This window comes from Gymnogyps californianus, chromosome 1 (assembly GCF_018139145.2).
Source record: "Gymnogyps californianus isolate 813 chromosome 1, ASM1813914v2, whole genome shotgun sequence".
In the NCBI taxonomy this organism is placed as follows: Eukaryota; Metazoa; Chordata; class Aves; order Accipitriformes; family Cathartidae; genus Gymnogyps; species Gymnogyps californianus.
The window spans coordinates 210,666,939-210,731,673 of NC_059471.1; the positions used below are offsets into that span (position 1 = coordinate 210,666,939).

At 43.7% G+C, this 64,735-nt stretch overlaps 2 protein-coding genes across 3 annotated transcripts; one reads left to right on the forward strand and one right to left on the reverse strand.

Annotated features, from left to right (window-relative positions):
• Positions 1-19,851: 19,851 nt before the first annotated feature.
• On the forward strand, positions 19,852-50,385 carry DMTF1 (cyclin D binding myb like transcription factor 1). 2 transcript variants are annotated; one of them, XM_050909699.1, is made up of 17 exons: positions 19,852-19,908; positions 26,781-26,897; positions 27,400-27,519; positions 28,488-28,582; positions 29,343-29,457; positions 32,552-32,628; positions 34,054-34,211; positions 35,038-35,070; positions 36,234-36,343; positions 37,097-37,325; positions 39,009-39,160; positions 40,679-40,894; positions 43,339-43,424; positions 44,092-44,253; positions 45,004-45,390; positions 48,235-48,382; positions 49,200-50,385. In XM_050909699.1, exons 2-17 carry the CDS (start codon positions 26,789-26,791, stop codon positions 49,307-49,309), a joined length of 2,307 nt encoding a protein of 768 aa, XP_050765656.1. In that variant the 5' UTR covers positions 19,852-19,908; positions 26,781-26,788; the 3' UTR covers positions 49,310-50,385. The 2 variants fall into 2 exon arrangements, with proteins under 2 accessions (XP_050765656.1, XP_050765664.1); XM_050909707.1 differs by lacking the exons at positions 48,235-48,382; positions 49,200-50,385 and adding an exon at positions 47,482-47,878.
• Positions 50,386-50,596: 211 nt separating this feature from the next.
• TMEM243 (transmembrane protein 243) lies at positions 50,597-60,036 on the reverse strand. The gene is made up of 4 exons (XM_050909718.1): positions 59,959-60,036; positions 53,296-53,346; positions 52,319-52,423; positions 50,597-51,072 (listed from the first exon to the last, which is right to left on the reverse strand). The coding sequence occupies exons 1-4, from the start codon at positions 60,034-60,036 to the stop codon at positions 50,950-50,952; spliced, it is 357 nt and encodes a 118-aa protein (XP_050765675.1). The 3' UTR covers positions 50,597-50,949.
• Between the last annotated feature and the right edge of the window lie 4,699 nt (positions 60,037-64,735).

The window sequence follows — 64,735 nt, forward strand, 5'->3', positions numbered from 1 at the left end:
TGCGGAGCTGGTTTGTGTAAGTACCAGTCCCAGAGGCTGAAGATGGAGTAAATATGTAATTACGTCTCTAAAAGAGAAATTAGCTGTTTCTATAGTAGTGCCAGTAGAGCGCTGCTGTCTGTACCGGGATGATCTGCAGTGTCAGGCAGAATAGTAGCTACCAAAACACATATCGATGAGGAGAGGAGAGGAGAGGAGAGGAGAGGAGAGGAGAGGAGAGGAGAGGAGAGGAGAGGAGAGGAGAGGAGAGGAGAGGAGAGGAGAGGAGAGGAGAGGAGAGGAGAGGAGAGGAGCAGGGCATCATGTCATTAACTCTCATCTGCATGCAGAGGTATTGTTGGCTAGCAAAGCGTTTTTTAGTGCCTAAAAGTTTGAAAGTTGAAGGAAGATGATGCGTTACCACAAAGGCGGCTTGCAGGAGCTCGTGACCATCTTTGCTCCAGATTCACGAGAAAAGACTTAGTATTTTGGATAGAAATCCCTTGCTGGATATGTGCCCTGGAAATGGAAACCCAATTGTTGTCCTTCAGCCAGCAGGTAGGACTGGGTTGGGTCAGGATTGCCTGTGACTGGTAAAGGAAACAGAGGCAACTGTGCATGAAAGATTGTCAGGGCAGAAATTAGCAGGGTATAGACAAAGCAATAAAGAGGCTTTGCGACTGCTTGTTTCCCATTTCGTTTTCTTGACTATTTAATACTTTTCTGAAAGCCTACATTGACAGCACATTGAACTATTCAGCTGTTAACTATTTGTTCGCTTGACAAATGTATTGACTTAACACGTCCTAAGTCAAACCATGGGCTGCTTGGAGCAAAAAGAGATCCTGCAGGTCTCTTCAGATCTGTCGAAGAAAATGGAAATGTGCAATTACATTCTAGCAAGGATATTCCTGATGAGATTGGCATCTCCATATACAATTAACAGAACTCTAATAAAAAAGGAGTGGCTTTCTGCAGCTCCTGAAATCACAGCTCTTCAAGTTAATTCTGATTCAGCATGGAGATTACTTCCTTAATCAAGATGATAACCATTTTGTTCAATGCATGGGAGCTGCATCGGGTGTCCCCGATTCTTCACGGCTATAAAAGATGTATGTGTAATGGTTTGTACCTTTCCACAGAAAATTTATAGGGTGAGACTGTCAGCTCAGCCGTAGACAGATATTTTCTGAGGTTGTGAAATGGTGGAACCAAAATGCAGGCACCTAAGATCCCCAATCCTATCTGCAATTGAAAAAAATTAGACACGTAATTAATCTAAATAAGTCTGGAAAGCATGGCCCACAGCAAGAGGGAAAAGATACCACTTTTTCTCCATTTATTCAGAGAAGATTAACAGGTGCTTTGTTCACAGGTGCCTTGTTCACAGCCTGTATGAGAAACGGATTTTGGATTCTAGGTGGTTCCTTCCCCCCAAAAAGACATAATGAGAATCAGCTTCAGCTGGAAGCTGATGCTAAATAATTTCACATTAAAAATAAGATAAGGCATAGAAAGGTGACAGGAAAGGTGACTCATGGAACAACATGTGTAGGGTTGTGTGGGTTGTATGTTACCAGAAATCTTTAAATCGTGGCTAGATATTATTCTGAAAGGTCTGCTACAGCTGAAACAGAATTTCCCACTCGATGCAGAAATTACTAAGTGGGATTTGGAGGTTTGTGCTATGCAAGAGGTGAGTGAGTTAGAGACAACAACGGACCCTTGTAGCTAAAACCTGATTTTGTGACACTGCTGAAAGTAGGTGTGAACGCAAAATGATACCGGTAACAACAGGCACATGAGGCCTCAAAATCTAATTCATAAACTCTCATTGAGCAGAAGATGATATTCAGCACAGTATTCACCCCTCCAGAGCAAAAGGCTTGATGAGGAGAACAAGAAACCTGCCAGCAAAGGTTGTTTTCAGCACACTGGATACTGTATGTTATGGTGACTGTTTGCCTACATCCACTTTATAAGTGGAGAAATTCTTTCTCTCTGCCCCTCTCTCCAAGCACCGTGGAAAGGGGAAGTTGATAAAACCTCCGTTGCAACTATAACAGAAAAAGATCAAACAAGAGCCAGAGCAAACAGCAGCTGGCTAAACAAATATGAATTTCAGGTAATGGTCATAAACAACAGGCTGGAACTGTGGATGCTAATAAAGTGAGAGCAAAGGTCAAATTTTGCTTTTTAACAACATGGTTTCGTTCAAAACGACAAATAAAATGAAAGCTTGGTCCATAAAAAACCCTCATTTGATTCTGTGAGTAATGCAGACAGCTCTTCCCCACCCCAGCAGTCCCTCCCTTCCTAGCATGCAGGGGAGTGGTGCCTCCAAACAAACCGTCAACAAAAAGGCACCTGGGAGACTGAAATTGCTGCCGATCCTGCTGACCAAACTCCCTGTTTCATAGCATTCCTCAATCTGTTGATTCGCATCTGCCTGCCATCTCTTCTCTGATAAACAGACTGTAAACTGTTTGGAGCAAAACCATGTTTTTATTCTTTCTTTGTGTGGTGGGTCACACAAGGGGGCTTTGACACTTTGGATCTATGGAAGCAGTTGTAACAGTAAGAGATAATATTTCATTCGTAATCACTAACGTGTGCAGAGCCCCTGGAAATAAACAGAACTCACACTGGTATCCAAGCATTGATGTTTAGGGAAGAGATTCAGCAGTTACACAGATACCGAGGATATTCATTCATAGCAGGTCAAAACCCAGAGAGGGTCAGTCGTGGTGAGGTCATTGCTGGAGTCCGTTTCTTCCCTATCTGCTTGTGTGAGATTTCGGATGCAGCTGTGCAGACATGCCGGGGGCAGGATGCTGAGCCATACGGATGTCGATGCTGAGCCATACGGATGTGATACTGATCCAGACTCTCAGCTCCTGAGAAGCATTAGCCCTCAGATAGCTGTAAGTAATAATAATCAGATTTCATGCTTATCACAAGGAAAATCTCGTAATTGTCCTAATAACTCTATAAACAATTTTTCCCATTACTTATTTCTTTGTTTGCCAGTGCAGTAACCTGAACACAGATGGCCAGGAAATATTTTTTCAATCATGTGGCATTTGGGGTCTATTGTCAGCTTGCTTTCTGCACTGTGGAGCAAGCTCATTTGTGTAAAGGTAGAGGAAAAAAAAAATTGGAATAGCCAAGAACTTTGTATTAAATGTATTCACTTGGGCTGGAGGAACGTACCTCTGAGTCCAAACCATCTTGAAACCAGCTACTTGTAAGGCAGAGAAATCTCTGACTGACCCAAGGATTATGTAATTGATTAGACAAAGTGTAAAAGATCTCACAGGAGAAACGAAGAATCACGCCAGGGAGCCAACAGCCGTGGTGCCTGGGGTATTCAGGAGGTAGGCTGAGGTCCGGGTCACCGTCCTGGGTCAGGATTCAAGCCTGGTGCTGTCACACACCTACTCCTTCATCTGTCGTTTTTGTCCTGTCTCTGCCACAGGGAAATTTTACTTTCAAAACTCAGAGGCAAAGCCGGAGGTAAAGAAGCTCTTCTCCAGCTTCCCGTGCTCTAATGAGGATTGTGGTTCCCACATAGTGGTGGGCAAATGGTTGAACAGACACACAACCTCCGCACAGTAACCCACGTGTCATTCAGCGCTGAAAATCATCTCAAACGGGCAATGGCTATCTAAGTGGCCATGTTAGAAGGTAAAATTAAAGAGGCAATTTCAAATTCAAGAAAGAAATTAATACAAATGTTTGCTAATTATGTAGTTTGGGGATATTATATCAATGTTAATCAAACTTCATGGCATTGTGAGACAGTAAATAATGTTCTCCTTATCTCAAAAATGGAAAACCTGCCAGACTCACGGGGGTGAGAGAGAGGGAAAGAGGTGCTAAAACACACTAGAGTATGACAGTGCTCGGACTGGCATTTAAAATTGGTCTTGCACCTTTGAGTGGAACTAAACTGTGCCGTAACCATGTTACAAAACTCTGAAAACCTGTATAGGAGCCCAAACTGGGATATGTCACACCATGAGAACAGCTGTGTTACAGATGATGCCCCAGAGGCTAATGTATTTCAAAAGGACAGCTCAGACTTTTCCTTCTTAGAGAAAGGAAAATAATAATACATTTTTTTAAAAAGGATATTTTTGTTTAGGGTTTTCTTACTGAAAATAAAGCTTAAAACTTTTTTTTTTTGGTGATCAAATACAAATATTGTTACCAATAATGGTTTTATCAACAACATTTTTAGAGAAAAGCCTCATTTTTGGAAAAAGGGTCAACTGAAAATTGAGTAGTTCTAATTTTCGACCAGGAAAAGGCATAAGTACTTCATGCAAAGTTAAGCAGCAACGCAGAAACTAAGTGAGGAGACAGAACTCCTGGCTCCCTGCTGTGTGTGTGACCCTACCACCATACCACGCTTCTTTCCATATATTTACAGTAGTCAGGGATTTCCTGTATACAGATGCAGGATGAAATGAATTTGCACAGAGCTGTTCAAATCAAAAGGTAATGATTACCTGCAATGAGCAAATAGAAAACAGAGACATTTTTGAAGAAATCTGTCTGTCTCTCCTATATGCTGCTAGGCTGTTGGTGAAATGCTTTTTCAGGGTTTTTTTCTCCTTGTGATAAACTTGAATCAACTTTTTCCTATTGCCAAAGCACAAAACAGATATTTTTGTTAAGGTACTAAGAAGTTAATTCTCTCTGCAATTTTTTGAGACTAACCAATGTAATGAAGTTGCATAGAAATAATTTCTGGGAAAATACACCATGCTTTTGTCACTTCTTCAGTGCAATATTCACATCTCTCAGCTCTTCGTGCACATAATGGAGCTATTACACACTGTGAGGTTAAAAAATAGCTGCATAGAAAAAACTGAACTTGACTGGCAGACTCCATGGTCAGAGAGCGAGAGGGACTTCACACAATTTTGCACAGTACACAGGGCAAACACCTTATCCTACTGAATTTTGACAGAGGTCCACATCCAAATCCCTTCATCTGCATGCTACCAAAACTGGGAGAAGGCTGGATGTAGATATAATCTCTACAAGTGGCCTTTGCTGCCTCTCAGACTTGACTTCAGATACGAGCAGCTTCAAATGTAGGAAATACTCAGAGCCAAGTTTGAAGCACATTGGAAATCTGTACCTGAAACCTACTTTCTAATGCTGGAGTCTGACTTTCTTGCTACCAATGAACAGTGCCTTAGAGCTAAGGCAATTCCATCAGCCTGAAAGAGCACAATATAAAAGGTTAGATCCTCTTTAATGTCAATTAGAAGGGCTTCTATGGTCAAGTCATCATTAGAAAGGGAAAGACAGAGGAAAAAGCCAGGACTCAGTGTGCAGCATCCTGCATCAGACCTGAAAGACTAACTGGCCTGACTCACAGCTGCTGCCGCAGCGGGCAGCAAACAGCTCTGACATTAAAGGCACAGTACAGAAAAGCAAAAAAGAAAAAAAACCCCACAAAATAGAAAACCCCAAACAACAATTAAATCACTGATTTCAGCCACATCACTGCATATATATCAACAGTATTTATTTGTTCTTTTATTGAATGAAAAACTTCAATATTTACTGTCAACTGAAATGTACTTCTCTTGGCTTTGTTTCCATATTTTCCCATTTACTCCTCACAACTGTGTATGACGTCTAATACACACTACAGGGATACGTGAATTATTAAAAGCTATCTTTTTGAGAGGGCTGAGGTGCTCTGAAATACCTGAAAGGGCTGATGTTACAATTGACATTCTTTCAACCATGAATTCGGTTTGGGTATTTATCGAGATTTTTTTTCATATATGTAACCAGAATTGATTTTTTTCCAAAAGAATTAGGAGTTGCTAGGCTTTCTAATCATAGGGCTGTTTGCCATAGCTGTCAATATTTCCGATATTATATATGGCAAATATTTCTATTTGCCATAGCTGACTATTTCTCAGCAGGGGATTTGCAAAGAAAAGTCTAAAAGGGATTTGCAATACTTACGCAAGGACCTCAAATTCAGGCTCTTTAAATTCTGTGACTCCCTGGATTTCAGCCATTCTGAAAAAGGCCCTAAATACCCAAATATCAATTACAAAAATTGTATAGCATTGGCTCCCAACACGTGTGTTCCTGATGTACATTCATAGAACCAGTCATGATTGAAGTTAAGAATATATTTAAGTATTTACACGCTGGGAATCCTGAGGGCTGATATTTTTAATTTCTCAGCAGGACTGTGCTGAAAAAGGTGAAGATCCTGCAGACACTGAATGCACGTTTCCTCCTGCTCATATGGATACTCACATGGTCTTAAAAGGAAGAACATGCAAGAAGTGGATCTCAAGACTACGATCTTAACACTGATGACTTTAGACTTTCTTTCCAAACTAGCTGACTGATGACAGAATATTTTAATTGGCATATTGTTTGAGGGAAAAAAAAGTGATTTTGTAATTCTTTTTTCTTCTTGTCAGTCCTGTAAGCAGAGATGCCTTTTTGCCCCTGAACATAGATTTTTCTGATCACCAGTGACATGCCTCATCAGCTGCAGAGATAAAAAAGAATTTCCTACACAGATAACTCAGAATCACCTATTAGAGGCAGGCCAGGTGTCCTTTCACTGTTCGCTAGATTGACGGCTAAAACTGTTTTTTTAATGACATAATGCCTCATTGTCTGCCGGTAGCTTTGCCTCGTTATCAATGTTTGAAAAGGCTGTGTTTCTGAGTTTCAGAAACATTTTGGATTTAGTGAAAGAAGGAGATGGAAATACAGATTCTGCTTCTAGCTGAAATGTCCCTTCCAAATTTCATATTGTCACCGAGTGACCTCTGCCATCATCAGCATCTCCTTCTCCTGTGTCCTGCTCCTTCTAGATAACGAGTTGCACTGAAAGGTGCCCTGCCAGCAACCACACACCGTAGTTAAAGATTTGTGCTAATTTAATTTGAGAACAAATTCATCTCAAAAACAAGTGAGCAGATGAAAAGAGAAATTCTAACGGGAACCAGGATGCAGGTTGCAGCATAGCAGTCACTGCTACAATACAGTAAACCAGCCATATGTTCGCGAGTGTAATATTTTGTGCTTTATTTTAATTCTGGTTGGCTCAAGATGGTTAGAAAGCTTTTAAAAATGAGTTGAAGGAATGAGTCTGATATCTGAAACGTAAATCCTGCTCATTTCACTAGTAAGAGTGGTCCTACTGGCTAACTCCATCAGTTTAAACTAAAAATCTGTTAGGAAACACTGGCCAGATTCTGATGAAGGTCAGCCAGGTGGGAGAAATCCAGATTTACTGCAGTATAAATCAGGAAGATATGACCCACCTGGCATGAAAAGAAAAAAGCACATAATGAAAAGATCTTCCAGATGCATTCAAATCCCTAAGAGGATCACTCCTTTCCGCTCATGAAAGTGAGAATAATGTGTTTCAGTCCTACAGAGAGAAACTGCCGCTATCAAAATTATCATAATGAAGAAACTCGTAATAACACAAATCATTTTCATACTTGAAGCAAAGTTTTCTGCTTGGATGTGATTCGATTTCCACTGCAGACAGCATGCTGACATTTACTAATGGATTAGCACATCATTCTGCATCACATCAAATATACCGCAGCAGTATAACCTCTGGCCCCACACATACGGTTCCTATTTGATACCAATGTGACTTGCATGAACACTGCAGCTGTGTCAGCCCTAGGTGAGCTGATATGTTTGTTAATGCCTACCAGAGGAGAAAGCTGCCCTGTAACTCAGACTTGGGGGGGCGGAGGGAATCTCAGCCAATGGAAAAATCCTGATAATAAAGTCTAGGATTTATTAGTTCGATCCCTCTTTCAGCTGGTTGTGAGCTGAGTCCTGCAGCTCTTAGCCGGGGATCTCTTTGCCATGCCTCCCTGTACCCCAGCCTCCGGGAAGGCATTTTAGCTTCTGCCCAGCACTTGCTTCTGAGCTGACCCCACTGAGAGGTGGGTGGTGACTGCACGCCTTTCACTGTAACCACATGAGTTCCCAAATCTCTAAAAACATACATCATTGAGCTCAAAAAACAGCAATCCAAACCCTATGGGGTCAGAGTGCTCCACAGGGAAGTACAGCTATGTACCTGTCTACAGGTACAGACCAGGCTGCGAACCAGAGGATAAGCTGTGATTAGGACAGTCCTTGGGCAGTATGTCAACCAGCTGATTGAGATAGAAAGAGGGAGCGAGGTTGGAGTATCTACCATGTCCTTGGTGAACAGATCCCTAAAGTTGTTTTCATCTCACAGGGCTAGAGTAGCCCAGAGGTTGCTATCAGCAACCAAGCTGGATAAATCAGTGCTCCGGAAACAAGGAATTTCTCTTGCAGCCTGAAGTCATTTGCACAACCCTTTACCTGAGCTGGGGGATCATTGCTGGAGCACAACCAAAGGGCAGGACCAAGATGTATGAAAGAGCTGAAAGGCTTTTTATTGCTGAAAGCTGAATTCACAGTTCAGTTTCTCATTTGATGAATCCATAGTTGTCAGCTACAGACACTTCGGGGCAGATTCGTTGCATAAGAGCACAATGTGCTGTACCCCCAACTCTGATCTTGGAAGATATAATCACAAAGAATCAGTTTCTCGCTCCTTTGTTTGAAATGTCTGTAAATGCTGATTTTAAACTCATTTTCTGTGAGATCCATGTCCTCATCCTTTCCCTCCACTACGTGGAAGAAAAGTATCCAAAATGCAACAAAGAGCAAAACTGGTCATACAGTAGAGGTGGCATGGTACAATGCATGATGATGGTATATGGGCAGTTCTTGTTACATCGGAGCACAATCTAAAATCTGAGGTTTGCAGTAAAGCAGAAAAGACAGACAGCCTGCATCTGGACAGGACAATCTTCCTACTCATTCACTCTGTGCAGAGTCACATCCTTAGTTGGTCTAAACCTGCACAGCTCAACTGACTCCACTGCAGTGGAGCGGGTTACAGCAGGTAATTATTCATCACTAGAAAGGTAAGGGTTGTTGGGACCATGGAGCAGCAAGTCCTTCTGTAGCCTGAAGAGTTGGATTTATCCTTCTGACTTCTGCAGAAACTGCAAAAGCAAAGGGCTTGTCCTGGTTTCAGCTGGGACAGAGTTAATTCTCTTCTTAGTAGCTGGTACAGTGCTGTGTTTTGGATTTAGTGTGAGAATGATGTTGATAACACACTGATGTTTTAGTTGTTGCTAAGTAGCGCTTATCTTAAGGCTTTTTCAGTTTCTCATGCTCTGCCAGCAAGCAGGTGTGCAAGAAGCTGGGAGGGAGCACAGCCGGGGCAGCTGACCCGAACTAGCCAAAGGGGGATTCCATACCATGGAACGTCATGCCCAGTATATAAACGGGGGGGAGTTGGCCGGGAGGGGCAGGTCACTGCTCAGGCATCGGTCAGCGGGTGGTGAGCAATTGCATTGTGCATCACTGGTTTTTTTCCTTTTGTTTTTCCTTCTTCTTTTTTTCATTACTATTATTATATATATATTTCATTCCTTTTCATTACTATTATTATTATTATATTTCATTATTATTATTGTTAGTATTATATTTTATTTTAGTAATTAAACTATTCTTATCTCAACCCACAAGTTTTACCTTCTCTCCCAACCCTCCTCCCCATCCCACTGGGAGCTAGCGGGGGGGAGTGAGGGAGCAGCTGCGTGGTGCTTAGCTGCTGCCTGGGGTTAAACCACGACAGGGCTTAATGGGAAAGGGAAAATTTAGGCACAAAGCATTGAATTAAGTGTGGGGAAAAGACCTGTTGCATCAGGTAGTCCTCCTACCAAGGCAGGGATAGGTACCAAAAGCAATTAGTTTTCCAGAAAATTCATTTCACCTTTCATTCAGAGGCAGAGAGCGGACAGCAGAGTGCAGACTAAGGAGCTGAAAAGCTCACAACCGCCAACAAAGGATTTAGATCTGGTGGGTCTTGAACCATCCTTTAAATGCCCTGGGACGCATACCTTCAGCAGTGGGACAGTGCTACAGACACAAGAGAGGTGCTCCTGAAAATGCAGATGTGGAAGCCCAGTCTGCATTTTCATGTTGGGCTCAGGACTCCCATTGGTGACTGAAGCTACTGATGGCAGTTTCACCGGTAGAACAAATTCAGGAATCGTCCCCCCAGCGCGCAGCTTTAAATTAACCTGATCATTTCATCCCAGCTCTTTGACAAATGAGTCTGATTTATTTAGCTCATTTGAAACAAGTTCATTTTAATGAAGTTATTTATATAGCTCCTTGATGCCATTAGCCAGATTACATGCTGTCCAAAGAGCATAATGCATGATCTCATTTCCAACTTAAACCCCTTCTATTTCTTTCATCCTCTAACTTAAGTAGCAGGAGTTCAGAACATATGTTCTTCCGTTTTCTCTCTAGACGGCAAAAAGTCGTTTGACAGCTGCCAGGTAGTATTATCAGCTCATTTAGTCACTTTTTCTCTAGCCTAGGAAATCAGATTAGAATGTGAAACATATTTCTGCTAAATCGCATGGAAATACAGGCCTGTTTGAGGTCCAGAAACATATCACTCTGTCACTTTTGGAAATGGATAGTGTTATCCGGGCCGCTGCCCTGTAAATTGCCAAATTTGATTTACTGCTTTGATTGCTTCTGAAGATTATTCTCACCAGTTTTTCCACATCTGTGACAGGAAAAAATAGATCATTTATGGCTCGGGTTTGAAGTCCTACCCTGCAATGAATTTTCCAAGAGACGAACTTCTTGCACTCGTACCCAATCTCTCCGACATCAGTGCATCGGCACATGGGCACAGAAGTCCGCTCTATAGAGCACTTGGCACGTCTGAGCCTTGCTCTGAACACATGAGAGAGCCCAAGAGGAGGGACACAGGCACTTCAAATCACCACTGAAACTGGGCACTGGCACTGGGTACAATCTGGCACTGAGACTCCTCCATTCTTTGTGACTTCAGGTGGAGCTGCAATCAGCAAGATAAATGTACCTGAAGAACTTGGTCATGCAGGACTGAATTGACGTTATTCATGCTATTTATGGAGTGCTGAGTTTGAAAACTAGTACCTGAGGCGCAGATATGCTTAAACATCAGAGGCCCCTCCTTGGTCCTTCTGATGTAAATGCAAATGTTTCTCGAGATGTTGGAGGAGAGAGAAAAGTGCCTCTGGCGATTTCTGGAGGATGATCTTCTCTGCCTAAGTTAGCCTCTGTCTCTTCTTGAGTCTGAGGCATCCACAGGAAATATTAGGCACCTACATTCTAAGAGGACCCATCCACCTGGCCATCATCTCAGAACAGGTCTCTAATGGACTCTTTTCTTATTAAAAGGAAAGAACGTGAGAGGAGCACTGGTGCTCACTTCTTTTTGCATGAGAACTTCTGGCACAATCCCTTCCCCGGGAGTTGGCAGGCCTCTGTCCAGGCTCCTCCTCAGCGTGGCACATGGGTCCATGGGCATGTTCTCCTCAGTGGTGAAGCCATCTAAAGAGGTTTCTAAGGTACTCCCCCTGCAACCACTTCCGCTCGCATGTCCTGCAGCCCTCTTCTGTGGCTTTGTAACAGCTTTGTGGGTTTGTGCTGAAAACTGGGTCACTGAAAAGATCCAGGGCAAAGCAGAAAAACAACAAAAAATACCTATTTTGAACATTTTTCTTAAACCAGCTCATTTCAGTCACATTGCACTCTGGCAGGGATGGTGAAGGCAGGGGGGTCTGCTCCCTCTCTTCTTACACAGAGCCTGATGACGAGCCTAGGGTAGGAAGCCGGATGCTCAACTGGGCAGGACAAAACAAGGGTCTCACACCCAGCTCCCTGGAGCACGTAGGACTTTTACATTACAGCCTCACTGGAAAAATTTGAGGCTAGTGACAGAAATCCTTGTTTGGCTCCAAGTGTGCTGGCTGCCGGAATAGGGTCTTTCTTTTTCTTGGTGCTTCTGGTCTTCAGCTCTAGCATTTTCAGCTGCTCTCCAAGAATATGGGTGCAGGGCTCCAGGGACCTCTCAAGCAAAGCAGGGAGACATCTGAAGAGTGTAAGCACCTCTTGGACAGCAGTTCTAGAAAGCAGACAAGGTCTATCACTGATTTTTCAGCAGCTTTTTAGACCTTAGAGATTAAATAGGCTGATCGCACCCTTCACTAATTCCTGCAAATATTCTTTTTTTCAAAAGAAAAGGGTTTGGCTTGGGTTTTTTTGTCTGTTTCCCAGAAAGAAACCACTGAGAGAAACCTTTAATCACACTGTACATTGCAAGAAAAACAATCAGCAATGGACCACAGTATCAAGCAAGCGAGATAAAAAGAAACATAAAAAACTGGGGCAGAAGTGACCCTCAGAGGTTGTTTAGGTTGTGTCTCTGGTGTATCTACTGACAGAAACTCCAGACTACTACTAAAGGGAGGCTGCAAGACCAGCATGGGCCCAAAAGGCAGGTTTTGTAAACACAAGAAAATCCTACATTGAGGGGAATAATGCCATGAGTAGCTTTTCTTCCAATGGAAAGATTTGGGTTTGGAGTTGAGTTCTGCCTGCCAGCTCTGTGCTAATCCAAAGACACAAAAATAAAACTGGCCGACTTGCTTAGACAGTCGAAGTTGGAAGCAGAGCAACAAAGAGGAGAAGAATTTCATTTTGTAGTAAAACAAATTTAGGAACAAACCAGAACGAAGATACAAAGTAGATGCTGCTTGCTCACATCCCCTCTGAGTTGAAGAAGCCGGTTCCCAGCTCCTGGATATATCGCAGCACCATCTGCCAGCAGAGAGTAGAATTACATGATAAATGATACATTTTGGCTGAAGAAAACACTTTGTCCCCTTCAAATGCACGGGAGCTTTGTCATTGCTTTCATGATAACCAGCATTTGGCAAACACTGCCAAAAAGCTGAACCTACATGAAAGCTAAATCAACCTGCAGCTCCAAAACAGGACACGTTTTTCCAGCGTGGAATACATCGCTCTCCTCCCGCAGCTCCTCGGAGAGTTCAAGACCATGACCGTACAGCTCCAATTACTGGAATTTTATGGGTGACGTAGGCCAAGGAACCAGCTCTTGTCCCTCATGTTGTCCCTCCCTCCCCTACACAGCTGCTGCTCCCCTGCCCACCCATAGCCCCTGCACACAATCCGTGTACGATGCCACGCAGAAAGCACCCGTCCACTTTTGTGTGCCCCTCCTACAGCAAGAACTAAATTTTGTCACCCTCTCCTCATGCCTCCCCCTGCCATCAGCACCTTTGATTTCGGTGGCACACAGTAAGTTGCTTCCCAACCGGGATCCATCTGCTCCTCCCATCTGCTCTGTCCTTTTCTCTCCCTTCTCTTCCGCCAGTGATTCTGTGAAGCCTCGTTCCTTCTCCTCTTCTACTGTCCATCTTACAGAAACCAATTCCTTCTTCCTGTTCTCCTGTATATCCCCTCCAGCCACCAAATCCTTTATGGATACTGTGAATTGCACAGCTCCCTTCCTGCTATACTCAATAGTAGGAAGAATGCATTATCCCGATGCTGTTGGCAGCTCAGATCCATGTAGACCTTGATGGCAGCTTGCCCTCTTCTCAGTGTCTCTGGGACTCTGTTCCTTTTTCTTCTTCATATTTAGCTATATCAACACAAACATTGCTAATCTTGGGTTAGGTTCAGTGGGATCGCTACTGCTATGGCCCCAGTATGTGGGGAGAGCTGGGCACCTCTAGATGGCAACCCAGGTGGTAAGTGTGCTTGCCCATGCAGCCCAGGCTGACTGTGATCGTAAATTAGTCATCTCAGTAGAGGTTTCAGGAAAAAAAGAAAGGAAAATGCCCTCCTTCCCAGCTCCACAGACTGTGTATCGAGGCTCCTGAATACACTGGCATTCTCTAATATTTTCCAGGACTCTGACAGAGGGTAAAGTGACACAGCAAGCATTCAAAACATATTGCCAGAGGCTTTCAAGGTGGGTCAGTCCATTACAGCATCACTCAGGTGCAAGTGAGGAAATATAAGAGATTGTCACCAAAGACCAGGTCTCAAAATGAGTGATCGCTCTCTACAGGATTCTTCCTAGGCCAGGCCCCAAGGTAATAAGTTTTCTTACAGGAGATTCACTCTGCAGCGCAGAAGCCACACAAGCTCACACCATGCTCCGTTACTCTTTCTCTGGCATCTCTCTCTTTCATGGCAGCTCTTCAGAGCCTGAGCAATCCTCCATAGCCAGCACCTACCAAACTGTGAGCGTATAAATGAACAAGTGTTATATTAATACTAGGCTGTTTATATATAAAAATATATTTTTTTCTATAAATAAGTAATGAATATATTTGCTATACCCATATGTAATTAGATACATATCTATACAGACAGAAATCTATGTAAATATGAATAATCTCATAAACAAACAGGAATCAGACTGTTTGCAGGAGAGTGCAGTGAGGAGAGGTGTCTTTCCCTCTGGGTTTGTTCCCTCCAGCTTGTGCCAACTACTGCCTCCACTCAGACATTCCCTGCCCTAGAGAGTAACATCTCTGTGTCTGCGACAGCAAGATACAGTTCTTCAGGAAAGGATGGAAAAACCCACGTACAAAGGCTTAATCAGGGTATAATCCACAAGAGATAGTCCACCTCTTCTCTGTGGACTTGCCTTTTGCTTGGAGCAAAATTTTTATGACTGACTTGAAGACGCATTTTTGGAATGTGAATCCCAAACTGCTGCTTAGCACCCCAACACCTGTCAGTGAGACTGGGTTGGATGGAGTTACAGCAGCAGACATTTGGCGGGTCAAATCAGTGGTTCAGCTCTACCAGCCCAAAGCGACAGAGGGAGCGTCTCACGCTAAGTGGGCACAACAGATAAATACATGCAGCCAAACGAGGAGAACCTCTGGAGCTGTGGACTGCAATGAGCTGGGGAAAAAGGCACAATTTGTGACAGCATCTTTCTGTGAAACTGCAGACAAGAATAGTAAACTAGTCCAGGGTCTGAACTGGGACCAGTGCACCAGACTGCATTAAGCAAGGCACATCTTACGTACCAAGGCAGAGCAGAAGGACCATTAGCCTGTAAGCACCAAAGCTCCTTCTGATGCCAGTGCAGAGACATACAACCAAAGACCTCCCTGGTGAGATCCAGTCCACTGAAATCAGTAGTTCCTTCTGCATTTCATCATTTCATGTATAACGTGAACTTACAGAAGTCAAAACCCTTGAGCTCCCCATCCTTTCTGCAGCATAGAGAGTGGAAAGCCATCTTGCTTCAGAAGCAGGAGGCACAATAGGGCAGGGTGTGAGCAGCCGGGGTCTGCAGGTGCCCTGCATGGGAGGAGGCTATGGCCTGCACTGGGCCACTCGCAGGTGCTCCAGCCGGCTCTGAAACTGCTGTAAATGAGCCATTGTGTGCCAAAACACCAGCTGACCAGGGGAGCGTGTGGAGCCCCTGCTCAGGCAAATTTAAGGCAGAGAGGCAGCCACAAAAGGAGGAGATACAGGTAAAGAGACAGGCAAAGGGTGAGACAGCTGAGAAGATGTGTGGCTGGAAATGTGCTCTTGGAAGGAGATGCTCCATGCCAAAGGAGTGCACTCCCAAAGGACTATGGTCATGGGCAAGCCACACTGGGGCAGGGACAGCCCTGAAGGACTGCAGTCCGTCAGCGACCCGGGCTAGAGCAGAAGAGAATCATTAAGAAGCAAAAAGTGGCAGAAAGAAACTGTTACGCATGCAGTCAGAACCTGCTGCGTTGTCATTTTACCAAAGGCACTGGGATGGCCTGAGCATAACCCATAGGGCACCTAAGGGAAGTTGAGCCTGCAGAAGGGGGAGAAAATATGTTTACTTAAGTGTCTGTTTGATTGTTTATGTTCTTTTTTGATACCTGAATCAGTGATCAGAAGTTGGTGCTAACTGGTAATAAATTAAAGTAAAAACTCGCCCAAATTCAAGACTCTCTCCCACAACTAGGTCCTCTGAAGTTCCAGGGGATGGTCCTGTATCTGTACGCTGGAGGAGAGGGCTTACCTATTGGGATGTTTGTGCTCTCTACACCAAAGGAAAGGAGCAGCTTCACCACAAATGTTTGTCTGAAGGTGCATCTCGGTGAAGATGACGATGGGAGGTGGCTGTTGCCTCAGAACAAAAATACTTCATGTATCCCTGGGAAACTAAAGTTAGGAGCCTAAAGAACTTCCCAGACTGGGGTGTCCTAAGAGGTTAAGTTGATTGAGCATTAGCATTTTGGACTGCCTGCGATGGAGGTGGCTGTTCGCCTCAGAACAAAAATACTTCATGTATCCCTGGGAAACTAAAGTTAGGAGCCTAAAGAACTTCCCAGACTGGGGTGTCCTAAGAGGTTAAGTTGATTGAAGCATTAGCATTTTGGACTGCCTGCTGGGATCTGCAGGACTTCAATGTTTAAAGCAATTTACATAGGTTTTAGGTATGCTGATCCCAGCCAGTTAACATGAGAGAGAAAGACAGAAATAAAAGAGTTGTGCAAAATATCTCCTGCACCTCTGCTAATTGCTCTGACTTGACATCAGGGAGATGCCCGTGTCAGTTCGTGCGTGCTACCTGCCCACCCCTGCAACTGCTCCACCAGCCTTTACTGCCCCCGGGCCCTTAGCTGCACATCACCTGGGATGCCAGTCTCCCTAAGCCGAGAGGCAGAAGGCAGTATGCGATGTGTTCATACCCCAGTCCATGGATTTGATAATATAACCAAGACCTAAGATTTTCTCTTCCAGCTACATCAAAATCTGCTCCAGGGCTCCCTATATTGATTACTACTCCTCTCTGTCATCTACTTCATATTTACACCATACACACTCTTACAGGTCAGTTCAAAAGCAAGCTACTAAGGCCAGCCACACTGCTTGTCATCTTGTACATCATCCACCCTGCCCACCTCCCAGTATTTAATACATATAATTCAAGGCCTTCTCTAACTTCTACTTTTTGCTTTTCTTCTCTTGAATCTTGCAGATTAAAACTTTTTTTTTTCTATTAAGAAAAAGGATCTACACCAAGATTTCAATCTTCTATACTTCCTGTCACCTTCCACGTAATCAGATTTAGGATTATTAAGAGTTCATGCTTTGCCTTCAGGATTTACTGAGCACCATGGTGAGTCACCAGCATGTTGATGATCCTCCATCTCACGTCTTCTTCTTATCAAGCAGTGCCACTGTCTCACTTTTCCCCTAATGCCTGATGAGGAGTGAGCGTACTGTACCTACAGAGCAATGCTAATTTAGCTTTAACTTCGTGGCAGCAAAGGGAGAAAAATTCTCTGAGATGCAACTGGTGGGCCCAGAGCGCATTGCAGTAGGGACACCTGGTGGCTACCAGGAACATAGGTCCTCTGGAAGAAAACTGGATGGATGGGTAAAAAACTAACTGCTACTTTAAAAAAGGGATTGTTAGGTCCGTAGCAAACTCTGTGTTTGATTCTTTCATCAGCTTAAGTAGGTATATACACATGTAATTGTTCCCTTAACACGAGACAAGTCAGGATGCATGAATCTCATTTGCTCCACAGAACAAGAGTCTGTTACAGAGTAAGATTTTATCCTGCTCATGAAACACCAGAGAACTCCAGTCATCGCTTTTTCTACATATACCTTGAACTTGATATAAAGTAAATGTTCCTGAGTGTGGTTATATCATGTATCTGTCAGAAAAGTGATATTATTCCCATTGTACAAATGGGGAATGGGGCACAAATGGAGGTCATAATCCCAAAACTGTGCAAAAAGTCTTGCAGATCTGTGACTAAGACACTGGACGGTGCCATACAATTCCCGGTGCCCCAGTCCACAAAGTGCTGCCGCGTGATCTCACAGCGGTGGCTTATCATCTTCATATCTCACTACGACACATCCTAGAACAACATCACTACACAAAAGCAGGTAACAATTTTGCAGTTAAAATACGGTTTTCTACAAGGTATATCCAGATAAATAAGATAAAAAGAGAATAAGGAGAAAGACTTTATATCCAGCATGAAAAAAGCTCGTAACTGAGGGGATAACATATGGAGAAAATAAGCATGGTATGGAAGGAGTCCTCTTCGTGTTTGCTGCTTACTACATGAGGCCTTTCTAGAAATTTTCATGTGATGAAGACATGTATGAAATGTCAAAATTATTGCTTCTTGTACAGTCTGAACTCAGCCTCCTGATTATGTGTTTTGGTACAGCTCAACTAAGTGATATCCTGTTATTTTTAAAGCAAGACCACAGCCGCCTTGAAAAAAAAAAAGCAAAACAGAGATGTACTTCAAAAAAGGCAAATGTAGGGTCCCCGCTTCATTTGCTGCAAAAATTGGGGAAAAAAACCCAGGGAGCTGCAAGAGATCATGGGCTGGTGAATCAAACAGCTGTATGCAACTCTAGAAAAGCGAATTGTACCTCTACTTTGGCCAAGGAGTGCCTAAGGGCACTGGGCACTTAAAACAAACTTTTCCCTGGAAGCCAAATACTGGATGTGGAATTTGAGATCCCTGAGGTTTGATGTCCAGAAAGACCAAGTACACAGACACCAGCGTTAATTTAAGTGTGCTTCGAACAAAATGGATGCTATAAATCCTGCTTCCAGCTCCTTATCCCAGCTACCTTCTCGTTGTCCCAGTCATGCATTTCATCTCCATTCTTTCCCCAACATAATTTTATGCACAAGGTCTCCTCCCTACCCTGCCTTGTCTCCCCATTACAATTCTGAGTCTTAGCCCCTCTGCTTCCATGTCCCAAGTACAAGTCTTTGTTTTACAGGTGCAAACGCCCAGTTCTTCTTCATGACTATGTTTTAATCTAGAATAAGAGACAGCGAAACCGAGCTTTGCTACGCTCCCTTCCACAGAAACTCCCTGGGAAGAGCCATGCAGGGAGGACCCTGTTCGACCCAGTATCTCAAAGCTGTAGCATGCTCAGGGCAAACAAGAGCGACCCAAAACCTTATGGGTAAGACACAGTTGCCTAACCATAGTCATCTAGCCCCATCTGAGCTATCCTAGACTAGATGGGGCATCTGTCCTGCCTTGCCTCCCTCCAGTTGCTGCTTCAGAAGTGCACTGGGCTCTCCCCGTCACGCTGACCAGTCCCCTGCAGGCATCTTCAACACTTTTGGGGTTTTAAGGTATGAAAAGGCACCAGATGTTTAGGACAACTGAATCCTGCCTGGCAAACAGATTCTGCAAGCCTCTCCCAAGGCTTCAGGATCCCTGCAGCCTGTGAGGAAGGTTTGCGGAAAAGCAGTTTACAGGGGACAAGGGCACATTATAAAGCTCCTGAGAAGGTTTGGGGGAGGACGCGGCTGGAGGTCCACCGCATGAGGGAAGCGGCCAAAAAGGGGCTTTGTGGTAGAAGCGTAATGAGGTTTTTACACATAAAATCGCGGGCAGGGGATTCCACTCGCCCTCTTGCCCTGATCTACCTGGTTTGTCTGTGAAGGGACTCAGCGGGTGACTTGTTCTTACCAAGGGTCAGGGCGCCTGCAGGCACCCGCTCCATGAGGCGATGAGCACCACAAGCCGCACACCGCTTCACGCTTGTTTATCGTCGTTTTTAAGGATAATACGCCTTTTTTTTTTTTTTTCAGGTCATTAGGCAGGAGGAGAACGAAGAGTGAGCCATGAAGGAAGCATGGATAGCAAGAGGGGCTTTTCCTCAGCGCCGGGCGCTGGGGGGCCCTTCCCGCCTCCTCGGCAGCGAGGAAAGCCAAGGCGCCGTGCCCTTTGTGGCACCACCGCCGCGGCGGACCCCGCGCCGTGCGCTTTGTGGCGCCGCGGCAGGGCGGAAGCGACGGGCGGGCGGGCGGCGGGCCCTTCCGGCGGGCTACGCGGGCTGCCTTGCGCCTTGCCCCGCCGCTGCCTCCGCCTCCCCCACTCGCCGCTCGCTGCCGCTCGGCGCCTCCATCCTGGTACTTGGGAGTCTCCATCCTGGTTTCTCAAGTGCCCGGACCCAAAACAGGAAGTAAGTGCGCGGGGGCCTGCGGGCTGACAGGGCCGGGAGCGGCCGGGCAGCGGCGGCGGAGCGCGGCGGACGGAGGGGACCGGGAGGGGGAGGCGGCCATCTCCGGCCCCACGCCTCAGCCGCGGTCGGACTGGGCTGGGCCGGGCCGAGTTGGGCTGGCAAGCGGAGCTGGCAGCGGTCTCGGGCAGCGCCGCCGCCGCCGCCCGCCGAGAGGACGGGAAAATGGCGGCGGCGGCGGCGGCCCGGGACCAAATGGCGCTGGCGGCCGGGGGGCAGCGGGGGGCTGAGGCGGGCCCTGAGGCGCGGAGCCGCCGCCTGCGGGGCGCTGCCCCCGCCCTGGGGGCAGTGCCGGGGGCCGGGGCAGGGCCGGCAGGGCCGCTGCCTCCCGCCGGCTCGCTCCCCTGGGCCGTGGTCCGTTGTTCCCCGCCTTCCCGGGGTGCTGCCGGGCGTCGGGAGCGCTGCGCAGAGAGAAATTTGGAAGGGGAGGGGGGCGCGGCAAAATAGGGGGAAACTTGGAAATTACCAAACCTCGGCTCCCTTAGGAGGACAGGGGAAGGGGAAGGGGACGTGCGGGTTTTTATTTTTCGTTTGCTATTTCTGTTTTAAACTGCCTTCCCCTTGATGTCTGTAATAAAAGGCCACCTGCACGAACGTGTTTAAATCTCCCGATTTCCCCTTGCTGGGTCTACGGTTGGGGTATCCTAAGCTTGTGGCTTTTATTTGTTTTGTTTCATAATCTTTTTTTTTTTTTCCCAGCGAGAGTTGTGATTTGAGGTTGCTTGGGGCTTTATTTTTAAGTGGAGTCTGAAATGTGTAACTCTGCCAAGATCAGGGGTTTCATCTAAAAGCGGTACCAGGCTTTTCTGCACTAGAGTTACGCTCTCTGTTTTGCCAAAATAAAGGATTCCGGTCGGACAAGCCTTTTTTGCCTTCCTTTTTTTTTTTCTTTTTGAGGTCTCTTTATTCTTGGTTGTGCACTTGGGCACAGTGAAGCGTATTACACTTCTACTAGCTACCTCTTTAGCTGACAGATAGTGTTTGGATGTATTTATTCACAAAGAGTTACCATTGTTCAGCCCCACCTGGCCATTGTAAGTTATGTGTTGAAGTAATCTAGAAAATGCTTTTTGTTTGCCAGCGTTGCTCTGGCCATAGATGTAAGTTGGCTTCTTGACAGCGTAGTTAAAATCCCTTAGCAAAACCAGGAGATGTAGGCTTTGCAATGAGATGGGCACATCTCGTTCAAATTCTCATTTCCATCAATCCACATGAATATAATAATGGCAACAACTTCATGCTGGTTTTCCGGGCAGTTACTGAAACTTTCTACGTGATGTTTTATGACTTACTGAAAAGATTGAACATTAATTAAAACTGCTTAAATAGAATGCCTAAAAATACTGATTTTTGTCTTAACCATTCAAAATTATAAAATGTGGGTATATCAGAGACAAAGACCTCCATGTGTCTGTACTGTATTTTACATATTCTAATAGTCCCATATTTATAAGCATTAATTCTGTGTTCGTCTGTCTATCAGAAAGCAACAGAGCTGTGGCTTTGCTTGTCAATCTTACGCCTTGTACAGTTAGGATAACAATCAACTTTTCATATTTTATTGCATGCTAAATTTCTGCCTGTAGTTTATAAAGGTGAAGAAGTTGCTGGAATGCTTAGAATGAAACTGGATTTACATGAAGGAAAAAGAAAATTTATTTTAGTACTTATCATACTTAAAAGTTTTTCATCCATAGTCATAACCTTGTGCCTGAGAGCCACTTTCTATTACTGAAAAAGAAAACTTGCAACTTTCTGTGTTTTTTTCTTTTGAAAGAGCTAGGACTTAGCTTCCCCCCCCGTGTGACATTTAAAGCATGCTCAGTGCTTTTTATTAAAATATCAATGGATAGGCTAGAACTCATGGAGTTCTGCCAAATTTGGATCGATGCAAATGAGAACAGTTTGTCCAATTGTGTCTCCCATATATTCCATTTCTGTGATGGCCCACTTCTCTAAATATCACGGATGAGTAGAATGTAACTGTTCATAAAGGACTGTAATCTCATGCTAATACAGTTTAATAACTCTTTGTATGCCTCGAACTCAGGTCTTTGGGTCCTTCTGTTTGATATCTGTCCAGTTTGGTCCCCTCTTACGTCTGTTGTCGCAGCTGTTAAAGACAATTTCTGTGTGGTGGAATTTTAAATTTGAGCGGAACCCATTTGGTGTGGAGAAAAGGTTTTTTGTTGAATAATAGCATAAGAGAATTGGCACTAGTTGAATAGTAAAAACTCCTGATTGTGTGTTGGAAGTATTGACTTGGTATGGAATACACTAAACATTCAGGCTTCCTTAAATATGAGGTATATGAGGTCCTGTAATGACTTTGTTTTCTTTGTGTTACACTTGAATGAATGCCTTGAAATCCCAGTGCATCCCATGTGATTGTTCCAGTTACATGCCTCAATAGTCGGAAGCCTCCCTTAATAAACTTGAATTTTTGCTTCTTAAAGGGTTTAGTGAAATATACTTTTTGCCCAGTGCAGAAAACACAGCCTTTAATACAGTTTCATTTAGAAATTTTAAAAGATTTACAACAGTCCACAGAAGACTAGCCATAACATTCAGTTAATAACTAGGCATAATGACAGAATTCTGTCTGCAAGGGTAAAAATACTGTTTCTTAGAAGTGCTTAATTCTTACAGCCCACAGAATAATTGAGCCCATCTGCCGGATGAAGGTGATTTAGAATTACAGGAATTTTGGATAAAAATGTTCAATTTTTTTTGTAACTCGGTATAAAATCAGCTTTCTGGGTTTTTTTCTGCTTAAATCTGCTGCATGTTTCCCAGATAAATAAGAACTGCTGTATTATGTGGCTTTAGTGGAAAATTTATGTTGGAATTCTACATAAAATGATTCTTGTAGGCAAAGTATTTTCCTGTCTGTTTGGTTGCATGTTGAAACCTGTCTAAAATTGTAATGCAACTCTTAAAAATGTTGGATTTGGTAAATGCACCCAAAATTCTAACAAGCCAAAAAGTGCTTATTAAATTTACACTGATTTCTAAGCTGCTATCTTAGAAATTTAAGATTATGCTATCTTCAGTGCATTTCGTAGTACATGTCCACACTGTTAGTGTATGTGCATCCGACAGTGTTCCCTTCCCCCACAAGCTAACAGTCTCCTTCAGAACATAAAATATTAGTGGTAGATCGGTATCTCTATGAAGAATGTGCTTGAATCAAGGATTAAAGAAAAGTCTCGGGTCATGCATTTAAAATTCAAGCAAGCTTTTTGTTTTAAATAGAAAGCAATGCATTTTCAAAAGCATAATTAGTGAAGTTATGAAAAGAAGGTCAAATTTTGGAGGTGACGAGACTACTCGTGTCGTAATTCTCACTAATTAAGAAACATTGGCTGTCATTAACTTTGTATTTAACTTTTTCAAGAGCAGACGTGTAGTGGGTGTGCAGGTGTCTGTATTAAATAGAATTCACATGGCACATCCTAAAAGTCCTCTGCGGTGGTACGGCATTGTTTAGCCTGGCTTCGGCTGTCATCCCGTGATAAATCAAGGACATCAGGCGAGTACAGTGTCCCTGCAGCCAGTATCAAAGAAGCCTGCATCAGAGGGCGTTGTCTCCTGCAGCAGCACTGTGCTTTCTCCACTGAGCTCACCGTAAACTCCAAGTGGTCCCATCATGTGTCATATTTGATGTATCTTCAGCATATGTGGTAGTTCCGTCGTTATTTAAGTGTAAAGCAGTGGTTTTTATAAGATCTGGAGATTGTTTCCTGTTCACACAGAAGAACCACCGCAGTTACTCGAGATTTTTTTTCTCTCCTTTCGGTCACTAATTCACGTCTTCATGGGTTAGCGCTCCTGTCCTGGTGTAAATGTATCTTGAAAGAACAAGTTTGTTTGTTTCCTTCAGTTTTCTTGTATTTGTGTAGTCTAATGAATAAAAAGTAATGTCCAAAATATGCATTTGACTTTGACTTGACTCTTCATGTTCTTTGCAATCAGTTTTCGGTTGAGGTCCAAGGCCGTATCCATTACATGTGATGGGAATTTTTCCAGTCAAATCAAGGATTTGGCTCTTCCTAAGTATTTCTCAAGGCTTGGTTGTGATTATTACCTTTACTCAGAAGACTTGAGATACGCTAAATCTCAAGTATCTGACACAGAACATTATTGTTTTTCCTGGAGAGCCTGCACGTACTGTTGGGATAAACCATTCTTGGGAGATTGGCAAAAAGTTACAAAACCCTGCACACGCCAGGAATTACATTGAGGAGTGCTGCTTAGGAAATCGCAGTTCCTTGAACAATGTGCTGTGCACAGTTTTTGGTGCTTTGTAAGGAGGACTTGGGAGCTCAAGCAGACAAGTGTAGACATCTAACTTGATCAGAAGACTTGGTGCTGCTGTTAGATGTGGTGCCCCAGCTGTTGTATATTTAGTCCTGTTACAGCTCTGTATGGAAGTGCAGGGTAGCAGCTATGGATCGTGGTGTATCTTCCTCCCCAGCTTTGATGGAAATGCCAGGTTTGAATGCATGGACCCCTTCCATGCTGTATCCTTTTCTAACATGGCAAACCAGCGAGGGAGAGAATGCAAATGGACAAACCTAATTACTCTGTGTTTTTGATTTGGGAGCCTAATCCTATAAACATGTTTTTTGATTCTCAGCAAATCCTGAGTAACTGATGAAAGAATGGGCCAGCTTTGCTATCTCTGTATTCAGTTTTCAGTATTCTTTCAATAAAAAGAGGGAATGGTCTTCTGCTGTGGATGGTGCTATAGTTTCCGCTGCTTCTAGATCAGCTTTAGGTGAAGTACATGATTGACATAATGTGTTTTATAAAAATAAATGTCATGTCTTTCAAGCCTTTATAGTGGTGAGAAGAAAAATAGGTGCTTTCAGCTGATTATAGAAAAATAAATGTTATCACTATCTGTTAGGGTATAATTAAAGAAGAATCCTCCATGGCGTTTCAGGTAACTTTGGGAATTTTTGCTACAGCATTCCTTTTAGTAAAAGTTATTCAGAAAGTACATACAAACATGAAAAAGAGAATCTGTCTATTTCTTTTGGCCTTCCAGAATTGCCCAATTGTTCAATCCCAAAAAGTTAAATGAATGACTCAAAACTGAGATGAAGAAGTTACAGTCTGCTAATTTAGCTATAACACTTTGGATTTCTTTTTTCATGTTTTAGAGTTAAGGATGCCTCTTTTGGTTCTTAAAAATCAGTACTATAGCTGTGCAGCAAACATCACTTCTAGTAAAGGATAGGGCAGAGACTGTAAAACTCAGAAGCAGGTGAATCCCAAGGAAGTTATTGCCGCCTACACTTGCATGTGGCAAGGAGGTGTTGCTGATGGTAGATATGAAAGTAAATTTGAGAACCCTCTGATTTAAAATGTCAATGGTATCTGAAATTTTTGACATGTTCAGAAGTGTAATATCACTTCATTTTAGGAATCAGTCACTGCATGTGCTTAAACATGTGCCAAATCTTCATCAAGCTTGAGAGGTGATAGTAATTTTATTGAAAGACTGGCAGCAGTTTTATCCTTCCAAGAAAACACTGCTCTTGGGAATCATCAATACCAAAGAACATGTTTTCTGATTAAAAATTAAATCATTTCTTGCTGAAGCAATATTATTAACATTATGCAGAGGATTTAAAATCCGGGTTGTAAATTCTACTTACGTATGGGTATATGGGTATCCCTGCCTGGTACATGGAAGCTTTGTAATGTAGTTGTGATTTTTTTTTTTTTAAAGCTATAGTCAATGATTTTTTAACAACATAAGTTAAAATTGTTGATAACAGTATTTTGGCTTTAAAATAAAAGTTACAAGTATTTTTTTTTCTGTTGTTGACGTGAGAGAACACGTAAAAAGGACTGAGCACTACAAGGAGAAATAGATGATATTTGCTTTTTGCAAAGCTCTGCCAAAGACAGTCACCGAACCGAGGTGCTCAAAACTGATGAGGTCATTGCAAAGCTCCTGCATATTTTTGATGTGCATTTAGCTTGTGCAGGAGAAAAGGTTACATTTCTTTGTATTTGATGGATTAGAGCTTATTTTGTGGGGTTTTGTTTTATTTCAAAATTAGTAATAGTGCTAGTTTACATTGAAATTCTTAAAAGCTTTGGGTTTCTTCATAGTACTTTCATAGTGGAAATGAGATCATCAGAAGCACTTTGTTTTGCTCTCATTCACTGACTTCAGTGTATACTGCTTATCCTGGATAACTTATTTTCTGAGTAATTTTTTACACTGGTGATTGCTTGCACCCAATTTTTCTGTTGCTTATGTTGTTTCAATGCTAAAGAAAAAATACTAGCTTCACGTTTAGTTATATGCATGGAAGGAGAATAAAACTTTGCAACTTAGCAATCTATATATAGTGCAGCTATGAGTAGTATGACACTACAAAAATATTTCTCAGTCTTGACTAGCTTTAGGTTGTATAATAGTAAAATTATTAAATGAGCAGTGGAACAAAGAGACAAAAAATATCAGATGTGGAAAACTAATAGCCTAGGTTTGTGTTTAAAAAAAAAAAAGAATAGTAGAAGATTGCAAATGCTCCTGAATAGGGAGTTTAGGTACTATTTTTAGTTGGAAAAGTATCTTTGAAACTATCTGATGTTACCCTGTGCGAGGTATAAGTATGCAGGAAAAGTAAAGACGGGTGAATGTCTTAAACCATGGAATTGTTCATGTGAAAGAAGAGACAGACATTCCTCAGTGTCTGCGGGAGTTTATGCTGGTTGTTTGAGATAAAGGAAGCAGCATTATGGTCAAAGTCGCAGTCTGCAGAAAAGTAATCTGTGTGTTGCTCTTTCAGGTTTGAGTATGAGCACAGTTGAAGAAGAGTCTGACACAGTGACAGTAGAAACCGTGAACTCTGTGACTTTGACTCAGGACACTGAAGGGAACCTTATACTTCATTGCCCTCAAAATGGTATAGAATTGTATTGCATAGTATTTTTTCTTCTTTTTTCATTGATCCAACCATCATACTTCCCTGCCCCCAAATTCTGTGAGCTACTTGGATTCAGCTTACTGTGCTGCAGTTTGTTCTGTTTCAGTTTAAAGAAGGATAAAGTGTCAAATTAGGTGTAAATCACAAAATCATGTATGTATGTGCCCAACAAGGATATAGCTGTTCTGATTTATTTCAGTGGAAATGGGTTCTTAGAACCAAACATGTGCCCAAATTTCTGTAGACTTAAGGGACTGGTTTGTGTGTGATGGACTGTGGATGGAATTTACAAAGAAAATTGAAGAAAGCATGTGAACTGTTGTTGCCCATAACTTAGACCAAGTTCCTGGGCAGTAGTAAAGCACCAAACCAACCTATCACATTTGCTTCTACCTTTTGTTTTGGTCCACTTTGTTACCAGAACTATGTCCAAAGCTCCACTTTGTTAACAGAAAGTAACCTGCGCATGTTTTTGTTTTAGAAACTGATGAAGTAGACTCTGAAGACAGCACTGAACCTCCACACAAGAGGCTTTGCTTATCAGAGGATGATCAAAGTCTTGATGATTCCACTCCATGCATTTCTGTTGTTGCAGTTCCAAGTAAGTTCTTTTAAGTTTATGTACTCTTGTAGCAAATGTTTCTGTTGGTAAAGGTTAAAAGTGGACTCTTTGGATCACATTAGAATATTTTGCATGTTTTATTTTCAGATTTTATTAATATACTTAGGTATCATCTTTACCTCTCAGAGCCTTGGATGGTTTTGCATCAATTGTTATCTATACAGTACTGGCAAAATAAGCCTGCCTTACAGACAGAGGCCTGCAGGCACAGGTGCATTGAGGAAGTTGAAGGATAAGCGAATGAACAACAAACTAGATGCTCTCCTGCAAAGAGCGATTAGGTTTTTTTAATGATCAAGCAGTATAGTTAGTACTTCCGTTTTTTGTAGTATTGAGATGTGTAGCCTTTCTAAGGTAGGGATTGTTGTACAAAAGGTAGACTGAGTACTGAATTAGTTGTAAGGAAGCTGATTGAATATTAGGTGATTCAATATAATCTCCCAAAGGGGGGCATAACCAGATCTAGCAAGTTAAAATACCAATTTACAATACCTAGAGTGGCTGCTTATTTGGTGGAACTTAGTAGAAACTCCTTAGAAGTAAAGGCATTATCATGTTGAAGTTGAAGGAAAACTGGGGAAAAAGAATGCAGCCAAAAGATTTGAACGTTGTCCTTTAGTAATTGGAAAATGCTGAAGATAGGGCTGGGAAGGAAGCATTAATACACTTCCAAACGTTTGCACCAAATCAAACACCTTTTATTTATATGTTCCACACTAGGTCTTAGTTGTAGTCAAGTGTAAAACTGAAGGTTTCAAAAGCCATATTTAAATTCTATGAAGAGGAACAGTTGATAATCATTTTAATGATTTTACTGTGTCAACAAATAAATATCGAATAAGGCCTCTTTAAAATTTTCAGTGCAAAGGTAGCAATTTATAAAACCCGTAGCATGCATAAAAAATGTTACAGGAGTAAGGTGTACAACTAACTTATCCATTCTGAAGTTTCAGAAAATGATCAGAGCTTTGAGGTGACCATGACTGCTACCACTGAGGTAGCTGAAGATGAGATTAACGAAGGAACTGTTACTCAGATTCAGGTACAGTAAAACTTCAAAATTGACCTATTTGATGTACATTTTTATTTAAATTGAAATGAAAAGGGAAACAAATAGCAGAAAGGGCTTATTAAATGAGTAAGATTATTTTTAGTATGAAACTAATGTATTTGAGCATGGATCTTGTTTGTAAAATGTTCTATAAAAGTGCAATTGAATCATTTTATAGATGAAGGAGGTTACTTGTAGTGTAACTTACTGCCCAAAGAGCAGTACAGTAAACTGTAATAGATGTAACCCTCCACTGATAATTACTTCCTCTGTGGTGATCTGTGTAGAAGACAAGTTTATCTGTTATTTCTGTCATTCTTTGATTATAAATTAAGCTTTATAACAGGCCTACATATGCTTTGTCTTGTCACCAGTCCTAACAGTTACATACAGTTCTCGTTGTAGGTGTACCATGTTTAAAAGTTCTAGATTGGAGATACTGGACATAGTCCTCTTTCCACCAAAGCCAGTGAGACTCTTCCTATTCACTGTACATTAAACAGGATGAAGAATGTTATCTAATTAATTCTCACAGCATCTATATGTTAAGATGCTAAATTTTACTCAGGTGTTTTAAGAAAGGTGAATGCACTTTTAATGCCATATCGAAAAAGTGGCACTTTCTGAGCAGCCAGCAAGGTAACTAGGTGTGCTGGTTTCATTTTCCATCAAGTTATGCCTCCATGTTAAATGCAAGGTGATAGAAAGAACTGAAGATCTTACTGGATGATTTCATATTGGTCTTTTGAAGATTCTTCAGAATGAACAGCTGGATGAAATCTCCCCAATGGGCAATGAAGAAGTGTCAGCTGTTAGTCAAGCCTGGTTCACAACCAAAGAGGATAAGGATTCTCTAACAAATAAAGGTAGGATATTTCAAATGCAATTCTCCCATGCTGTAAAAAGGTAAGCTATTCCAAATGTCTCAGAACATTTTGCAGGTTGGATAAAGTAATCTCTGGTCTGGCTTTTTTAGTGAAGATATTTGAGAAGACTGATTCTAAAAATGCTGAAATGTCTAATGCATCAAGACTTCACCATCCCTCTTACACTTTGTATGCAAGAAAAAAGTGTATGTTGGAACTCCAGATACACTTGGAGAGGAAGAGGGGACATGCTTGCAGTGGTGACAGTGATTCTAGCGGCCATGGTAGAGAACTGCTGTAGACAATGTGTGTCAGCACAGATGGGGCAGACAGTTGCGTTTGCTCCGTTTGCATTTCGAGCTGGTTAGGAGATGGGAAGCTGCAGTCAGAGGGGAGTACCTCAGGAAAAAAGTTCATCTGTGCTCAGGTTAATACATCTTCCTCCAAGTAGGGCTTATTAGTCTGGCTACTGTGTTGTGATTCATATTAAACAGTTTCTGGAATGGAATTGCTTCATAAGTAGAGGGATCATGCAGACCAGGATCTGCTGAAATAATCACTGCTACTCCTAAAACTGCCACCTCATTGGCATTCCTCCATTTCAAAATGTATCCGCGCAATCATGTAGTAGCTGCTAAACTTTAGAGCTTTTTTTTTTTACCCCCAAGGGAAGTGCCTTTCTAAACCTAGAGAAACAACTTAGTGTCAAATGAAGACACGTTGTCTCTCCAGTTTCCTCAGTCTCTCTACTATTTTTCTTACCCTTACTTTACCTCTTTGGGGGGGGGGGGGGGGGGGGGGAGGTGTGTGCGAATCTTATTCAGTCAGTCCAAAACAACTCCCTTTTTTATTAGAAAACTTTAGGGAAGAAAGTAATGGTTGTCTCTCCAGAAGCAAATGATCTCTTACCCAGTGAGTTCTGCTCCAGAGAGCTGAGTGTACTGCTGAGTCAGTGAAAAACTGTGGGTGAGGCACGCAGAACCTGGGTGTTGGATATGGAAAATTCAGAGAAAGGGAGCTGAGCAACTCTGTCAGTGACCGCTCACTGATCCCAAGTGTGCACTAACAGTTGCTTCTAACAGCCAATAAATAATTTCTCCCCATTTTCTCTGTCCTTATTTATAGGGCTTCAGAGCTATTCAGTGTTCAGTCCAAGGACTGGGGCAGAGATGGCATAGCAAAAAGATCCCTTTGCATCACAGCACTGAGGCAGCTGGGTAGAAGTAGTGAGAAATCCTGTTGCTACAGTTCCTGTGCTCTAGGGTGAGAGGAAGCACAGAGATTATGATCTTTTCAGTAGCCAGTGGTAAAGGACTTTGGTTGGGAGCAGCACATTCTCAGCTGTGACTGGACGAGTATGTACTGGTGATTTGGCAGAGAAATAAATGACTGTGTTCATGTGACTTCGTGGCCTCATGTTTGATCTGTGTCTTGTAAATGTATTAGAAACTTACTGCATTTGTAGCTGTCTCATAGGCATATCAACTGACTATATATCACAAGTGGCATTTATAGTTGTGAATGAATGAGGGCACTAAATCTGGTGATTCTAATTAAGAGATTAATAATTTGAGGGAGACATTTTCGATAAAATATGCCAAGAAAAATATTTGAGAATCCATACTAGCTGAACTTTTCTTGGGGTCTCCATGTTTTGTCACAGAGATCAGCTGTGGAGGAATCCCAGTATACGTCTCCTTTTACAGTAGCTAGGACTTTGACGTGTGTTGCTTGAGCTCATCATTTTATAGCAGCCTCCACCTGATAATGCTTTCTTTCAGGACCTGTGGGCAGGTTATAATAATCTTGGCACTGAATACGCAAACACATGAAGTGCAAAATATACTTCCTTTCCTAAAATAGTTGGGTATTAAAGGTTATTCCATGTAAAGAGTAGCAGTGTCCCTTTAAGTCAGTTCAGATGCTTGGATAGAGGTGTGAATCACAGCTACAGTAGTAGATTATTGTTATGTCTCTGTAGCTTTGGAAGAAGAGATTGAAGCCATCAGGCACAAGGGAAGAGTTTTCTCTCCTCAGTTGCAATGGAATTAGTAATAACGCCTGTACTTTTCATTATAATTGGATTTGAGTAAACAGTCTCTTTGGTGTGTTCTGCCTCTCAGCTCTGGTAATTAGCAGGCTGAGAAGGAAGTACCCTGATTTTTCTGAGCAGAGATGGGCAGGCAGCCAGCACACACCAGTATGTAAACTGGGTCACCAGCCTAATCTTAATTATAAGTGATCGTTAATATTAAGTATGGTATGAGCATGACGGGGAAAAAAGAGAAATCTATATATAAACTGAGGGTAGGAATGTTTTAATGTTTTATTGATAGACCTCAGGTTTGAAATTTTCTGTCTGAATAAAGTTGATTGGTTTTGCTTTTAAAGCTTAGCTGTCATTGTAGTTACTAAGGGCATAGACAGAGAGGAAACATAATGTTGGTTTCTATTGGTTTGCCACTTTTATTTGGGAAATAAAACACTCGCCATCAGTCTTTATCTTGACTGTGACCACTGGTCATTATTCCTAATGCAAAAAAAGGAGGGAGATAGGGACCAGCTTGTCAAAATAGACTAGGTAGAGCATTTACCTCTATGAAAAGCACACACAGTAGGTAGCACTACTCAGGTGTTGGGAAGTGATAAGGCGTATAAGAGAACCCCACGTTGTTGCCAATTCCTCAAGTAACATTGAGAGTCACATTTTAAGTCCCACCTTCTGGAATCATTTGAGTGCATGAAAATTTTAGCTGTCAGTTTAAAGACAGAAATTTTCTAGTTGTGGCTGAAGAAAAAGCCTGAAAATGTGACTTGACAGCACATAGAGGAATTCATGTTCTGTTTTTAAAAAATGGGTGTTTTTGAAGAGGGGTCTGACTCACGTTATTTAAACATTAGTTGACAGTTACTAGAGATTGTTTATCAGTTCTGAAATAATATCTGTTTAAAATTAATTCTAGTTAGCCTAAGTAGCTAAAATTGCTCTTTTCTTTGTTCATTGCAGTAACGAGGGTCACATTTTCCAATATTTCTGTTCCTGTTGTTTTGCTGACTTTCACTTCAGTAATTAGTTTGTCATTTTTGTTTTCAGGCCATAAGTGGAAGCAAGGGATGTGGTCAAAGGAAGAAATTGACATTTTGATGAGTAACATTGAGCGTTATTTAAAGGTATGTGTTGGAGTATGTTATCTGCTCGTTGGTGTGGTGCTGCAGCTCCTGCTAGAGACCAGCTTTCTTTAGTACTTCCCAGAATCGGCAATAAGTGATTCTGATCGGTTCGTAGTAGAAATGGTCATTACCCATTTGAAATACGTAAGAAAATTGTATCCATACACAGAATTTAAGAGTACTGAATATAACATTGCTTTTAATTAGTGTACTGAATATAACCCATTTTAAAATTTCATGTCAGGATGCTCAAGTGGCTTAATCTCTTTCTCTGAATATACATCACTCATGAAACCTATGGTGAAGACGGAGGAAAAAAATTGCACTAGGAGTAGAGATAATTTTCCTTACAAAGTATTGAATACAACTTCCAGACTTCTTTGATGCCATATCTGTGTTTGTTTACTACGCTAATGGGATGCCTGTATCTGCTTTCTTCCCCTTAATATGTCAGTGTCAGAGTTCAGTGTAAAAACAGGCCTGCAGTTAACATGCTGACAGTGATAATTGCCCATAAGTCATATTTGTGGTAGGCTTACAGCTGAGAATATTTGAGCTAAGCCCTTACAGCTGAGAATGTATAGCCTGGATATTACAGGTTCACCATCCTTCATTTGTGGATCAAAAAAAGCCCTGAATTTAGTCTTCATTCGTATAAAAATCCTCAGTATTAGTTGTAGAAAGTGTGCCTGCCCACACGTGTATTAGAATTTCTGCCACAAAATCATTCATAGGTAATATTATTTTTTTAAATCTAGAGATTTTAAGCTAGATAAATAACTTTTTTCAGTTACTGATAACGCATTTGATTCATTATTTTCCCATTTATCTGGTTTCTTGGACTGCTTCGAATAATTGAAATATAGTGATTTTTAGTTTAAGCTGAAGTTAAACTAAAGCTTTCCTTTTATACTTAACTCCAGTGTTTTTATATCAAATTTACTTTGAGTTTCCATCAGAACAAGAAAAGTAGTTTAATTTTAAAAAATTGTTTTCAGATAAGGAATATCTAGAATTATGTAATATATTGATAGAGCACTGTTTGACAGCCTTCCCTTGTATGACCCCAGGCTAATTCCACCACAGTATATTTTCTCTGATGTTCTAAATGACAGTTCAATTTTTGATCTTAAAATATACATTGGACAGATTTTTTTTGAATGTGGATGAAAGTTAGAGCTTCTGTGTCTAGCTGGGCTCCAGTGTTAAAAACCCAAAACCTAGTGTTCAAGGGTTTGTATTTGAGGTAGCTAATTCATAAATACTCAGTTTAACTTTTGGACTGTAGTATTTGAGATACACAGAAAGTTGCATAATAGTATGCTAGGCTTCAATTCTTAAGTGTTCTGCTTCTTGATTTCTAGGAGACTTTAAGGTGTTTTGTTTGTGGTTTGTTGTTGCTTTTTTTTAAATGCTTTCTTCTAGGCCCGTGGAATAAAAGATGCCACTGAAATTATATTTGAAATGTCAAAAGATGAAAGAAAAGATTTCTACAGGACAATAGCTTGGGGTCTGAATCGGCCTCTCTTTGCTGTCTATAGAAGAGTTCTTCGCATGTATGATGACAGAAACCATGTTGGAAAGTATGAAAACCTCTAATGCTGCATGGTTTGATTGGTATGAGTAGGGTCATGTATTTAATGTTTGACATGTTATATGTGAGACAGAAGATTCTAGCCAAACAGACCTAGCTCGTCCTCAGCATAAGTGACCTCTGCTGAATTCTGGTAGATCAACCTTGACAATAGTTATGTTAAATTGATGGTGTCCACAACTTAAAAAAAAAAACAAAACAAAGGTGCATAGAGGATTCTGATATGATGAGAAGACTTTGACACAAGCACAGATCTGCTGAGATGTAGTTTCTTTCTAGAACTCTGACCTTGAGCTAATTGATCTTCATCCCTGTGCCCTTAGTTTGCCCATCTGTAAAGCAGTGGGTATGGCGCCATCCAGAAGTGCTGAAAAGGATGTTAGATTTTAGTTTTTAAAGGCAGTTGAAAATTAAAAATACCATCTCAATGCTGATATGGTTTGGGTTTGTTTTTTTTTAATGGAAAGTTGGCCTTATGGTGATTGTGAACTGAGACAGGAAGGAAAAAATAGCTGTTTATTTGAGAGAGTAATACACAAAATTCTAATTCTGTTCTTAGTAGTAAGATCACCGAGAATGAGGAATTTTGCTGGCAAATGAGAGGAATGGTAGATCAGATAACCGTAGAAATGCACTAATGTGGAAAATGGCATTTTTTCTTCATGTTCTTTTGAAGCATTCAGTCAGATTGTTTGTTACAGCTAAAATTCCTTAGTCTTGTAACTAAATGTGTACTGTGTGGTTAGTAAAAAAAAAATATTTATGCTGTATGCTTTCTGTTTAAAATAATGTCTTTTTATTTACTGGTTGCTTAGGTATACTCCTGAGGAAATTGAAAAGCTTAAAGAGTAAGTCTTTTTATTAACAAGGTCACACTACCTTGTTTATACTTAGTAGCTTGAGTAGATTTTACAGGTTTTGTTATATGAAATCACTGAAAAGTTACAAGTAAATTTGACTGCTCCAACTCTATCAGAAAATAGGGGTCACTAAATTAATCTGAAGAGAAATGAAACTGCATTTGGATTTTTTTTTTTTATATTTTCTAACGTGTATTCAGGACATAAGCAATATGCAACAAAGTTCTAAAGCAAGCCTTCTGTTGAAACTAGTAATGTTTCAGATTTTTACAAGCACAGTCAACATTTGCAGTTATGTTTGTGAAAAACAGAAATTCCCTTTCTTTAGGACACCTGAGCAAAGGTAGTTTCTAAAGAAAGTGGCAGGTCAAGGGTAGAATCTCCCCTATGAAGTATTAGAGAGATACATAAATTGTCAGTAAGGCTCTTTGATTTTGATTATGAACCTGATAGATCAAGGAGGAGGGGCTGCAGACTTTATCTCCTCTTGCAGCTTTGCAGGGTTGAGCCGTTTGAAGAAACCAGGTTGAACTGAAGGAAGGAAGGGAGTATATTTCATTGCGTTGATGGATATGTTTGGATCAATTTAGCTGGTTTGTGTCATTTGCAAGGTGCCTGTGGTTCCAGATGTGTCAAAAGTAGTCATGGCTCAACATGTTAAGCAACCTGTTGTCATCTGTGGGAGGAAAATAATAGTTAAAACTATGAACATGATTATGCAGTGTTTTGCTTCATTTAAATTGTAGGATGCCTGGGTTTTCATTGGGCATTATTTAGATTTCTCAAGTGATCTCTATACCACCTGAAAATCCTTAAGGAACTTGTATAGAATAGATGTTGGCTGTTTATCTAAACATTCATATTGTATTTTAACACAGTAATTGAGCCTCACAATGTTCCTGCAAGACAGTTAGATATTAAGCATTTTATAAGTGAGTATCCTGTGGCTTAGCTGGCCCAAAAGGCTTCTAGAAACACACAGAAAAATTAGTAGTGATGATAGAAAATATTAATACTATAGTATCAAAATGACTCCCCATTCTGTCTTTAAGCCTGTAAACTGCACATTTATCCTGTTTTTATTAGATCGTATTTGATATTTTGGTAATCTCATAACTGGATATGGTACTAATGAGCATGTTTCTGTTTAGGCTGAGAATAAAGCATGGTAACGATTGGGCCACAATAGGAGCTGCACTGGGGAGAAGTGCTTCATCTGTAAAAGATCGATGTAGATTGATGAAGGATACCTGCAACACAGGTAGGGTAAATGCTGGTGTCAGTTATGGATATTCTAGTTAAAACTCTGTCATCTTTGCCTTTGTCAATGGTGTTTTCAGAGATGTGTAACTCTGAACTGAGGAACTTTGTGTGAAATCTGGGGACATTTTTAGAACGTGTTTGGTATAGGTTTCTCCAGTTTCACTTCTTAAAGATCAGAACACTGAGTATTTTTGCAGTCCATTATCCATCATACGTTTAAGCCACTGGAGCATATTTTATTGAGGTGGATTAAAAAGTACTTTCCCTTGTGTTTAATGTTTATAAACGTACACTGTATATTTGGTGTCAATTAAGAGCCAGATGCACTTTAGGAGTAAAGTATTGTTTATTTTATAGTGTATATATTCAAATGGAAGGAAAATTTAGTCAGACCTCATGTAATTACTGTATACTAAATTGTTGCATGGTTAATTTACTTCAACTAATACAATTCAGGTAGCTTGGACCAGTTTGCTTTGGTCAGTATTTTGGTAGGTTCTGTGTGGCTACATTCATCTGCAAGAGGAAGAGAAGCGAAAGAAACTTGGCAGCAAAACAATGGAATTACGCATTTGTTAAGAATGAATATAATATACATTGTTAGTAAGAACAGTTATATCTTCTTCACAAGTCAATATTTGCATCTGGAATAAGGTGTTAAGCACTGAAGATAAATGTCTGTTGACACGTTACTAATCAGAACAGAGGGCATCTGCTGTTAGTTAAGTTGGAGGGCTTTTCTCTCTTTCAGGAAAGTGGACAGAGAAAGAAGAAAAAAGACTAGCAGAAGTAGTGCATGAGCTGACTAGCACAGAACCAGGTGACATTGTCACACAAGGTGTATCGTGGGCTGCCGTGGCAGAACGGGTCGGGACGCGCTCTGAAAAGCAATGCCGCTCTAAATGGCTCAACTATCTCAACTGGAAACAAAGTGGGGGCACTGAGTGGACCAAGGAAGATGAAATAAATTTGATCTTGAGGTTTGTTATTTTAGTTACTTTTAAAGGTTCGTAATACATGACGCTAGCAGGATTCCATTGGGGTCCATTTTGCTGGTTTCTTAGACACTAAAAACTCTAGAACCCTCCAAAAATCACTGCTGTGTTTACAGTTCCCAGAGATTTATTATTGAACATATTTTTTGTTTTTTGTTTTTTTAGTGAATGTTAGTGTTCGTGAAAGGTGTCAGATTGAAAACCCTGGAGACTGAAGTCTTCTTTATTCCACAGAAAAGGTACAGCACAGGCAGCGACCGTGCAAGCTTCCCACACGTTGCCCCACCAATGCGCTTTAACCCTTAACTGGAGGGTAGTTCAGTCTCCCTGCCCGTTCAGTCCTTGGCCTCTCTGCTGAGATGACCAACAAGGGTCAAGTGTGGTGGTGGTTTCTGTGATGTGGACGTCTTGTCTACAAAGAACTAAACCGAGACTGCAAATTAATTTCATGTAGGCCACCAAACACTGATTGGATATCAGCATCTTTGACTATATTTGAACTGGCAACCTGGTAGTAACTTTGGAAATCTTTTGCTCTCTCCAGTCCTCCTCCTGTTTTGAATGCCTTTAACTCAGGCTTTTTAGCCAGTGGATTTTTATGGGTTGATAATTTTGGGTGGGAATAAAAAGCCAAGACATTCAGGGAATCTAAGCACTATTTACAAAGCGATATTCACTAATTTACTGAAGCTGTTTGACATGAACTCAAAATGAGGAACCTGATTCCACATTTCAGAATGTGCTGGTTATAATTCTTAATATTTCTGTACAAATGGTATCTGTTTTGGTCTGTCCAGATATCCTTAACTCATCCTGCAGGGTTGATTTTGGTAGCTTTTTTCTTTTTTCCTTTTTTTTTTTTTTTTTTTTTTTTTTTTTAGCTAGCAAGAGTGTTCAGTGCTATTGCTTGGTTTGTAAAGGGAACTTTTCTTAACTTCCACAAAAATCTTTTCCCCTCTCACTGTTCACCTCTCTTTCATATGCTCCAGGTACAGATGACCTGGAGGCGGTTCAGAGATATTTATAGTATTCAAACAGATTCTGGTAGAATCCAGTGTGTGCATAACATCTGCCAAAATTATGTGAAGACTGTCCCTTATCTGGAGAGCCTGATGGGATTGATTTATGAGGAACTGGTTAATACTGTAGTTAACTTCATCTACTTTGGCTAAGAAGCATCTGAGAGGAGGCAAAAATCTATGTTAAGGACGGATGAGTGTTATTTAGGAGAAAACAGAAGTAAATATCGTAACATGAAATTAATTAAGTGAAAGTTGAGAGTGAATCTCAGGAAGTATTTCCTGCCTTGGAGATGTGTTTGGGGAATGGTTTTCCAAAGAGAAAAGATGCAAGTACCATCATTTGGAATGCTTCACAATAATCTGATCAAAGTCCTAATGTATATGTAAATAAGGAGAATAATCCTGCATGGCAAGGAGATGGACTGGATCATCTAACAGGTCTAGTCCATCTTCTGTTGTTTATGATTCTGCTTGACCTCTGGCAGCGTGGAGCCTTGGAAGCCTGTGTCGATTCATGAACTCTGGTGGACTATTCACTAGCATGCCATTTTGCCGCTGTTACGTGTGACAAGACCGGAGATGTGCAACACCCCTTCCAGTCTGGAGGGTAGTTTCTAACAGGTAAATATTTTCTGTATCCTGCCAGGATAGCGGAACTTGAAGTTTCTGATGAAAATGACATCAATTGGGATTTACTAGCTGAAGGATGGAGTAGTGTCCGCTCACCACAGTGGCTTCGGAGTAAATGGTGGACCATTAAAAGACAGATTGCAAACCACAAAGATGTTTCATTCCCTGGTAATGTACTACTTGCACACTTCTCTTCTGAAAGCTCCTTTCACAAATGTCAAAGGAATAAGGCTGCACTTTGTTGTCTACTTACAGCATTGCTGACCAAAGAGCACATTGGTCCTTTGCTGGAAGTTACTGGCCCCTTGGATCTACTGGCTGAATTGCTCCTACAAGCAATCCTTAAGTGTTTCAGTTGAAACAAGCCAAACTGATGTATACAGCTAAACAGTAGATTTTGCCAAGTCCCCTCACTTTGGCTAAAGGGGGAGTATGTATATAAGCAGCTCAGCTGGCAGATCTCAGATGATGATGATCTTTGATATGGAGGGCAGTGACCTCTTCAGGTGGAAGAGGATATGTATCTGCAGCCTAACAGTATCACCTCAGGTTAGATCTGTTACCTTTAAAATGGTAAAATGTAATCTGCGCGAGGTGCTGAACCATAGCTGTAGATAGAAGGTAGATCTACTACTAGCTGCACAGTGACGAGGAGGGGAGGATCCGGGAGTATAAAGGTCCCCAGATACGTCTCTCATAACATTTTCTCTTTCTTGGTTGGAGAAACTAGTGCCTGAGCCAAAGGGTATTTCAGTCTCCATGACCTTCAGTCCTCCTTTTCTCTGACTGGGGGAGAGGAAAAAAAATCAGAGATTAGTCATGTCATAATGAAAGGTGTAATTTAATGGACGCTTTTGCTGTGGTCGTCAGTGTGGTTGTATATTAGTCATGCCTGGAGGCTGCAATTGAGAGGGTAGCCCTGTTATGCTTACCATACGTTACTAGGCAGTTGTTGCATCAAATAATTCATAATATAAATACATGACTGAATCAACAGGCTCCACTCTCTTTCCCAGACAAAATGTCATGCTGTCAAGAGTAGGAGATATTTAAGCAGTTTGCTGTATTGAATGCTAGAAAAGCAGAGGCCTCAGCTTTTGTAACTTCATATATGTCAGCTGCTCCCTCAGGGGGACCAAAGTGATCATAGGGAAGAAAGGTGGGCGGTTTTACTGGAGCAATGGGCCACTTTGTGCACGGACGAAGAATTGTAGTATAGCCACTGCAAGATTAATTCTCTCTTGCTTCCTGTTTCCAATGAGACTTCTGTCAACCTTTTGAACAAATCCACTTCCATGTTTTGTAAGATGGGAGGGTTTATTTCTGATAGCAGCATTACACAACTCATCATACTGGCACTTGGTTGTAGCTTGGGGATATACCATACATGTTTTTAGAGAGGTCCAAAATTTTATGAGCTTTTCTTCCCCCCCCCCCCCCCCCCCCCCCCCCCCCCCCCCATCCTAAAATGTCTAGGTTCCTTGAGAAAATCAAGTTCACTCCAGTAGTTGACTATAAATATGTTTTATGTATGTGCTAAATTTCTAGTTGATATATCTCTATAAATTGTTTAGGTTCCAAATTCAGAAGGATTTTGGTTACTTTTTTCATCTTGGATAAATCTCACATGCAGCATTTCAAATGTGCTTCTTCAGCATGCTTTAGCATGAGTATTCTTTCTCTCAGTGCTGATAAAGGGTCTTAAACAACTCCATGAGAACCAAAAAAACAATCCAGGGCACCAGCTTTCGGAGAACAAATCTGGAAGTGGATTACCAAACACTAATTCCAGTTCGGGTGTTCAGCACGTGCAGATTCGAGTGGCTCGCTTAGAGGAGAATGCAGGCAACGCACCAAGCCCTGTGGCAGCTTTGCAGATTCCAGTCCAGATTACGCATGTCTGTAAGTAGCTGAAACTAACGACTCTCTGTCCTCTAATGAAACCTAAAGCTTTCTTACGTTTAGATGGTGAAGGAGTGGGCATGTCTTAAAGAATTTTATTCTGCTTTGGTCTTGCCATAACTTCAGATTAAGGATTTCTGGATTCCATTTGCCCATTTCTAACTTTGTTAGGCAAATGTAGGTGACGTTATTTGTGATTTGTGTAAGATTGTGACAATAGTACCAAGAAGCTGCAATTGGAGCACCTGGACATAGGGGTTGTAGGTGTCTGTGTGCGTGCACGCAAGAGTTTGCCATATAACGTGTCCTTTGAAAAGGCTTCAGTACACAAGCCTTTTAATGAAGATGCAGTATATATGTTTATTCCTTAAGTTTCTTCCCGTAGCTCTTGTCCAGAACAATGAATATCATGTACAAGATCTCCTTTTGTAAAATATATACACTGCTGTCCCTAAGTTCTGATGAAGGACACTGAAGGGAAGGTATACAATGTTTTTTCTAGTCCTGCTCTTTATTATGCAGTTATTTCTAGGCTCAGACATTCTGGAAAGTGTTAGCTGCAGAGTCACACTGACATTCAGCTGATGATCTGTGCTAACCACTGTATTTTTTTTTTAAGTTGGTGCTTCCCATGCTCTTAAGGATGAACTTTGCTCATTATCAAACATTTATTACCAGGTCTACTTTGGTTGTAGTGCTTATTGCTTGTTTTTGTAACTAATCGTACTAAGTAACTCCAGTCACTCCAATCCAGTCACCCCACATGCAGCCTGTCGTCTCCACTGTATACTATTTTGCACTGTTGGTCATTTGTGAGTTTTATTAGGAAAACTTAGTGCTTCAGTCTTGCTGATTATAAAACTAATCAGGCTAAGAACTGTTTCTTCAGACTATGACTAGATAGGCATTTGGTAAATTTTCTGTTTATAATTTCATTAGATTAGCCTATCTTAATCTACTTACTAAGTGCCATCTTCATTTTATCTGGTTTATTTTTTAATTAGAATGATACGCAACACCAAGCCAAGAACTTTTTATCTGTCGTAATACATCAGTGGTCTCAGACTTTCAACCAAGCTTGGTCAAAGCTATTGGGTTTTGATGAGCAGGCAAGATGTGCTGGTATTCTGTAACCTTTAGTTCTTCCTGAACTGAATCCTGTAATGGTTATTTTGTGATGTCACTTGCCCCTGTCTGCCTAACAAGCCTTTTTCCCCATTTTAGTCTGCTTTCCTGAAGAATTTGTTTGTGTAATCAAAGTGAATTTTGTATTGTGTCTTTCCCAATCCCGTGAGAATTGAACCTATTAGCCACTTTCAGCTGCATTTGATAGAAGGCTCAAGGTTTCAAAGGAGTAATTCCTCTAAGCTTTATGACCATAACTGGCTAGATAACAGACAGGCCACACTTTACAGCTGTCTGCTACTAGGTGCCAGGAAATCTGTGGCAGGAAACCTTGAACATGCCACTACAATAATAAAAGCTTCAAAATCGGAGCTTGTATCTCCGTAAGAGACCAAAATTAATTCTACTTTGAAGCCACAGAATCTGAGATGGCCAAGTTTCCAGTGCTTGAAGCACTGATGTCGTCGTGTAGGTCTTTTGCCCTTTCAGTATTTATGGAATTGCTGGATAATCCCAGGCAAAGTATTAATTTGCCTCCAGCTTCCTGGAACTTGCAAGTTTTTTAAGAGTAAGTAAAAATTGTAATTATGGTTCTGAATAGGTATTTTGATATTGTCGTGGTTTAACTCTGTCCCAGCCAAAACCAGGACAGATATCTTACAAAGCTTTGGGTACGAGCTGTTTGGACCTGGTGATCTTGAAATGTCTGATATGTAAGATGTTTTCAATGCTTCTCTTCGTTACTTTTAGAATTAATGGAGATAATTGCATAAATAATTACACGCTTGTAGTAAGAATACTTAACAGCTTTTATACACTGCAATCGTAACACACAGGGTAGGCACATATCTTGGGGAGCATCTGATGTTTCATCAGTGTGGAGGGCAGAAAAGGTTAAAAATAATAAAAAAAAAAAGAGGTCAGTGGGAAACATAGCAATATTAAACCTGACACCAGTTTAAAACAAGTAATACATGATCCAAAGGATATTGTTACACCAGAACCTCTTACAAATCTCATTACAAAAAGTAATTAGATAACGTCAGATAACTTTATTTGTCCGCTTTTATCCCTGTGCGCTAAAACCATACTTTCTTTCTTTTGCTCTTTTGGATTGTGGAATGCCCTCTTTAAATAGTATTGTATCTTGGGTACCAATTGGAGAACCTTGTCCTTAGGATTGCAGCCAGTTTTCTTTTTCCTCTTACTGGAATTAACAGTACCCTGCTATGTAGTAATTACAGTATGTTATGCTCTCTGCAGGGCTGAAACGTTTTGGTTTACATACTTTCTTTTTCTTTTTTTTCTTCCTTTTGCAGCCTCAACCGATTCCCCTGCTGCTACTGTTGACTCTGAGACAATAACACTAAACAGCGGAACACTACAGACCTTTGAGATTCTTCCAGTAAGTAACAGAGAACTGATATTTGTTACTGTATTTTTTCTTTTAAGCACAGCTACTTAGACTATGGAACTGTGCATTTCCCCAAAAAACTGTTATCAAGTGGAAAGAGGAAGTTAAGAGATCTAAAACTTAAAAGTTCAAAGCGAAATGTATTTCTAAAAGTGTAATTCATTAGAGCTGTGGAGTAAAATGTGAATTACAGTTAAATGCTTTAAATCTGTCTTAATGCCGTAGTGCTATGAAGTTTTCCTTTGTGCTTGGTTTTTTTTTTTTTTGTTGTTGGAATCTGACATAACGGAGCCAGAGGAAGCTCCCAGCAGGTAAAGATTCTCTCAGTTCCATTGTACTGTAATTTATAGCACAGTTTCTCTTTCATCTCAATGTTAAGTTGAATTTGTTCCTTTCTTACCTGCTGTTGTACAGCATAATAGAGTCCTGCGTGACTCTTAGCCTTAATACTTGTTTTGGTAGCTTAAGGCTATAGATGGGTTTCTTTCTACTTCTCGAGTGCAGAACAGTAATCAATGCAGTAGGGATTGGATTTGTTTGTTTGTTTTCCAGGGGAGTTACAGTTAGGCTAATTCATGTAAATAAGCATGCTCTGAGTGCCCAGCGTGGCCCAGGAAGGCAGTGTGTTTGGGTATTAAATTTGTGTTGTGTTTTGTAGTCTTTCCATCTCCAGCCAACTGGAACACCAGGTACATACTTACTACAGACAAGCTCAAGCCAAGGCCTTCCTTTAACACTGACGACTAGTCCTACCATGACCCTAACAGCTGCTGCTGCTGCTCCAGCCTCGCCAGAACAGATCATAGTTCATGCCTTATCGGTATGTATTTTGAGCAGTGAAAAGACTGGAGTTTGGGCAGCGGGGGGAAGGGAACATAATAATGCAGGCCCCTATATGTGCATGTTAAATTTGTAAAGCAGTTCTTAAGTCATAACAGTGTTACTTTGCTTAAAGTACTGAAGAGTGAGAATTTCTTTTTTTGTATTGTTTTTAAAAAGCAACTTCAAGTTGGTTCAAAGCTTAGCTTAGTAAGCAACTTAGTCCTTACTGTGGCTGAACGTGATGTCTCCATCTAGTGGCTTGCCCCAGCAAAACAAAATACTACGGTTTCCTGACGTTTCCAGTTACTCTCACAAATGAATATTGGTGTTCACAAAACTCGTATAGTAGTGACAGTATTACTTTTTATTAGAGGGAGGGAAGGGGAAGCAAACTGGAAATTGAATAACAAAAGTGATGCAAAATTTAGGGGGAAAAAATGATCTTTTTGAATCTACAGTGATCCTCACCTGAACAGTTGCCTCTTTCATAGTACGTATTTACTTTATTTGTGACTTAAAGAACAGTTGACACCAAATTCAGTCTATGAAGTCATCATTTAAGGCCAGGAAAGGTCAACAGATAATCTGGGCTGACATACTATATATGTAAAACTCTAAATTACACTTAGTAATGAGTTCTTTGAATACTTTTGCTTTTGTTTGCTGAAAGATTTGAAGAAACTTGGAGGAAAGTCTCTGACATTTTTTGTTTTTTGTTTGTGTTTCTTTTTGCAAATACTGCTTACAGCCAGAGCATTTGTTAAATACAAGTGACAATGTCACAGTGCAGTGCCACACGCCGAGTGTCATAATCCGCACTGTTGCTGCTGAAGATATCTCCTCCTCTGTCACTCAGGCAGAACTTACTGTTGATTCAGACATTCAGTCGGCTGACCTGACAGATCCTCACGATACCCTAGAAACAAATACTTTCCCAGATGGTATCCATCAGTCCAAGCTGAGTGACGAAGAGCAGTCAGCCTACCATGAAGATGATGCCTCCAAATTCAGCAGCAGGAATAGTAGTGAACTGATGGATGGAGTTATGGTAAGAACAGAGGAGGAGATTTCAGATGCCAGCCTGAAACAGGAAGAGGATTCTCACTCTGATTTACCCAGCACTTATGTTACTGAGGTAAGGGAGTGGATGATACTTGATATTTTCCCCATTTCTGCACGGAGAATGATTTCGTTGCATCTTTGACCTTTATGTTAAGCTATTCGTATGAAGTATGTCAGTGATTTCATGTATATCGTAGTTCTACAAGTATTTTGTTCAGGTCCTCTATCCTTGAGCTTCATTAATATATTATGGGTGTGAAAGTGATAGCATTTAATTTGGTACTAAGGCTTATATTTGACTTCCTCTGGAGCATTGAATACCTCACTAGCTGTGGAGTTGCTTCACTACTCAGGGTGCTTTTGCATGATGACTGTGGAAAGCAGGAATATTGATGGCACCGAACGGTTGCCTTCATCTGATTACTATTTGATGCTGTTGCTTTAAACTAGGCTGTTAATTGTCCAACACACGTATTTACAGGTAGATAGACTGCTGAGCAAGGGAGGTGAGGTAGAGTATTGAGTTTTTGCTCTATGACTCTAATAACATATTTTGAGGTGCACCACAGTTTCCATTTTTGAGGACTTCTGTTAAACATACTACTCCAGTTAAGTATCTGTTAAATTGGAATTTGAAGCATTTAAGCTGTTTCTCTCTCTGGCCTCAGTTTTATTCAGCTCCAACACCTGAGATGCAGAAATGAGTTTATCCAAATGATTTCAGGCATTTGGATTGTTTATACTAAACTCCTCCATCTTTCAGTTGCTGGAACTATGATAATGAGTAAATCAAGGAAAATAGAGATGCTAAAAAGAAGGTAGCTCTCTCTAGTGGCTAGAAAATACCTCTTTCCTTAGAAACTTGAGTAGGTTAGACTGTGGGAAGAGATGAGTTAGATTCAAATACCCCATCCTGTTCTCTAAAACACTGTTACGTTACAGTTGCTGTAATTCTGCTTTTATCAGTCTTGAAAATCCATTGTTGATATGCTTTGACTTTGTTAGGCTTTGTCTTTGAAAAAGTTTCTAACAGACATTGCATATCCATTATGCTCTTACAAAGAGGAGGATCTTTGTACATCTCAACAGTCTGCTACTACAGAAGCGTTTGAATCCTGAATACATCCGAAGCTGGGGATTATTCTTCCATTTTCCTCTTTCTTGTCTCATGGTTGACATAGTTGTGATAAGATTCTCAACAGTTGAGGCACCTTTCTACTCTCAGTTTAAAATTTCAGCTTCTCAAGATAGAATTAGTAAACTTTTGCTATAAACTTAGTTCCTAATTAAACTTTGTAGAAATCGCTTATGGCTAGCAGGATACAAAGAGGTACTAAATTTTTTTTCTGTACAGAAAACCAAACTGAGTTTGTAATTCTAATTTGCATTACACTTCTAGTCAGATTCAAGTTTGACATGTGTATTTAAATTCTAGGAAATAGTGAACTGTCTGTGTGTGATTCTAAATGAACACTTACTCTAGAAAGACATGCCTAAATTTTGCTTTAAGTCAGTGTTATTTTTATGCACTTGCCAGTATTGTATTGTCACTGTGGGTGAGGGTAGTGGGAAGCAGGCAGTCGTGCTGCAGGGTTTTATTATTTCTGGCTGGGAAAGGTGCCCATTTGCCACAATGGCTTCTTTAGTTTTTCACGCCTTCTTTTCCCAGTTTCAAGCCTTGTGACATAGTGCTTATCATGGGCAGGTTCAGCTGTGCTCTCTGCAGGAAGCTGCTTTTGCAGGTTGGGCATACTGTGCCTTGCATGAATGGGTACACATTTGGACCGAGTTTAAATCACTGAGCTGCAGCAAAGGTAGTCAACTCCTTCAGCAGCACCAGGGAGAGGGTTTTGAGGCAGCTGCCTTTGCAAAAACATTGTGAAACTATGTAGGAAAACAAGTTTTGCTATAACTAGGTGGAGGAACTTCAGGATTTTCTTTAACAGAGAGGGCTGTAACCTCTCCCAGACGTTTCCTGCTCCCTCTGAAAACAGTGATAAATCCAGGTACCTTCCATTCTGCCAGCAGTATTTACTAGCATTCTGCATCAGTGATTCCTGAAGCTTGAACAAACCTTACGCGTGCTACACACAAACACTGGAATCCAAATATCTCTGCTTATTCTGGCAGTACTATCTAGGATGTCTTTTCACTGCGTTTGCAGAACCAGGAGTCCGCCGGAGTGTGCTGTGACACTGAGTAAGCCAGATGTATTACTGCCATTCCAGTACTACAAGAGCCAGGGAAGAGGCAGCAGCAGCAGCTATTACGGGACTGGAAGAGAGCCTGGATATTGACAACTTGTACTTGGAAGGAATCAGTGTGTTGCCAATTTTTTGATATAATGAGGTTCAGCTCAAAAAGTTTGGAGCCAACCTACAGTCAGCAAGTGACAGGGCAAGCAAGGCACAGCAATTAAAATGGGTCTTTTGAGCTCTGTGTTCAGTAGGTAAAACTTGACACAGAAGTAGAAGTTGTGAAACCCAGTATTAAGTTCAGGTAAAGCTGCTGTGTTTGTGGAGCTGGTAAGTACTATAAAGGTATTGCTTCAGTATCTCAGAACATCTAGACGGCAAGTAGTGGAAAAGCTTAATTATTCTTCTTTATAGACAAAACATTTGACTTACAAGAGAACATTTTATCACCACCTTGCAGTCTCTGCTTTCCTCTCCCCCTGCCCTCATACTGCTCACAGGGTAGAATTCTTCTCATCTTGTTTTTAGATGCCTGCACTAGGATGAAACATGCCCTATAAAAGCTGAAGTAAGCTAGCTCAGATGCTGACATTTCAATTTAATGAGATAAAATTCATCCAGGGAGTCTGTTGCTTACTATGGAGTATGGTTGAGCAAAGCAGGTTTTTCTGTTTATGCTACCAAGAGTACACTCTCATGTCCTGTTCTTCTGTGTTGTGCAGGACCTGGGTTCTCCAACGATAGAAGAACAAGTTCATCAGCCTACAATAGATGATGAGACTGTGCTTATTGTTCCTTCTTCCCATAGTTTTATCCAGACAACGGATGATATAGACAGCGAATCAGTCTTGCCCCTGACAACTCTAACAGGTACAACAGTCCCTTCATATTGTTGATGTTGGAGCTAGGATTCATTCAAGCAGTATGGCACTTCTGAGTTCCTGTAAACACTTTACAGATCCTTGCTTTCTCTTAAATAATTCTCCATGTCATTGCCGTGAAACTTCAAGCAAGTTGGTTACCCCACTTGTATCAGTGGAAGAAAGTCCCACTTAACCTTGTGGGAAAAGCATTAGAACAGCAGCTGCATCATCATGTGCTGAGCTGTTTCCATTGAGCCTTGAATTAGTACACATAGGCTAATAAGTAACTCTCTCTTTAGTGTGCGTTTCCCAATGCCTGGTGCTTGAATGAAATCTGTTTCTTATTTGAGAGAAGACCAGAGGCATCAGAAATGCACGTGATGCCTCTCATGGTGAGGGGCTGGGCTATTTGGGGGTGTGTTTGCACAGCACTCACCTGGAAGGGCTTGCTAGCTTGTGCCACGCTTCCCAATGCCAAAAGTCATCTCAGACTTCGAAGCAGCACAGATACATTCTCCCGCTGCTGCACCTAACAAATACTCCTTTCCAGAGGAAGGATCTCCTTGCAGAGCCATCAGAGGGTCAGCACTAGGCCTGATACAGTAATACCTGATGAATCCAAATGTGAGTCACACCGGTTGCATCCATATTAGTCATAGCTTACCTTGAAACTAGAAATGGAGAACTGACTAGTTTCAGTTGAGTGACATTGCTTAAAATGGTTAAAATGCCAGTCTGCATTTTCTGTCTCATAAGTGTGTACTTTGTATCTTGTTACAATGGCACAGTAAGTAATAGTTGTAATGTACTGTGTCTCTTGACAGATCCTATCCTACAGCATCATGGAGATGGGTCACACATTATTGGCTCATCGTTGGGCAGTCCTGACTCAGAAGATTCAAAGGATGTTGAAGATTTAGTGAGCTGTCACTGAGAAGCAGTAATCGTGTCCATTTTCTATTGACCATGTTTGCATTGTGAAATTAGTTACAACCCTGTGCCACATTTCCAAAGAAAGCAGTCAGTCTGTATCTTTAAACAGAAGCTTCCAGTTTGAAATGACTACAGTGCACTTTCTCTGCTCAGGCTATTTACCTCATTTGTAAAGGGTTACAGAGCAGCCAAGCGAAGCCTGATGTACTACGTCTCAGCCGGGGTGTTTCAGTGTTCTAAAGAACCTCTGTTGCAGTGCTCACTGCTAGGATCCACGTGGTCAATTCTGATCTGAGTTGTTACTGGTGTGCTGAACTGCACATCTGGAAAACCGGACAGAAGTCACGGATTGTGGACTGTAGCCTCTTAGTGCCGCAGCAAGAATTAGTTTGCACATGTTTCATGAAGAATGGGTGAGGATTTCTGCACTTACTGACTCTTGTAATACATGGAGTAAGAGACTGTTACATTTCAGGAAGAAATTTATTCCATCAAAGACTTCAGGGAGCATGGCCAGCGTCACGAAGAAATGGTCTGTATTCCCATCTCATCTGGCTTGTTAGTACGTCTACGGCATAGGAAGAAGACACAGATGCTTACGGGACTTGCCTGGTCTGCTCGTTCCTGAGGAGTCCGTTGCTGGCAACGGACAGAGCTCGGAAAGATCACTTGTGGAAAATCTTTTTTTCTTTCTTTCTTTTCCTTCATCACTACAGCAAGCTGAATAAAAAGGGAAGGGCTATGAGAAAGGGAAGCTACTGGGACCCACCAGCCTCCCCCCACAAGCTTGTAACTTCTTTGAAGATTGTTGTGAGTAGGCTGGAACATTTGTCTCTCTCGCTGTTTACATGACACTACCAGCCACCTCTCCAGAGGTGATTTATGCAGCAAGTTAGTAGGTGGGGAGTGGTGTGGAGGTGGCGAAGTCTTGGAGAAATAGCTCTGTGAGAATTTGGGCATAGGGCCCCGAGGCAAAGGAAGCCAATTAATTCCTACATTCAAGGGTTTGAAACAGACACTAGGCTGAGCAGCAGCCTGTTAGCTAGGGATCGAGAGAAAAAGCTATAGAAACTAAAGACTCATGTATAAATTATTTTATTTATTTCTGTAATTAGCTGTTCATAATCAAGAGTTGGTCTTTTTCAGTCTGTGGTTTTGTTAATGTGAAAAATAAGTTGTAGTTTCAAATGGTTGCCTAGGGAACAGAAATAATTGTATATTCAGTTTAAACGAAATAAAGAGTATTTGTCTTACGTAACTGTAAGATGCCATTTATTTATACTGCTACAGATCCTTGCAATGCTGCAGTTTATTTGTACAGTAATAAAAAATTGCAGTTTTTTCCAAAATGAAAAAGCTTGTGCCATTCTGAAACATCAGTACAACTGGAATGTACATTAAGTGCAACAGTAGCTCTTCAAAAAAAAAGCAGAATGTCACGTCTTATGGCAATAATTCTCCCCAACAAGAGGGACATTACATATACATTTACATGAAAATCATGTACTGATTTATCCTTGCACAACCCACTTCTTTCCTCTCAGGCTGATTGTCCTCACTTAAATGTCTCGAATAGAGCTGAGAGCTGAGCTGAAAGCAGTCTGACACAGTAGCATCATCGCCGAGTATTCCCAATGTCCATCATTTACCCACTTCATGGAAGTACAGGTTGGCACATATACATAACATGACAATAGAAAATAATATATAGTAAATTAGGTTCCTAAATTTAGGTTCCAGGTCTCCTTGTCGATACCAGTATATCTAGAAGAGAGAAGGAGTTTGTATTACTTTACAATGCCAGGTACTTCTGAGGAAGCTTTCTATGGTAACTGAACTGGCAACTTCTAGACCTTTTTTTTTTTTTCCTGTAAAACCACCCAGCTTCATCTGACTCGAGAAGACTAGGTATAGAGTCCAGCTAATTTTCTTAACAATTAAGAAATACCACTTGTTTTCTTAGCGTGCTTATGAAATACACAAACAAGAATTTGGCAAGGTGTTTCTCCCCAAAAAAAGGCTGTTTGTTTGTTTGTGAAACTAGGGTGCCAGGTTAGCTATGAAGACATGGGTTGTCTTGTCAGCTTTGTTGACGTTGGGTGGTTTGTTTTTTTTTTTTTAACACTCAAACCTGGCTACACCCTGGTTGATGAGGACAAACGTCAGGTTTTGCACTTCACAGCCTGTCTTGGGCAGAGTCACGGCTACCAGCCGTAGAACCAGAAACTGGTACTGACCAGGCAACGCAGAGCAACTTCCCAGCAGTGAGGGGCAGGGGCTCAGCACCACGACCATTCTGGGTCACAGCCGGACAAAGGAGAATGCTCCAAGTGTGAAAAGCTACAGCAGAGGAAGGAGCTACTGATGTCCCTGCCCATGGCAGGGGGGATAAACCAGAAGACCTCTGAAGGTCCCTTCCAACCCAAACCATTCTATGATTCTATGAACTCTGACCTATCGGTTCCCTTTGCCAACGCTTGGGACCATCTCTCTTGGGATGCTGCAACTGCTGAGTAGAGGAACATCGGCTACTACCCCGATGAAATGCCACCTGCTGCTGTAGCTTCCTGCCACTGTAACTCAGCCCCTGTGCCTGAAAGGTCACCGACTTCTGCAAGTGCCTGGCTGGCCCCACCACTTTGCGTTCACGCGTTCTGCTCCACCCCTAGTCTTCTGCAGCACGGTCCATCTCTGCATTCCCATCTCACTGCTCTGCTCCCCGGTTTCCTACTTTATGTCTCCACTGGCAGCTACAGGTGGCATTGTCACAGAGGTGACAAGTTGTGCATCACAGCTGGTCTGCAGAAGTTGGCTTAGTTCACACACTTACTCTGCAGCAAATACAGAACTGATTACTGCTCTTTCATTGTCAACTTGTTTTATGGAGGCAGGAAAGCTTTTCTAGGAGAGCGTAAAAAAAGAAGGCGGCACGGCATAAAGCAGATTTTATTCAAATTTCATCCTCAGTCATAGACTCAAAAGCTTGCATGGCAAACATGGCGGTACTTACAAGTATGCCAGCAGAAATGCAACACAAGGAGATGCAGAAAGCAAAAAATATATTCACAGGTTTTGGAGGTAGTTGCGGGAAGACAAAAGCGCTGATTAGAGTGACCTGTATGGAGGAAAACAAAGATGAAGACTTTGCTCTCGCCTGCCGTCAGAGCTGCAGTGAGAAGAGGTGCGTACCACAGTGCTCGCTTCCAGCTCTGCACGCCCCTCCCTGCTCTTTAACTCCCACCCCGTGACGAGCTGGAGGGAAATGGAAAATTCTGGAGGAAAATCGCTTTGATGCAACTGCAGACTTAGAGGGGTGAAAAAAAAAAATGATGAAAGCTTTGCTACTCTGGCTTGCTGCTGGAAACCATCCTCCAAGTACCCATAAAGCCAGCCAGCACGGGGGTGCACGCTGCCCGTGTAGGAGCATCCCTTCAGCCAAGCTTTCCACCAGCTGGCACCTTGGCTCTCCTTGCTGCCTCCCTGCACCTCGACTCACAAACGCTGCTGCCGCCACGGACCGCAGAACTGACGCTCTCCAGTCACGATGGCATTGGGTTTGCCTTTTAAAGCTTGGGGAAAACATAACTCCAGACAAAGTGACAAACTTTGGAAAAACTCCTATAAGCCATAAATAGAGGGAAATAAATCATAAATAGAAGGAAATAGAGAGAAGCAAACACGTTCTCCTCGGTCATAAGCACTTTGTCATCTCACCCAGCCTCACGTTCAGCCAGGATGGACAATCTGCCCATGGACTTGGGGCTTTTTATTGCACCGCCAGATCTTACAAGGCTTGAAGAAAGGTATTCTTCTCCTGTTGTTAAAGAGTTTCAAAAGACAGGTGTGCCCCAAAGTGACTACCTGGGCCCCAAACTACAGCCTGTTCAGTCAGTGAAGTTTCGCCACCCATTTTGGGGAGGAACTCTGGTTTTCACCCCATCACCTAAGGGAGGCACAAAACGCGGGACGGGATGGGGGGATACTTACTACAAGCAGCAAGGACGTTAAGCCGCCAACAACTAGATTGATGACTCTGTCCTGAAGAAAAGAGAGGACAGTTACACACACGCTTTGCCAAAAAAAACCCCATAAAACAGACAGGTAACCAACAACACCGAGAGCACCGCATCAGCCAGGACCCACGTTATCCCCAGCACACCCAGCAGCACCATCGAGGCTCCCTAGTCAGCTCTGCCATGCAGGGAGGTTTCCCTTCCTCCAACTCCATCGACCTCAGGGAGGTTGTCCTGGCCAAGTCCTTGTGCAGCAGGTTTGCTCATTTGCAATTGGCTTCTTCGCTATGTCCGAATCGATTACAGTTGTGCAAATCCTTTTTAAAAATTTTTAAAAAGTGGGAGTGCACAGACAGAGGTGGTCAAAAAAAGCTTATTTTAGCCTCAGTGCCTGAGAATGAATAGCTTGATAGTGTCTTAGGTGGGAATTTCTGGGCTGCTGGCAAGGAGATGAAGTGTTCCCCGCACCCCAAATGTTCCCCCCTAACACCAGCAGACCTGAACAGTCCTCAGAGTGGCCCTGCTTGGACAGACACTTCTTGCTGCTGCTCCCCATCAGTATAAAACACTTGGCTGGGAGGAGACAACCTTTTTGCACCTGGGAAGAGGTATCCCTCGGTGCCAGCATCGCGATCCCACCCCAGATGGCATGGGGACAGGGACCGGCAGTGACACCGGGCTGCGTGACTGCAGGCTCAGAGGAGCGCCCAGGGCAGGACCCCGTACTGATGCACTCGCTGGAGTAAGAAATGACTTGATGCAAAACGAGAACATTCCCATCCCTGCCGGGATACCTGCCTCCTCCCTTTCTTCATGGTGCTGCCCTGAGTATAAACATCTATCGCCAAAGTCAGACTGGGTTGCACGCAGTCAGGTGTAACACCCCAGACGGCTGGCTCCCCAAATAAAATGGTAGAAGAACAGCTACAGCTGAACAGACGTGCAGAGAGAAAAAATGCAGAACTTCAATTAATTATACTGCGAGTCGTTAGATAGGTACAGTTAAAGGAAAGTGAGAAAAGAGTTTGAGCAGTGAAAGTGTCTTGCCCAAGACATCCCAGCCAGCAGGCAGGGCAACCCAGGTTGCCCTCCACCTGGTCTTGCACCCTTCTTCCCTCCTAGCATTACATTTTGGAAAACGATTTGTAGAGGGAGAAGCCCCAGGTCATGAAGAAGTAACGCATGGCAGCAGCGGGGCAGGAGGAGAAAGCAGAGAGCAAAGCATGCTCTTGCAGGAGAGCACCAGCCCTGACCTAAGGCTTGGTGGAGCTCGGGTGCCCGAGCTTGCGGTTCAGTAACAGGCGAATGCTGTGCTCTGGTCGTGTTCGTCCCCAAGGGAAAGGACCACAGCAAGCAGACTCTTTAAAACCTCTTCTATTAGTCCCCAGCTCCTCTATGTAACACCAGACCATTTACGCTCCCACAGCTCAGAGGCCCCAAGCCATGGCGGTGGCTGCAGCAGTGGGAAGTGACCCACCTCCATCGGAAATCGTCACCAACACCCCCTGCGCAAGGTCCTCGCCAGCCAGGCACAAACCCCTTCTCCTCACCCATGTTTCTGCACGCGGTGTCAGCGATACAACAGCAGCCTCTGGGAGCCATCTATGAGGTACCCACCACCGACCCTAAAAAATGAGCTAACAGAAATAACTCCAGGCAAATAACAGAAGCAACAGGGCGAAACGCAAGCATGCTACCTCCACGACAGCCCATCACAACAGCTCAGCTGGGCTCCTCCACCTAAGCTAAAATAAATTAAGAACTCAAAGCTAATTTTAATCTAGATGGTACGCGGAGGGGCTCCTACCCCCAAAAGCAACTCCGACATCAGGAGAGGACAGCAGTTTTGCTCTGCCCTTGCCCTGCAGACCCGGCTGAGCCCACCAAGGCGATTTTACAGAGGAGGACCAGAGTTTGCATTCAGGCTCGGCTCCCCAGGGACAAAAGGAGTGGCAGGAGGTGAGCAGCTGGATCCCTTCTCCCTTTGTGCCATGGGGAGATGGGGTTTGAACAGCAGAGGAAGGGGAGGGAAAGCCGAGGAGCCGGCTGCAGAGCAGCGGTGGGTCGCCATCCCACAGCTAAGCCGGTGAGCGCACAGTCCCAGCCAGCTCTCCGCAGAGAGGCTCGGAGGGATGGACACACAGTCGCATACCTACAGACAGGACACACCATCCAGAAACTCACCATGATTAGGTTTCTCCTAATTAACTAGAGACTTGGAGGGTGACAATTTTAAGATGGGGAGAATTCACCTGTTTTGCCAGGACAGAGATTGGTCTACCAGGAGAAAACGAGGGGGTCCGACTCAGCGGTGACGGCGGAGCATTTCTCTCTGCTTGTTTTACGGGGTGCAGGAGAGAGCGTCCCCCCGGCACAGGGACTTCTCATCTCATGCCACCGAGTGATGGACATTGTGGCGACAGCCGGATCGGGTACGGATGCCGGCAGCAGAGCGGCTTTGCCACGTGGCAGCCAGTCCCTGCAGGTCAGGGCATCCCCTTCCCCACGGTTAAACCCGCGGTCGCTAAAATTTTCCAAATGCGCTGCCGGCAGAAGGTGGTATTTCAGGATCCAGGGATTAGAGCCACTGATCCTGAAATCCCAGGCTTGGCAAAGCAGCGAGAGGCTGTATTCCCTGGTGCCCGCTGACACTTCAGCCCCAGGCAGCTTAGCACAGCAAAAAGGTTAAAAATACACAAGCAGAGGCCAAGACGGCTAAAGGGATTGGGGATGATGGAGCCTTTCACCTCCGCGCCATGTCCGAGCGCGCAGCCCAGCCCAGGCAGACACTCGTGGATACCAGGCACGCAGAAACAGGCTGTGACGAGTCGTGTGCCCTACAAGCCATGTCACCCAGCCAGCACAGCCAGCTCTTGCAACCACTACAGCTGATTCAGGGAGGATTTTTCTCCAGCATCACTATGTATTATGATAGCTGCTAGAGTAAAAAGACCAAAAAAAAGCAGCGTGCACACCAAAACAGTGAGCGTGCAGGCTGCTGGAGATCACCTGCACCAGCCCAGGGCGCTCACACACGGACACTAACTTCTGATACAGCCCAGCAGCACGCAACGTGCTGATGGGGATCCCCATTCAGCCAGCCAGCAGCCGAGACGTAGCGAGCTGTTCGCAAGACAGGTGATGAATTCCGTGTTTCAGCGTTGCACAAGCTGCATTTCGAAACAGGAGGGCTTCTGCCCTCTCCTCCTACTCCGGGGAGGGTGTTGCAGGGGCTGGAGGCACCAGGCTTGTCCCAGGGAGCTGCTGTGGTGCAGAGGTCTCCCTCCAGCTGCCTCTGGGAAAGGGAGATGAGGTCAGGAAGCATCAAGTCCTCGCAAAGTGGGAGGGCACAATCCAGGATCCTTCGGGATCTAGGTCAGGGTTACTCTGAGCAACAGGGAAACTGAGGCAGGACTGAGGGTGTATCCACACCACGGCGCCCGCAGCACGGGCTTTGACAGAGCGACAGCTTTGCTCTTCGCCCCATTCCAGCTCGGCACCTTGCATCCTCCAAGTTAGTGGCTTGCAGGCTGAGCCCGCAGGGAACAAGCTCCCGGCAGAGGCTTGGCCAGGACAGGGGAACGGGCTGGTTCCCCGGAGCGTGGGTACCTGGCGGCATCTCTGCAGGCATGACAGAAAAGCCTTTTTTATGCCTTACATCAGCAAGTCCAGATGGTCAGCAGCCATCGCAGCCCAATGCAGCCATAGGGGATACCTTAATCTAGTGCCAGATTAAACTACGTGGAATAGCAGACAATATACGCTATACATGAGAAGAGCTGTGCTCGGGACCACACTGGCTACCCTCGTGCTGCAAGACACGGGGACATGCTGTTGTGCCCTCCAAGGCTCCTTATTCCCACCTTGAGCTGCTCAGTCTCCTTCTATTGCCTTCTGCTTCCAGCCCACAGCAATTAACACCCACCCACTTATATTTAAATGCTCCCATCACGGAGAAACCCAAGCAGCTTCTACTTTCAACTTCTTTCCCAAGAAGTCCTGCATCTGTGACGCTCCGTCTCCTCATTGCCACCTTACCGCTCGTGCTTTTGCTTTGTATCATCTCATACCCACTCGCTGCCAGTGCTGCATCCCTAGTAACCACAGCTGAATCCACAGCGCTTGGCATTCATCAGCATCGTGTTGCTACACCCCCTCTTCTCACCAGAGACTTCTTTGGTACCAGCTTGCCCCCAGTCTCCGCTCGGCAGCCGGCACGGGAGGGCGAACTTGGCAGAGGCAGCTGGACCACAGCATGGGAAAGAGGCGGATGCTGCTGCCCAGCTCTCTCGTCCCCACGGGGTGGCTTTAGCCGCAAAGCCACCAGCTTGGAGACCAGGAGAGCGTAAGGTGGCAAGAAGAGTGCATCCCCATCTCTACATCCATCTCCAACCGCTGGCAAGGGTGCAAGACCCTTGATTTGGGTGCAGGGCTTCCTGGGGCACGAGCACTGCCCCTGCTCCTCCCCATGGCCTCGTGCCCAGCCCAAGCAGAGGGTCCCGGTCTGCCGGCACCAGCCATTGCTTGCAAAGACCCAAAAGCGGCGCCGGGGCACAGGCAGACACTCTTCTCCCGGCAGACCTGCTTCCATTTTAAGGCAAAGTTTAGCTTCGCCATTTCTGAGATGGAACGTTTCCAGCTCCGGACCTCACGAGCATCCGTCTCCAAGCAACCCCAGTGAATCACGGAGGAAACCACCCCAGGCCAGCACAGCGATCCCTTGTCCGTCGGACATGGGCATGGCAGGGAGAGACCATCGGCCGCTGCTGGTCCCATACAACGGGTTCCAAAAACAGCCACAGGAGATGGGCAGGGGCTGATGTGCAGGGCACTGGATCCCCGTTCGAGCCCAGGAACTGGAATTAGCATCCCATGTTTATTATTTACTGCTCTCTTTTGCGAGCAGAGCCACAGCCAGAAAGAGACGGGGGGGTCAGGGATCGAAGGCTTGACCTGGGCTGGAAAGTTTGGGGTTTGCCTGCCAGGATTGCTGCCTGGCTCTGACGGCACATCCCAGTCCCCAGAAGTGCCCATCCCTGGAAGCTTCCCAAAATCCCCGACCGAGGACCAGCCAACATGACTCCAGCGCAGGGCACCGCTCTGGCGAAGGTTCCCCTCATCTCCAGCGCTCCCCGTCGGGGTCGGCACCCGCTGGCGGGGAAGACCTGTCCCCCCTCAATTCATCTCGGAGGTCCCGCCTGTCCTCCTCCTATCCCACATAATTCTCTTTGTCCCCCCAAATTTGGCTAGTATCACTTTATTTAAACATTATCATTTTAGCAGCATTTCCATGTATTTGGGGGGAGGGATGATGCATTTTATACACTTTTGTGAATAACTTAGCGCACTTACAGCCTGCACCCCTCCAAACCCACGCACACGTTGATGGGTAACCTCTCCTACCAGGGGACAAACCCCGAGCCACGAACCGCCATCACCCCGCTGGAAACGGGTGCGCGCCGCCGGGTATCGCGATTCCCGAGGGATCTCGACGCCGGGCAGCGCCCCGGGGAGCCCCCTCCCCAGCTCAGCCCCCCGAAGCAAGCACTGACCCGCAGCAGCGCCGAAAGCTGCCCGGCTGAGCGGCTTACGGGGGATTGTCACCTGAAGAGCCGGCGCTGCCGCATGTCAGCCCCCGCCGCGCACCCGGCCGAGGAAAAAAACAAATTTAATTACCAGGAGGGCACCAAAAGCAGCCCCTCGTCCCCAGCGAAGAGCCCCAAAACTGGGTGAGATGCAGCTCGGGATGCTGCAGCCCTGGGCCCCGTTTTGGGGGGCTGCGGGGCCACACATACCTGGACAGGGCACCCTGGCTGGGGTGACCCCCTGCCTGCACCCAAGCCCCTTCCCAGCCCCGCTCAGGGGGTCCCCCCGACCCCAGGGCTCTCTGCACCCCAAACCCCTGCTCCCCGCCGGGGGCTTGGGGAGGCAGGGGCTGGTTTGGGGGGGGGATTTGGAAGTTTATTTTGGGGTGGGGGGGGTTGGGAGTTTCTTTTTTATTTGGGGAGGGGCTCTTGCTTTGGGGGATTGTTCTGGGGATGTGGTTTATTTTTAAATTTGGGGGGGGTGGTGTTTGTTTTGGGCTGTTTTGATGGATTATTTTTGTTTTGGGGCACTGATCAGGAGGGGTTTGTTTTTGTTTTATTTCGGTTTTTTTTTTTAATAATTCTGCCAAATTTGAAGGGTTTCTTTTTTTTGGAATTTGGGGGGCTCCTTTTATATTTTTCCACTGGGGTGCAGCTTTGTTGTCGCTTTACTGATTTTTTGGATGCTGGTTTGGGGGGGGGGGGGGGGAGCTGAGGATATTCTTTCTTATTTCACGGGCTTTTTTGTATTTGTTTGCAGGATTTGGGCAGGTTCCTCTCTGTCAGGGGGCTGCCTTGTCCGGCTGCCTGCGGTGCTCTCTGCGTTTGCTGAGCGCGGGGGAGGGCCGCCGTTATTCCGGGGGGGCTGGGGAGGGAGGTTCTTCATTACTGGGGGGCACTTACGTTGAGGGGAGCTCGCTGCTGCATTTTCTTCGCTGGGGTTTATTTTGTTGGGGGGCTTGTTTTAGGGGGGGGGAGGGGGGGGTGTCCCCCTTTGGGTTCTGAGCAGTGTCCTTCCCTCCCCCCGCGAAGCGGAGCCGCCCCCCCCTTACCCTGGCCGAGGTCTCCCCGAAGAGCGGCCGGTTGTCCGGCCCGCCGGTACCGTAGCTGCGGGCGGCGAAGCCCTCCATGGCGCGGGGGCGCTGGGGCGGCCGGCGGGGGGCGCGCCCTCATGCTGCGCCCCCGGCTCCGCGTCCCTCCGCGCCGCTCCGCGCCCCGCTGCGCTCCCCCCCGCCACGCCGCGCCCGGCCACGCCCCCGCCACGCCCCCGCGGAGGGGGGGGAGGTGCGCTGCGGCGGGGCGCGCTCGGGGCGGTACACCTGCGGGCGGGGGCGGGCGCGCGCATACGGCTGCCTATAGGCGCGCGTGCGTGTGGTTGTAGCGAGCTTTACGCGGGCGCGGCGCCGCTCCGCGGGGCCTCCGCAGCATGCGGAGTCCCCGGCCCCGGCCCCGGCCCCTGGGGCGCAGAGGAGTTAAGGTCACCGGTCTGTTATTTACGGAATTTATTTGTTGTTCGACAACGCGGCGTTATTTAAGCAAATCTCATTATTGGCGGTGATATTGGGATTTGGAGAAATTCAGCTTTTTTTTTTTTTAAAGTTCTATTTATTTATTTACTTTTTGTTTTTAAACATGTGACGCTGGCAGAGCTGGAAAATGAACTTGCACAGTCTTCCCGGTCACCTACATGTGTTACCTACATAAACTAGATAAAAGGGAGCAATTGATCCTGGAGCTGGGATTGGTGGCGGTGAAATATTTTTGCTCTATACGTTAGCCAAAGTTTTCGCTCAGATTCGCCAGGTGAAATCCCATGCACTGCCTCTGCTTCGCCTAAAGCTTGCTGCTGCTTTTTCAGAGCTGAAAACGGATTTGCATGCGAGAAAGCCGGGGGGGGTAATTTTATTTTTTATTTATTTAAATTTTTATTTATTTTTTATTAATTTCATTTTTTAAATTATTTTTTCTAACTACATCACTTGGTCTCACAAAATACCTTTCCTCTTGGATATCCCCAGACCATCACGGCTACAACATTTCTCCAAGTGCATTTTAGGATGAAAATAAACCAATTAAGAGGCATTAAGTGTCACGGCTCCCAGGACAGATTTTACATTTTTTGTTCAAACTGGCCCTGTTGTTCCCCCCTGACCCTGTTCTCCCCTGCCACACACCACAGGACCTCCAGAGGGCTGCCTGCCCTGAAAGACAAATTCCACTGACTATCAGCGGAATTTTATAGAAATAACGTGGGCACTTCCTTCTTGCTGGATAGGAAAGATTTAGAGGCCAGATCTATAGGTAAAAAGACCAGAAAGAAGAAAACCAGCTGCAAATATTAATTGTCTGTGCGGTTGTTCAGTCGGGAGGGTCCAATTCCTGCCACCCCCCGTCATCCAAGATCCCCCTTTAGGCCACTGGTCACGGCTCGTAGGAGCTCCCCGCCTCCTGAACAAGAGTCCCGTGAAACCAGTCACTTTTCTTGCGAAACATTTCAGTCGTTTTAGGTGAAAAGCGATGCCGAGGCTGGGTGACCTCGGGGCACGTGCTGTGTACCCAGGGCTCCGGGTGCACTTGATCTCCACTCAGCCTGCTGCGGTCAACACGCTTGAAGACCAAAGCACTGCAACTTCAAAGATGAAAGGTATTAAATTCAAGCAAGGCCGGAAAATTATCAAGCTTTCGATGAGTTTGACTTCGTCCTGAGCTGAAGTACTCTGTGGAAAGTCATAAAGACCTCCTGGAACCCGCCAGCATTTGTTCCCACACTCACTGTTTGGTGAAGAAGGGTCTCCAGGACTCAGTGGAGAGACTCTTCATGTCATCTTGAGCCACTTGGAAAAAAAAATCCCATGGGGTGAAGGGTGTGGCTTCCTGACACACATGTGCTCTTGACCTACAGAAACCTTACGGTTGGTTTTACGCTCGTTTTTCGGCACTTACATATTATTTTCCCGAGCAGTCTCTGGCTCTGCCCAGATGAAGTACGGAGGGTTGCGTAGGGTCTGGTTGGGGCCAAGGAAGCGCTGGGTTGTTGGAGGGGAGCGACTGTGGGAGCCCCCCGTGTTGCGTACTGTGTTTGTGCTTGGAGTTACGGCTCAGTGGGATAAACGGACATAACCTTCTTCCAACATCTATTGACTAATTACCAATAATTAAGAACAAATGCAAAACACAGGTGAAATTTGATGAAAAACACCATTACTTGAACATAAATAGCATCAATAAATAGTTAATAGATGAGATGAAGTTGTCAACCAATGGCACTCAGAAATACAGTCTACAGTAGCTGGATTTCATAAGACAAATAAAACTACCTGTTTCACCAGGGGTTTCACTTGTGTAACTCATTTCAAGGCTCCTTTCACGTTTCTGGCCAAGCAGGGTAGTTGGTGCTTGTCTCAACCTTTTTTGACATAAACTGACAAAAACTCCCTTTCTGTTGCTTCCTTCCTTCCTCATCATCAGCACCTCCAACACTTGAAGCTCTAAGATTTTGGTATGAAAGGTATCTCTTAGACTGGTCACGAGTGAGAAGACCAGACTTCATCCTTAGATATCTAGAACAATATTTTCTGTTATCGAATGTCACTAGATAATAGCCATTAGTTTGACCTCCAGGATGGAGCAGCCTGTGGTCTTCAGAGACGGGTCGCAGCCCCAGTGAGCTGGTGCCACGGCAGCACTGAAATCACGCCTGGGCCTTGGTGGTGGTGTGGGACAGCCGTGGCTCCTGTGGGCTGTCCTGTGGCCCTGGGACGAGCCAAACACACCTTGAAGGGGACAAAGTGCCCAGGTGTCCATGCTGAGGTCAGAACAGGGGAGTTACTCAGCCCATGCTTTGCTGTAGTATCTCATTTTTTAAATGCTACATGTCTTCTCGACTTAACCAACCTGCATCTCCTGCCTGGACCACTGGCTTGTGCATCAAAATGCTTCTCTGGGTGACACATTCAGTTAGTAGGCAGCAACTCTAATTTGATGATTGAGAAGCTGATTGAGCCATTAACGTAACAGACCCAACAGGAAATTGGGATTTAATTTTAATTTAAATTTAATACTAATCCAACGTAGCGGATTTAGCAGCTGACTCGGCCAAGCGTCTGTTTTCACGATACAAATGGTTTGATAAATTGTGTCCCTTCCAGTGGATGACAAGGCTTGTTCAGCACACGGTGTGTCTCGTGGAGCTGGGTCCTCTTTCTCAATAGGAGACACGCTTGGATCATTAGCTGAGAAATGTCCCGTGGGAGCCGGGCTGCTTCATCCGAGAGATGATGCTCCCCCGCGGCAAGTATCTCAGCGAGACCGCTGCTTGTGCATGTGGTCCCGTCCACAAGTTTCGTTCTCCCTGTCAGTGCACGATGCAGCTGAATGCCTTCGGAGGCTGGGAATAAATAACTCTTTGTAGCAGTAGTCCTCAGGGAAGGGAAGAAACAAGCTAAGATTGAAAAGTTTCTCTGAGAGATCATTTATTGGAGGCTATGCAGGAATAACAGCAGGAGGAGGGGTGCGGATGTATCAAGACTCTTGGGTCGCTTAGGGACAAACAGGAATTTCTGCCCTAAGCTGGCATTTCCTCCGTCAGAAATGGAAAAGGAGGAGAAGGCTTTTGGTATCGGTCGTATGATATCCATGAACCAATGTGGTAGAGCAGCAGCAGAGGCCGATGTGATCCCGGGCGAGGAGTTCCTACAGGAAAAAGGAGTGATTTCTGCCATGGTACCAAGTGCCAGTGAGATCCCATCTGGAGTCTGTTCATCGTTTGGGCCACTCAAGCTCAGGAGAGACCGTTTTGTTCTGAAACAGGCGTCGGGAGGAGCTCAACGGTGGGATGATCGGCACAAGGGCTTGTCTTCCAAGGGAAGGCTGAAGAGCTTGGCTTGGTTAGCCCTGCGAAAGGGAGGCCAAGAAGGGATACTGCAGTTTTTATACACAGCATGGGGAGGATGCTAGAGAGTGAGATAAAATGTTTAAGCTAATGGGTTATGTTGGCACAAGAGCGAATGGCTATGAAGGATGCACCTGTAGTATCGTGTTCAGACTGGGGGATTTCAGTCAATCGAAGGAGAGCAGCTCCAGGACAACCCTTCAGGCAGAGTCGTGGGGAGCAGAAAATCACATTGCTTTAAAGATGGAGTTTCACTGACTTGTGAAAAATAGTATAAAGTGGGGAAAGGGGGTTGGCATTGGGAACTAGACATCCTTTTCAACCTGAAGTCCTCTTTATACAAGCACAAACTCAAGAAAACAATTAATTTGGCAGCAGATCCTCCTCCATCCATGGAATAGGATGCATTTGGTGTGGTTCCTCTCCTGCAGCCAGAGCTCCAGGAGCAAACCCTGCTGCCATCAAGAGGCTGATGCACCTGACTCGGGATGCAGGATCCACTGAGCTCCTATGTCAGAGCTCATCAAACTTCTGCAATCTCCCTTGGAAAATGAGACCATGCCTCTAGTCCTGGCACACGTGGTTAAAGACCTCTCTACCTTAACGTTTATGTTAGTACTCAAAATACATGTCTCATCCTCAGTGAAAATGCTATCGATCTTCTTCATGGATATTCCGTATCGGACTTGGTTGGGCAGTGATGCAACGTGGGTGTGCAGGGTGTCCACACTCTGTGTCTGCTGATGCTCACTCACAGGACAGATCGCACAACAGAGGTGTTGGTTTTCTGCCACGTTTCAAAGCTTAGGGGATCCTCTGTTCCCTCTCTACAACCCAGTGGAATTGAACAAATGATAAAATGATTTGCCCCATTTGCTTGGCAATTTGTTCTCTTTCTCATACAGACCGGGTTTTTTTGCAAAAACTGAATCAAGCTG

Coding starts and splice junctions, on each gene's coding strand:
- DMTF1 (XM_050909699.1), top strand. CDS start 26,789: ATGAGCACAGTTGAAGAAGAGTCTGACACAGTGACAGTAGAAACCGTG. Junction 28,583..29,342: donor GAACTGTTACTCAGATTCAG/GTACAGTAAAAC, acceptor GGTCTTTTGAAG/ATTCTTCAGAATGAACAGCT. Junction 36,344..37,096: donor GAAGGATACCTGCAACACAG/GTAGGGTAAATG, acceptor TCTCTCTTTCAG/GAAAGTGGACAGAGAAAGAA.
- TMEM243 (XM_050909718.1), bottom strand. CDS start 60,036: ATGGAGGGCTTCGCCGCCCGCAGCTACGGTACCGGCGGGCCGGACAAC. Junction 52,424..53,295: donor TAACGTCCTTGCTGCTTGTA/GTAAGTATCCCC, acceptor TCCTCCATACAG/GTCACTCTAATCAGCGCTTT. Junction 51,073..52,318: donor GCATTTCTGCTGGCATACTT/GTAAGTACCGCC, acceptor TCTCTCTTCTAG/ATATACTGGTATCGACAAGG.